The sequence below is a fragment of the Aedes aegypti genome, chromosome 3, assembly GCF_002204515.2.
Source record: "Aedes aegypti strain LVP_AGWG chromosome 3, AaegL5.0 Primary Assembly, whole genome shotgun sequence".
Lineage (NCBI taxonomy): Eukaryota > Metazoa > Arthropoda > Insecta > Diptera > Culicidae > Aedes > Aedes aegypti.
Window position 1 is genome coordinate 185,750,412 of NC_035109.1, and position 72,089 is coordinate 185,822,500.

General features: G+C 36.6%; 1 protein-coding gene and 2 long non-coding RNA genes across 4 annotated transcripts; 2 read left to right on the plus strand and 1 right to left on the minus strand.

Annotated features, from left to right (window-relative positions):
* Positions 1–3,202: 3,202 nt before the first annotated feature.
* LOC5577360 lies at positions 3,203–31,429 on the minus strand. Of its 2 annotated transcripts, XM_001656388.2 has the most exons (4): positions 31,240–31,429; positions 30,957–31,116; positions 4,068–4,188; positions 3,203–3,848 (listed from the first exon to the last, which is right to left on the minus strand). In XM_001656388.2, the coding sequence occupies exons 2-4, from the start codon at positions 31,096–31,098 to the stop codon at positions 3,653–3,655; spliced, it is 459 nt and encodes a 152-aa protein (XP_001656438.1). In that variant the 5' UTR covers positions 31,099–31,116; positions 31,240–31,429; the 3' UTR covers positions 3,203–3,652. The 2 variants fall into 2 exon arrangements, with proteins under 2 accessions (XP_001656438.1, XP_001656439.1); XM_001656389.2 differs by having other exon boundaries at positions 30,957–31,429.
* Positions 31,430–61,688: 30,259 nt separating this feature from the next.
* LOC110678594 lies at positions 61,689–62,786 on the plus strand. Its single transcript, XR_002501768.1, has 4 exons — positions 61,689–62,180; positions 62,248–62,360; positions 62,436–62,549; positions 62,637–62,786. It is a non-coding gene; the product is annotated as an uncharacterized LOC110678594 (long non-coding RNA).
* Positions 62,787–71,310: 8,524 nt separating this feature from the next.
* LOC110679112 lies at positions 71,311–72,055 on the plus strand. The gene is made up of 3 exons (XR_002502216.1): positions 71,311–71,586; positions 71,642–71,738; positions 71,798–72,055. It is a non-coding gene; the product is annotated as an uncharacterized LOC110679112 (long non-coding RNA).
* Positions 72,056–72,089: the final 34 nt, after the last annotated feature.

Below are 72,089 nucleotides of genomic sequence, written 5' to 3' on the forward strand. Positions count from 1 at the left end.
AGAAGATGAATGAGGTTCCCCACATTTCGAACACTTCTGTTTGTTGGAGCGAAAACTAGAAATGTGCCCAAAAAGAAGACATTTGTTACAATGCATGAGCTTTGGATAATAAAGTCTCACGCGAAATTTGACATTATCAACCATTACGTAATCTGGAAGAACGGAACCAGAGAACGTAATTTTGATGCATGAACAACTTTGGTCAGGCTACTGAGCTATCCGCAAAACAAAAATTCTGCGCTCACTAGCGCCGCCTAGTGGCAAAATTTCGAAACTCTCGGCTCAAATAATGTTAGCCCTTGTGATACCGAGCAACTTTGCCGAAGACGCCATCTATCTAAGTGGTCAGACTACTGAGCTATCCGCAAAACAAAAATTACTTGCTCACTAGCGCCGTCTAGTGGCAAAATTTTGAAACTTTCGGCTCAAATAATGTTAGCCCTTGTGATACTGATCAACTTTGTCGAAGACGCCATCTTTCTAAGTGGTCAGGCTACTGAGCTATCCACGAAACAAAAATTCTTTGCTCACTAGCGCCGCATCGTGGCAAAATTTCGAAACTTTCGGCTCAAATAATGTTAGCCCTTGTGATACTGAGCAACTTTGCCGAAGACGCCATCTTTCTAAGTGGTCAGGCAACTGAGCTATGCGCAAAACAAAAATTCCATGCTCACTAGCGCCGCCTGGTGGCGTAATTCCGTATTCGAATGACCACCACATGTCAGCCCTTGAGCTACTGAGCAACTTTGCCGAAGACACCAACCTTCCAAAACATCAGGATTCAGAGATATCATATGTTACAAAATTTTGCATTCTTATCCCTCATGGTTCATATAGTGCAAATCAGAAAAAGCACCCCTACCGGCCAAGTTCTCAACTAAAAGGATGATCTTTAACTCCTAAAGGTAGATCGTACTTAGTACTGAAACTTCGCCGAAGACAGTACTGTACTATCTCTTTTGGCATACGATATATTCAACGACACCCCCAAAGTGATAAAATCCCATAAGCCCTGGGTCTCCTATAACGTCCTGGTGTGTCTTATAGGAGTGAGCGTAATAGGAGTGCACGTTATAGGAATGCGTTTAATAGGAGACCCGACTGTACTTCGAGTCATTCCCAACAAATAATAATTTTGATAATCGAACACAATCCAAAACCTCAACAGGGGAAATGGATTTGTTCTTAAAAATTCCTGAACCATGAGATCTGATATCTTCGCAGTCTAAAGATTTGTCATAAATAATTCCATTGATTTCGCAAGCATCATAAGGAGCATAAACGCGATAGGAATTGAAAAACAATTTAGATTCCAGGAGAGCGTTGGCTTCATCTCTGGATCCAAAAATTACTCGTAACTTATCAAGTGAAATTTTTTTAATTTCTTTCACTGATTTGTACAATTTATAAATCTCAGATGAAATCAAAAGAACATTAATGGGTTTTTCTTTTTTTCGGAAAAAGACTACAAATGGTCCAGGAAAACTGGACGGATAAACCTTCACTCGAAAAGGTTTGTTCAATGAAGAGGATTCATTAATCTGAACATTTTCTTTGGATCCCCCCTCTCCCTCATCCGTTTCCATAATGGAAACTCAACAATGGAAAAAAGGTCAGAATTATTCTCTGGAGCAGGAGTAAGAGAAAGAGAAATAAATAAAAAATATACTAAGCTGTCTTCAAATAAACTAAACAGCAACGCAAAAAACAACGAACTTGAATGAACGGTGAAAGACTTGGGAATATTGAATGAACTGCAATTCTTGAATCAAGCAATCTTAGCGAACAGCAACTCGTGAATCAAATAATCCAAGTAAGCAGCAACTCTTGAATTGAATCTACTACGTAAGTCCACAAAATCAATCAATCAAAGCCTCGGTCGTAATTGGAATCTGATAAAGATGAAAAAAAATTGACAAGCGAAGAAAAAACCGTTTAACCCGGTCAAGGCCTACTTACCGAGTATGCGATCAAAAATATAATGAACTTTTTGTGATTAAAAATGCATAATTTTCAAACTTTGTCAAAAAATGATCCAAGGGTGCCGCAAATCATTTCAAAACAGCCTCTGTCTACACTTCTCTTGCACTTAGACGTGTCTCTGATCCATCCAAAAATTTTATTTTGTCGAACAGTGTAATTCTGATAAAGTAACTTAACAAAAATCAGAACTTAGCTTGATAATTCTCTATAACACTTATGAATGAAAGTACAGTTAAAAATGAAATCATAATATTAAAGCTTCAGTCATATGAAAATTGATGGCTTTAGAATAGAAGAAAAAAAAATATTAGAATTAGAAAGAGGGAAAACCCCTTTTAGTGATTTTCTTTGAAATCGATGATCTCAAAAGGGCACAAAACCTCTTTATCTTCTCTAATGTTATGAAAAAAAAAACTTGAAACTAAAGGATCCACCAGATATGATCCATATCAGAGCCAAAATCTTGAGAAAGAGTTTCAGTGAACAAAAATGGGGGATGATAAAGGAGTTCAAAGGTGGGAGTAGTTCTCGATATTGTGAAAGGAAAATAAATAAAACGCAAAACAGTATCAAACACCATAACGAATATCATTGAAAATATTGTATAAAATTTTAATCATAGGAAGTGATCTAATTCCAAAAAGAAAAGATCGAAGATCATTAAAGGTATTCTAGAAAATAATGCTAAAAGTTAAGTACTGAAATTTATTGACTGAAGTTTGAGTATACTGTCAAATTTGCCTCAGCCTAGGCTTATAAAAACGGCTGTTGAAAACAAAAGCAGTAAAACTTAGCAACAAGAAAAATGAAAATATGTGTTTTTTTTTTCTTGGTAAAATGAGCTTTTCATAAAAACAATTACTCGTTTATTCTCTTTTTCATTATGGTTTTCTATTTTATCAAATAAGGCTAGATAGTGAGGAAAACTGTCATTGTTTTCTATTGAAATTATTATTAAAATAATACAAAAAAAAAATCTGTTCCATCTAAGTTGCATTCTGGACTCTATTTACCCATTGTGAATAAAAGATAGGATGGATGTTTTTCATTGTGTTGCGCTTCATGCAAAAATTTGGAATAATCATATAAAAAGGGTGAGAGAAGTTTGTCATAGTTGGCTGGGATGACCCTAAATGGTTAATCGGATCTTTATATCAATTTAAGAGAAATTACGATGTACAGGGACAAGTATTTCGGATCAAATAGGTTCAAAAACAGATTTAGTGAAAAATGAGAACTTTATTTATAAAATCTGTACTTTTTCATGTGACAAAACAAAATTAAGTATTAGCAACATCGAGAAAAAGACTGTTTGAGTATAATCAATTTGTCCATATTCGGCGAAAATCGGCAAACTGCGCAATCTTCGCGCCAACAGTTTGGTAACGAAATATTGTGTTTTAAAATAGTACTTTTCTGATAAATACATATTTCTAATATCACATACTTGACTAATAGGTATATGGTGTGTTCCTTGTTCGATAATACACTTTTTTGCGCCATTTGTTGAGATTAGCCTTAATAGTCTACGTCCGGTATCGGTACAAATAATAAAAAAAAAACGGAAGAATACCGAACCAAGTGTGACGCTCTTGAGGTTGGGTGTTCAATACTCTATTTTGTTGTTCTCATGTTGGTCGTTTCAGGATTTAATTTCGGGTGTCCCAGCTTAGTTCTTCTTGTCGTCTTCCGGAGCAGCTTCCGGGCCCTTGACGTCTGGGTATTCCAGTTTCACGCCTGGCTCGCAGGTGAACTTCGGGCAGCAGTACGGGAACGGGGCGGTCTTGTTGGTCTTGTCCGTATCCAGCTTGCACTTGTCGTTGGCCAGTGGCAGTGGTCCGCAATCTTCAACCAGTTCCAGCAGTCTGTGGGAAAAGGAATTGATCAGTATATTGAATAATGGTTGATCGTATCTTCAATATATCATGGAGTTTTGTAAAGCAGAGGTTTATGCAACGACATTGAAAGATGGAAGCAGCACTACTGCAAACACCTGAATAAGAATCTAGTAATTTCAAGTTCAACATGAAGTTTCGAAAATAAAGTTGAAGTTTTATGATATTTAAAAGAATAATTTTACTTACTGAGATGGGTTAGTTTCCGAAACTACGCAGGTCGAACGTCCACAGAATGGAGCCAGATCCCAGGACTTTCCAGGTTCGATGGTGGCACAACGAGTAGAGGCGAAGCACATTCCGGGGAAATCTGTAAATGGAAGAAAAGAACGGAAAATAACATTACTTGTTCGAAGTAACAAAAAAATTCACTTTTTTGGTGAGCTCAGTTGAAATTTATTCTATATTAATTGGATCATCAAGCACATGATGTAACCGAAGCATGGAGCGTTGTGAGTTATGGCTTCCAGGTAAAAGCAAAACTGGTAAGGTGACCGCCAATAAAGCTAAATTGATGTCAGACTTGCAAGACCGCTTAACCCGCAGCGCATGATCGAACCGTATTTAGTTGGAGATGGTGCGTGGTAAGTTTCGTCGCCTTTAGCCCACACGTAGGATCCGTTTTGCGACCGCCCAAAGCAAGCTTCAGAGCGAGACACATATTATGGCACATTATGCAATTGTCGATACAAAAGGCACCACAGTGCAAATATGACACCGAGAGCGAAAGGAGTCGAAGAAACTGGTTTCAAGAGGACTTTATGCAGTTGTTATAATAATGCCGTGCATTGTAACGGAGATGCGCGAGTGAACACGGCAAAAAAGGACGCGATTACTTCATTGCACCCAATTCGCTGATCTGGATGGATTTGGCTTACGCAAGTGGTAGACGAGCTGGAGAAATGCACTAAAGTAGCTCAACTTACGTAAAGTGTAATTTAATCTGGTTGCGTGTTAGTGGAGGCCTGAACACTATTTTGATAGGGTCATAAATTAACTTCAATAGTAGCTGTCTAGTCAACGTAATAAGAGACATATTGGAAGATTATTGATGCAATACATACTCATAGTAATTACATGAAGTAAACTTTATGAAATCTAAATAGAGCTTGTTGAAACACATTGTTTGTGGACAACCTGGGTCTACCATATACAATCTGGACAAAAGGTCTTGATATATATGAACATGATTTGTTATCGCTAGAATTTCAAATTCAATGCATACTTGAAAACTTTTGAAATATATAACTGCGTATCTTGATAGACTCATGCATTCAAGTTGGATCAGTTACTGAGTTCAATGGGTTTCTTCTTTCAAGGGCGATTTCCAGGCCCAGAGAGCGTAAACATGAAATTGGGGGCGAAAAATCTAGACACAAGGGTGAAAATGATGATGAAAAATTAATTGAAAACAATCACTTTTTTTTTTTCAATTCATTTATTTGGTAGGCTCATTTGTTTTCTAAAAACTCTACGGAGCCGAATATCTTACAGAACAATTTGTTATTCTAAAAAAATCATACTAAATTATCAATAGCGGGTCTTGCGAGCGACCTTGGTTTTTGGCCCGGCACCTGTACTGGAACCTGAACCAGAACGTGAAGCCGCAAACTCGGCCCGCCGTTGGGTTGCTTTTGAGTTCAGCATCGCCTCGTGGATTGCTTTGGCCACTTCTCCCAGTTTTTCCATACTTTCTTTCCGCCGGCGCTCTTTTTCCGAATCAGCTCCTGTGTCACATACGGATTGCTCTATCTGTTCCGTTTCTAATTCTTCCGTGGATTGGTCGATGTACTCTTCTTCTTCTTCCTCTTCTTCAAGTACTTCGATTATGTCCTCCTCCAATGCTTCCGACATCTCCAATGCTTTTGATGTACTTGCTTCTCCAGACACAACGTCAGCATATGAACAAGTTCCAGAATTTCCATGTTTCCTCTTATCCTTGTTGTTTCGGCTTTGCCGTTGTGGGCAAGAGTCCCTGCGGTGTCCCAATTCTCGACACAGGAAACACGTGTCCTTCAGACCTTCATAGAAAATCCTCCCTTTCCTATGACCAACATCGATTGATGATGGAATATTCGTTTTAACGACCATGTACACTCCACGCACTCCTGTTTACATGTGGTCGAGGCCAAGGTCCGACGGAAACTTCTCTCGGACCACATACTCAATAGTACCAAACTGTCCGAGCACTGACGACAAACTATCGTCCGGCAGTTCAGGTGGCAAATCAAACACACGGACGTATTGTGTATTTGCACTCGCTGTCGACATCCTCACCGTTACTGCTTTACCGTTCGCATAAACGAATTGCCGTGGATCCACATTCTTGCGCAGCGATTCCGTCATAGCCTCTTTCGACGTAAATTTGATGAACAGCGAACGGTCTTGCGCTGTTTTATACGCAGTTTCCATTGACATCAAGTCCGTGTCCAGCTGCTTTAGGAAAGTTGCTACTTCCACCCATGATGGTTGTGGACAACCCACCGGAAAGCGAAACTGAACGGTATTGATTACTTTTTCACTCATGCTGTTTGTACAGCACAAAAAACACCGCGATAGGTGTAGCAACAGTGAACGACCGTGAAACAAAGCGCACTTGGAAACTCTTCTGATAATAACGAGAAACCGATCATGAGGGAACACAATTACTTGCGTCCGTGCTCGACGACGGCAACGATAGAACTGAAAAAAAACAATCACTAATAAACACGTGGAGACCATTGTAATCGTTATGAAAGATGTTTGTTAAGCTCGAATTTGAATTAATGAATGTTAACATCTATTCACCCGAGAACCGTGTTTCTGGTTACCTATTTAACTGTTTTGTTTTGATTCCGCATTTCGATCCACAGCGTTCCATTTCACTTTACTCCGTTCCACGAGCTAAATGACGTTTAAATATTTTTTTTTAATCTGAACGATGTGCAAATTAGCGGGGTACAAATTTTAAAAAGTGTTCAGATTAAATGGGGTCAAACCAACGGTGGTACACGATATTATGTATCCGGTAGAAATCAAGACCAACATTTATTTATAATTATTGTTTTCTCGGGCCCCGTGCGTCGCAGCTAGTATGTGAATAGTGCGCTGTGTTCATAAAAATCGTAAGAATGCAGCGCCACACTAAAAAGCTGATTTCAAAATCGCGCGAGTTGAGGCGCGTCGCGAGTCTCACTGGCGCGATCCGGTTTGGTGGCGGTGCGACAATATTAAGATAAGATATGTAGAATGTTTGATTCCATTTGAAATTACAGTAATGTATAAAGCTACATGTAGAAATATATGGTAAAAGCTGTACATGAAAATCCAAGCCATGAAGAAATTTTTGGATTCTATTAGGGGTTGAATTCTGAGAAAATTGAGAGTATCTCTCACTTATCGCTCTCTGTAACAATCATGATCCGCAACACATCATGGGAGTCCGTTCATCTTCTATTGCTACAGCGCTGATTATATCGGGGGATATCAGTGTATGCTGAAACTCATCTAAACAAGCTTCAAACCTGGGGGCACTATTGCTATGGAATGCTCAGGGATTGTTTATCATACCAGTAAAGTAAAACACCTACCCCCAATGGTAAATGAGCGGGAGAAATGAGTTTTATCATCGCTCTCTGTTTGAGGCTCTCCTTTGTTGCTGCTAATTTATCAAGCTTGCTACAACTTGCGAAACATTGCCGATCATGGACCTATACAGATTCCATTAAAAACAAGAATTATCATTGAGGTGTTTGAATAGAAATAATAAACCATAGAAGAATAATGTCGCTGGTGTTCCCTTTGTTCTCGCTCAGAAACATGTTGAGTATATAAGTGTCAAACTGCATACATTTTCGCGTTGACATTTATAGCCCTGCCTATCTCCGCCAGCAAAAGATGTTCCTACTGCGACGCCAGCGACATTCTTCTTCTATGGTTTATTACTTCTATTGGTGTTTGTCATGGAAAAGTTCCTGAGCGAATATCTGGTAGAATTATCGATGGTATTTTAGGAAATTTCTCTGGGGGAAACGAGGAACCAGTTTTTGAAGGAATCTCTGACAAAATTATTGTAATAAAAAATCCATGGAAAAATCTCTGGACGATTATTTTCCAAATAACGTGGAGATATCACTGGAATAACTTATTCAAAACATTTTAAAGAAATTTCTGAATCAATACTTTAATCAATGAAGGATTTCTTTCCACATAACATCCTTGAAAAATTAAATAGCATGTAAAATAGTTCTTGGATGAATTCTAAGATGAACTCCTCCAGAAATTCATAATGAAATTGCTGGAGATATTCCGGGGGAATGTTTTTCATGTTTTTGAACGAATCATCACTGGATTGTTCTTCACAAGGGACGCTGAAAGAATTTATTAAAAATTGATGAAATAATTTATGAATCTCTAGACCCATTCCTGCTGAAACTCCCGAAAAAAAAAACAGAAATCTTAGGTGAAATTGCTTGACGAATTACTAATTACGTGATGAAACTCTTGATCAAAATACAGTAAAATTCATGAATATATCTTTTGAAAACTATTGGGGAAATTCATGGAGAAATATTTGAACCATTTCTTGGTGGAACTCCATGAGAATTTTCTAATGAAATTCCCCAAGGAATCCTGTAGACGAGAGTCCGTTAAATCAATACTGAACAAATTCTCCTAGAAATTCTTGGAATCCCTGTGAATCAAGAGCGTTACCTAGTGGAATTTATAGGATATCCCTGTCGGAATAATTTAAAATATTTTTTAAGTTTTATAAATTAATATCATGGAGAAATTCTTAGATGAATATCTAAAGACATCGTCGGAGTGATTCTAGTTGATATCCGTGAAAAAATCCAGGAGGAACAACAAATTCTTGAAGAAATCATTTTTTGAGAATCTCTGTAGGAATTCCTAAAGCAATTTCGTGATTTATTTTATTTATTTATTTATTACATTACGGCTTTGTTTTAATATTTTATGGTTTTAACATTGTCAACTATTAATTTCCCAAGACATTTAAAACTTTGATTTAAATTATTGGCTAAACTTTTTACAAATAATGTCTTATACACATATGGGTTGAAGATATTTTTAGTTGACAGATATACATAAAACTCAGCTGAAAAACCGAATTCAATACTAAACCATTTGCGCCGCGGATCGTTAAAGTGTTTGATCTATTGATGACGTCGGTTGCTCCTGCGTGGGCGAGTGATTAAGACTTGTTCAGCGTACAATGTGATTATCGAATTATTTCGCGATTCTGATTAGGCGTGATATCGCATCACTAACCATTAATGACTCCCAGATCTTTACCTCATCCCACTAACCCAATATCCTTTCCATGACAACTGTGGAGATGCAGAGGTATACTCGGTCTTAAGTAACAACGGTTGTCTAACTAACATTCCTTCCCTACCCCGATGACCGTAAGGACGTGGCCGGCTCCGTTATTGACTTTTAAAATTTGAGTTCTCGATTTGTGCACATTGAAGAATGGTAAGCTAATCCCCAGTCCCATTCATCAATTCCCTGCGCAATTTCGATTGTTCTGGTCAATCACGGAGTAGCAACTACGAATTGTACGGTCATCTATGATCATGCTCATGAGGGTGATAGTCCGAAATAGTTTGGAAAACACTGCAATACACGATCATAGTAATGCCATGAAGTAAAGTTCATGAACCCTAGATATACATTTAATAAATTAAATTGTTATTAAACAATTTGCGTCATCCAAAAACTTCCTGAATTATAATCTAAAAATCTACGAGCTTGATTGGTTTACATTTCTGCACGCAGTATACGACCATAGGACTCATATTTCCATGTTGGATCAATTGTTGAGATAAATGAGCGTTTACATATTCATCCAATAACTTCCTGGAGTATAGGTCTTTACATCTACGTGTAATATTGATAGACTATTGACGCAATATGTGGGCTTCGTGGCCGTGCGTAGCAGCATCAATCGTTTAGGCGTATTGTGAGTGCCACGAAGTGTGGGTTCGATTCCCGCTCGTGTCGGTGGAAACTTTTCGTCAAACGAAAAAAAAACATCACAGGGCTACTGTGTGTTCCGTGTTGTCCGTTGCCTAATGTTCGTGATGTTCAGCCTTTGGCTGAAAACGGTGTGAATTGTCTTTAAAAAATATACGCTCCAAGTAATTCAATGAAGTGAATCACATCACATGACGCGTCATTACATTGACAATTTGAGTCTTCAAAAAAGTTCCTGGAAGATGTAAAATTTTGTATTTGTTTAAGAATTTTGTATTCAGTACATGTTCAGAAAGGTTGGAAGAACTTGACTGCTTATTCCAGGGAATACATATCATTGCAAAACTCGTCTTGAATATTGCAAAACCCAAAAAAGTTTAGAATCACCGATAGGCAGAAGTTGCTTTTGTAGTGATTTTAAACTTTGCAGTGAGTGTTGCAATAATCGGTGGAGCTACTCCATACTTTTGGTAGATACGTAGTTTTCGACAGTATACTCATGCTTTTAAGCTGGAGGAATTGGATTGAGTTCAAGGGGTATTCTTTTGCATTCAATAATTTCCTGGAATTAAGGTTATTAGAGCTAAGTACGTTATAAGTGACATAATGATATATTATGAATGAAGTACATGCTCATTGCTCGCAGTAATTGAAAGAAGAAAACTTGGATATAATGTGGTGGGATTTGATGGGTAGACAACTATGATCATATCATAAATCTTAAAATGCATTCTTAGAAAGAATTGGGGAATTTGCGTACGCAACAGAAGTTCTACATCATCATAGAAATGTATTGTATGGAATCTACTAGAGTAATGGTCGATTGTTCGAAAGCGCTATGACAGAATATAAAACGCATTGGCCGTTTCCGATACAACATGGTCAAGTTTGAAGGTCTGGCTTTCGGCTTCTAGTAGTTCCAATGATCTGAAATTTTCACCACATTCACAAATAACATGAATTTTACTCAAATCACAATGTGTATTAGAAACACCTTTTTTTTAATTATTGAATATTTGTCATTCTACAAAAAAATGGCTTAACTCAATTAAATTGCTTAATTTTGCAGAAAGATATATTGCTCTGCATATTAGGCTTTATATATTACATAGTTTGGGCTTCGTGGCCGTGCGGTTAGCGGCGTCAGTCGTTCAGGTGTATTGTGCTACGAGGTGTGGGTCCCGCTTCAGTCGGTAGAATCTTTTCATCAAACGAAAAATTCATCATTCGTGTTGTACATTTTATAAACGGCCAATGTGTACTTCATTCTGTCCAGTAAATTCGTGTATTTAAGCTGGATGAATTTTTGACTTCGACGGGCATGCTTTTTTCATCCAAGTTTTACTAATTTTGCATGAATTTGTATAATTCTCGAAAACTTATTCATACAGACTCAAGTCAAAAAAGTATACAAACTTACTTTATCGATCCTACGTGTTAAGCAGGCGGAATTCTACACGTACCGCTCTGTACCAACTCAACTTTTCACTTTTAGAACGTTTAATTTCCGGATTTACAAAACGACGAAAGTAAGATTTTCAACTTTCGCAACCTAACCACTACTTTCGCCGCCCCACTGTATGGAGAGACAAAGTGACTTAACCACGAATCAAAACAAAACACTACTTGAGCCGATTTTACACTGGTAGAAAAACGTCGAAAGTAACTGAATGAAACGGCTTATCATTTTCTTATAATTATTTTTGTGGGAAATAATAGAATCTACCTAGTTTTTGAACGTGAGCTGAGTGTATGCAAAATTTAAGCGAAGATCACGGCAAAAAAATGCTAAAAAAGTGATTCATTTTAAAACAGTTTTAGAAGATAGATTGTGATTTTTCCTAATTAATTTTCTCAAAACCGTATAAAAGTTACTTACGTCGATTTGAAAAAGTAATCGAGAATTATACCATTACAAAATATAGGCTTCCCACAAATCTCCTAAAATCGTGATATATCGAGTGTAGTTAAAAAGTTTAACACAGTTTAATTCCATGTTAAAACATAGCTGTCCGGATTTTGATCCAAAGTGTCCGGATTTATCGACATGCTTTGCCGCATGTGTCCGGATTTAAAGACAAGAAGTGCTTCATTATTTTTAATATTTCTATAGCAAAATCTCAAATTTCTTCGAAAAATTGATCATGTTTGCTATTTTAATTTTAAAGACACTTTATGTGATGTTTGATCCTGCCAATTTTTTCTAGATTTAGTTTTCAATTATCAAACGTTTAATTTTCAAAAATAAGCTTTATTTTATGAGGATTTAATACAAGAAATTTCTTCAAAATACTTTCTTTATTATTGAAAAGACAAAAGTTCGAACAAATATTGTCGGCATGGTCAAACAAAAATCAGGTGAATTCTCATAGACTGCTGAGAATAATTTTAATTCATGAGAAAGATCACAAAAAATATTCAGCAGATCAGCAGAGGGGCATATTGATGTCTTATATAATTTCAGATAGGATTCTCCAAATTTGGGAAGTATTCTTATAAAATGTAGGACAATATTGTCACAGAATCCGTAGTAAGATTTCATAGGATTTTCGCCGTCACCGAATCCGGGACATAATTCTGGGAAATGTTTTCAAACAATCTCTGAATTTCTTACTTGATCGACAAATTTCACAAAATCCTGGACAGAATTCTTCCAAATCCGGTACTTAATTTTATAGAAAATCGTTTTTCAAATAATACTAGATGAGATTCTGATAAAATTCAATGAATATTTGTGACTGAATTCTGATAATATGTTTTAAAATGTCCTGGACAAGCGTTAGTTAGTATTACTTCGTTAGACAGAGCAAGAATTTAATACTGCTTTAGTGTTCGATACATAGCTTTTGTGACAAATCGGCATTGAAGCGGAGAAATGCGCATTTTAAAATGATGAGTTTTTCTTAGCTGTTCTTGTATTGTTCTATTCGGCAGCTCACGAATGACGATAATTTCGTAAGCATTCATTTTCATTGGTAATTAAACTTATGTAATATAATATTTTTGTGAAAGACAAGTTTTACATGGAAGATTATATTTCAAGGAATATGTTGAGTATATTGAAGATAACTCTTGTTCCATAGATGAATTGTAACAGAGACGATAAGTTGGAGCTGCCGAAAATACCCTCACGGTGCAACAGCCACCATTTACCCTAGTTAGTATCAGGCCATAGTAAATATCTGTTTTCAGTCTCTTCAAAAGAAATGTTGTCACTTTAATTGATTTTAAAAAAAGTTTTGAAATTGTTGCGTTATACAAAATCGGTTTGGCCCACGAATTAAAATGGTTGGGCAGGCCTGTCCTAAGATCTGATTTATATGAATGGTTAAGGGGCTGTGCCATATTTGAAAACTATCAGTAGACCGCTTGTTTTTTTTTTTTGCGTTTATTAGCAAACGTTGTTGAAAAATGTGTTGTTTATGCAAAACTTGTCCATTCACAGCTAGATCTTCTGACTATATTTTTTGGACGCTATTCACACCACGGAAGAAATGACTAGATCTAAAACTGAATCAAATTCAATCGTGCATCGCGTCAATTAACATCAATGGTTGAAAAACTGTGCGATCTTATGTATCACGGGAAAACAATAATTTGTTCACGTTCCAAACTGAGCTCTGTTGGTGATGACTCAAAACCTAATAGCATAGTAGAGACATTGGGCAGTTTTAATCTTGATTTTTTTTTCACACAATTCTCTTCACGTGAGAAAAGAGGGCATCTGGCTATCTGGAAAGAAGTATATTAAACGATATTGTATGTTACACCGGTGACTCCCTTCTGGAAGGAAGAACTGGTGCTGGTGTATATTTTCGTGGACTAAGGCTGCATCCGTTTTTTAGTCCGAAATGTAGTATCCTGCTCAAAACGTTGACTGATCATTGCTGACTCAACTACATAATGGAAATATTAAAATCTTACTGTTTCATCTGTTTGTTATTGTTGTGAATCCAATTTTAAAACTCCATATCATATGATATGTAACTGTCCAGTTTTTAAGTTTAAAACGTATTCATCATGAAATTGTCAAATGCAAACTCATTTCATCAATCCCTATAACTTACTTTAAAGATTTCCTGAAAAAGGACTACCCTTTGGCTTATTCAATCGTAAACAAGATTCCAGGTTTTATCATTGGCTTAAAGCTGACTTGACCCCAGAAATTAGACAATAAACCGCAATAAAACCTGAATAAATACTAGGTCACAGTATATAATGTTTAAATTATGAAATAATGAAGAAAATACATGATACGTAAGAATTCAGCTTTTAAACTCGAAATCAGAAACTATAAAGGAGGTTATAGCGGAGTTTCCAATCTCTTTTCATGAGTGTTGAATGTTACCCTAACTCAGTTAACCTAAAAACTGATCAATGACCAAAGCTCTATTTTTTCTTGCAATCTTGAACTAAACCTCCTGAATATTAAAACATTGTATTTAAATCAAAAGCTTTAGCTGCCGTCATTTGTTTGTCCGACATTTGAAGGTCAGTACTTAACATTGAAAATATGGCCATTCAACCGATAACCGACATACCTATTTCATTAGAAAAGCAATTTTTCGGCAACTCTGAGTAATAACTTCCATAAATAGCACACCTTCAATGGAGTGCAACCACAATCAACGGTCATTGTTACTCCAGTTGGGCAAGTTTTATGGCCCACCTAACGTATGGACCAGTCATTGGTATATCCAATACACCTTTTTTTTCGCTTCACAGGTTTCTATCGCGTATTTGTTAATTGCCTGCGTACACTTTGCGATCCATCACCGCACACAGTTCGGGTGACAATTTTTAACAAGTGTGCTAAACGATTAGTCATTGGTGGGTGGTAATTCTAGAAAACATATTTACAGCTAGAAATCAATATCGTGCGACCTTTTAGTTTTTTTTTTTTTTTTTAAACTTTATTTGAGTGTATTTTAACGCACGAGGGCTAGTTCTACACTACCTTTTAGTTCTTGGAAACTCTCTTAAGGCTGATTTCAGTGTGAAAGTTTATTACCCAAAAACTTTCAAGTTCGTTTGACAGCATTAATTAAACTATTCAGAGTCAACAACCTAAATTCCAAAATGCAAATGAATTTTGCTTTCTGCGTTCTTTGAACTCTGAATAGCGGTTCCATACATGGTTCGCAATGTTCCGGGTAGCAGACCGTAAATTTGCGTATCTGGTTCGCCATTGTTGTGCCGTTGTCATGTTCCGGTGCCACTGTCAATACATGGCGGGTAGACCTTCCCGTTCTTTGATGTCTATCTTTTGTGTCAGCGTGTTTTTTCTATGCTGTCGATGATCAATTTATATGCTAACATGCGAGCTTTCGCCTACCATATGTACATTATTCCTTTTTTTTGTTAATTAAATTTAGAATGGTTGCTTAAAATGCCGTATCGAATTACGGAATATATAGGACATTCGAGTTTCGCAGTTATATTAATCTCTAATTTATTATATCGCATGATGACACAACCATCTATCACAACCAATAAAATAAAAATAGAGTTAATAGTTAGCACACGTTTATTAAACATGGGCTCCTGGAAGTCCATTTTTCGTTATAGCAAATTTCACAGGGCCTTATTGGCTTTAATTTAATTGTTAACGTTACGTAAACTCATTGGTAAGAATCCATGACATTCTGCTGACAGCAGAAGCGATAGCCATTATCTACTAGTCGATAGATACTGCTCAGAGACAAAAGAGGAACAGTTGGTTTGATGAGGTGATGCGCGACGAAGTTGATGTAAGATCCCTGACTGTAAAAGCGACTCTCCAGTTTAAAAATCTGGATGAGGTCACCGATGCAGTGGTGGTCTCGGCTGCCCTCAAAGAGTAGTTGTGACGTAGCCAGTAAGGCCATTAGAAAGGGCCCGCAGAGCACCCAGGTGGCGGCGATCCGGCTGTCGGTTGCAGAGGCCAACAAAGCAAAGAACTTTGGCATACTTAAGGAAGGCTGGTCGGTTTGCCGGCTGAGCATACAACAGCCTCCTGAAGTTTGCTTCAAGTGTTTCGGGAAGGACCATAAGTCGTGGAATTGCAATAGATAGAGGTAAGATATCCAGAAAATGCGGCACCGAAGGTCATAGGGCAAGCGATTGTAAGCAAACCGCTAAGTGCCTAATATGTGTCGACAGAGCAGAAAACGGACACCTAACGAGCGGACCCAAATGTCCGGGCACAAGCGGAGTATCAAAGCGCTAAAACGGAAGTAACACAGTTAAATTTAAACAAATGAGATTCAGCTCAGCAGTTGCTTTGGCAGTCAGTCTCGGAAACCAAGACTGACGTGGTGTTATTATCGGACCCATACCGCATACCAGCCAACAACGGGAACTGGGTGGCGGATAGGTCTCATCAGCTAGCAGCTTTAGGGACGACAGGACGATACTCAATCCCAGGAGTAGTCTCTATCTCAAATGACGGTAGTTTCGGTAGTTTTTGCGATAGCAAAAATCAACGGCGTATTCTATTGCAGTTGTTACGCGCCCCCAAGGTGGTCGATTGAGGAATTTTCCTACATGGTCGCCAAGATGATAGCCGAACTAGCTAATCGGCAGCCAGTGATAGCTGGTGACTTTAATGCATACACAGTTCGAACGAAACGTGTAAATTTCTGAGACATATAATGCACATAATTGGAGCGTGCAATATCATGGATATTTACATGATATGTCATGTGAACTTCAATTATATGTCATGTAATCCAGCAGGATCCTGTGTGATTACATGACATATAACATTTTTTTACATGACTTCAGACCTAAATTTAAATGACGTCATGTTTGCATCGCATAAATAAAGTTTAAATGACGTGTAATCTTCATTATTGTTAACTGTGTAGGCAGTAGAGTGGGGTAGTCGCTGCACCAACCAAAGAGGCCAACTATTGTTGGAATCCCTGGCCACATTAAGAGCAGGCAAATGTGGGTACAGTAAGAAGCTTCCGCAGAAATGGTGCTGAATCGATTATCGACGTGACGTTTTGTAGTCCTAACCTTTTAGGTACCATGAACTGGTGCGTTGATGTCGCTTATACTCATAGCGATCATCAATCGATTCGCTATCGGCAGGAGGCAGTGCAATGTAACTCGACTCAAGACCGAGGTTGGAAAACAGCGCGCTTCAATGGCGAAGTATTCACTGAAGCTCTGAGGCGCGAACGGAACACTCTGGAGCTAAACGGTGAAGAGCTAGTTGCTGTGATATCATGAGCGTGTGATGCTTCCATGCCGAGAAAAGCCCCTCCTAGAGTGAACAGGCCGCTGGTGTACTGGGGGTTCGAATCAATTACAAATCTTCGAGCAATCTGCCTTCGGGATAGACGAAGAAGGCAACGCGCACGCACAGAAGCGCAAAGAGAAGAACAAGGTGCAGCATTTAGAGAGGCGAAGTTAGCTCTCAAAAAGAAAATCAAGAGTCGAAAACGGGCATGCTTTAATAGTCTATGCCAGAGTGCCAATTCGAGTACGTGAGGTGACGCCTACATAGTGGTAATGGCTAAGACCAAAGATGCCATGGTACCCCAGGAGAAGTCGCCTGAGTTGCTGCGATCGATTATCGATGTACTCTTCCCGCATCATTCCACAAGCAGATGAAGGAGAAGAAGTGGCGAGGGTGACTAACGAAGAGCTGACAGAAGTCGTGACATCATTCGCGTCAAACATGGCATCGGGACCCGATGGTACCCCGAATGTTTCCTCAAAAGCGGCAGTGAATGCGGATCCGGACATGTTCAGAATCACGATGCATAGATCAAAGAATCTTCCCGGATGTATGGAAGCGACAGAAATTGGTGTTACCACCAAAGACGGGGAAGCCACCAGGTGACCCGTCGGCGTATACGGAAGGTGCGGAATACGTATACGGAAGGCGCGGACGGTCTGTCCAACAACCAGTTTGGATTCAGGAAAGGTAAATTTACTCTGGACGCTATCCAGTCGGTCGTTCTGACTGCTGAGGTGGAAATCGCGCATAAAAGAAGCGTTTGTCACTCTGGATGTGAAGAATGCGTTCAACAGAGCAAGCTGGAAGGCGCCCAAAGATACCGGTGCAGTTGTGTAAGCTAAGCTTCTAAAAAGCTATGGTGAGATTATACTGTGTGATACAGTAGAATGACGTACTGAGGCTACCCCTTCCGACGGGTTTTAAGATTATTGGCTCCGCCGACGACATCACCCTAGTGATCTATGGCGAATCAACGGTTGACAGCAGCACACTCTATCTCCATAGTTCAGGAATAGACGAGGTCTAGGAAACTAGGACTGGCCCATCACAAGACTGAGGTGATGGTGGTCAACAATCGTAAGTCCGACTAACGGGTGCTTTTCTTGGTAGGTGGTTGCACTATAGAGTCCAAGCGATCCCTTAGGCATCTTTGGATAATGATCGATGACAAGCGGCATCCCCACACTCCCTGAGTTACCTTCTCAGGGGTCTGATTGCAGATTTTCCCCTTGTAAAAAAATGAGTACAATCGTGATGTTGGTAGTGAAGTGAAATTTTATTTATTGACAAGCTTATGCCTGCTTTGGGCTGCTTACGTTGTACGAATGCCGGAAAAGCGAAAAGCAGAAATACTTTTCAGAATACATAATGGACTGGAAGCAATTGGATCAGAACCTAGCCGAGGGAAAAAGGATTATCAATTTGGTGTAGATTCAAAATAGCGCATTGTGGACCATCATCTATTACCTTTCAAGCAAGTAAGTGGCACGTGCTAAAATGCTAAAATCAAAGTAAACCATGGATCCAGGACTGATAGATTACTGTGATTTCATATCGTTTGATCAGCGACCACGAATAAACTGTTATTTGAAATTCAATCTTGCACATCAGTGTTCTCAAACCATATGCTTATTACTAGTAGGTAGGCAGGCTGATTGAGATAATTGCTAATTTAATTTATTCCTCAGCACGATGGATGGATCACACAATCGTCTCGAAGCAGTACATCATAAGCCCAGCCTCTAGTGTGTTTGCACAATGGAACGATGAGAGAGAAGGGCCACCAGCATGCTAATTTGCCGGTGGATTTTCTTATGGCTGCATTGTATTCTACCGGTTCCCGGAATCGGAAAGGTAAAAATTATATAATTATTTGTTTGCAAAGGTAAGAGATCGTGACGCGTCTTAGAAGTTTCCTATCACGTCATGCATAATCATCGTGCACAATTATATCGCGTTAAGCTCCGACGAGATTTCCCTTTCATTAGCCAGCGTTGCGCTCTAACTAGATTCGGTTTCCCTTTCCGCTGGTCAACCGCCGCTAGTGAATGTCTGAATCTAAGTAGGCACTGACCGGTTCGGCGGTGATTCATTCGCCATAAAACATTCACCCGATCGCTTCTGGCATGCTATGTTGTAGAGGAGGTTGTTTTCCGGCTCAGACTGATTGTCGTGAAAAAATGACTTTGATTTCGTCCGAACGCGCACAATTGTTTTATTTTCAATGTTAATTAATTCCGCGATTTCTGTCCACAGATTAACAAACCGTTTCACAGCGCTCAGCGGCAACCTTGAACGCCAACTCCGGTGCAACGGTGTTGATGAGTGACCGACTAGACTCAAAACCGGTAGACTGATACTCCCTCTGGTGAAGGTTGGATCAGGTCTGAGTCAGAGATGTCGTAATTTATGAGGGGATCTATTTGTTCGAGCAGATTCGATTGGAATTTCTTGGCTGAGCCGTTTTTCAGCCTCGAAACGGATATTTTGAAAATGTCACACTACAGGTAATTTATCACTCGTTGTGACCATGCGTTTTTCCTTTTTAGGTGAGTAGGCAGTAGAGACTGGCGAATTAATATGGAAATGAGGCTGGGGTAAAATGCATTCTTCCATTAATCATGCCATTTTGTCAAGCGGAAAAGTAAATGGGCTGCAGCGCCTTCTTGGTTTTGGGAACCAAATTAATGAATTGATGAAAATATATGTGGTTTATGTTGAGAAGAATAGTTTCTCCATTGATGTTGTTTTGTACATCAAGAACTCCTCGATACTTTTCTTCTTCTGCTTAATATGACATCGCAATTGAAACAAAGCATGCTTTCTATATAAATTCGGTATTATCACCACTTCATTAAAGACAGTATCCGTGTCTTTGAATTAGACGTAGTAGGCCAATCTGTAGGATATCTGTTCTGTCCAAAACATGATTGTATTTGCCAAGTTTTTGCTTTGGCTAACACGAACTCGAATAAATATTCAAACTGACTTATCTTAAAAAAAAAAAGCAACCGACACGTTACTGCCGAAGATGCATCGAGGCCAAATCCCGAATTTTCAAGAGCACAATTCTAGGGAACCAGACCAGTGAGTTAAATTTTCAGCACAAACAGTTGTCTGGTTCTCTAGATTCGTGCTCTTGAAAATTCGAGGTTTGGCTTCGATGCAACTTCACCTTAAAAATGACCTACTATACTATCGATTGATTTCTACTTGTTTCAAGTTCTACAAATCGTTCTAGAGTTAGATCTTGAAGTATTGAATCAAGTTTCTCCACCTATAAATGATATGATGGTTTATGAATTCGAACCTTTTGTTGCCTCGTCTAGTTTTTTGAACAGGTAATGGTTGGTCAAGGTAAAATTAATCCACCTTTGTTCAAGTATTTCAAAAACTGTGAATACCTCGTCTCGTGACAATTTCCGCATAAGGCCAACGCAACCTTTTCACAAGTCATCCAAATATGTAAATGTGGGCCCCAAGCTGCGGCATTGCGGTGCAAACTATCGCGTCCACCTCTCCGAGCGGTCAAGTTCACTAAACGGTCAACATGGTGCATGGTAAATTGCATTTGAAACGGTAAGTACGGCCGTGCCGTATGTATGACGAACTAAAGTTTGAACCAACGGAACGGAACGAATACCGACCACAGTAGCGTGCGTCACACAGTAGATACAGTAGATAGATGGCAGGGAATAAGTTAATTATACCACCAACGTATCACGGCCGGAATTGACCGGAAGGGGGTTGAAATTTTTCTCGAAATAATTATTGGACTTCTTGATACATCGACATCGTCTCATTAAATTACGCTGTTTGATCAGCCTTGAAGGCTGATCATAGTTTTAAGACAGTCTTTATATTTATATGTTAAGCTCCAATGCTATCAGCGATACAAACAACAGTTAATGAAGTTAACAGAACTGTAACGATCTGTAATTATATAAAATCATAGAATTTTTCCATAATATTTAGAAAAGGTATAGGGAAACATATGTATTTTTCTCAGTTTCGTTCTTTTTGTCATGGAAGATTTTCGTTAGCCAAATCGTCTGACATTTTGTATTAAGTCGCGCTGTTGTGCAAAGAATTATTAAATGTTGTTATCTTTACTACAGTGGCTTTTCGCCCCTGAGGCAAGTTCACCGCTATAAAATTGTGTACAGATGCAAATTTTCTGCTCAATACATTTTTCAAAACCCCCTATGACGAAGAGAACACAGCTGCCGAAAATACAACAGGTCACCCTAGTTTAATAATTTACCAAGTTTAGGTGTTTTTTCGGAAAGGAAATTTTAAAAGTGGTCAGAATTATGTCCTCTTTTCCCCCTTTTCAAGAGGAACTTGAGATGTATGGATTATGTCCATAAGTAGGGATATTCAAGGTAAAACCGACACCCCTTTGATTTTTTATTTTTTGAGCAGATTTGCATGCAGTTTTTACTACATCCTATCTTTACTTGTAAAATGTTGAGTTTAGAATGACATAAAAACATAAAAAAATATTGGACAACATAGAGAAAACGGCAGTTGCACAATTTCATTGTCATTCTTAAATAATTTCAAGTGTAAATTTTGTAAATTTATTTCGTAGATACAATTCGAAGGATAATTAGGTTTCTGGTTTTTCACTTTCATTTGAGGTTAAATCGATACCTTTTATTGCTTCATAATCTAACTTCAGGCAATCTTTCTTATCAGAAGATTTTCTTTGTAATTCATGTATGTCTTGTTTTCCGAATTCCAAAATGAAGGTCATGGATAGGAAACTTGTTAAAATGCAAAATATGATACTATATGAAGCCGATCAACGAGCGGATCTGCGTATTCAGGATGCGGGGCAAGTTCTTCAACTACATCCTCATCAACGTCTATGCACCGACAAATAACAAACCCGATCACATGAAGGATGCATTTTACGAATGTCTCGACAAGACCTATAGAGAATTCCCAAAACACGACGTGAAAATTGTCATCGGCAACTCTAATGGTCAGGTCGAAAGAGACCAGGGGCAAGACATCTTTGATCACACATAATTTGATTAGTAGTATTAGGAGATATTGACCCCTCTACCGGCAGCTTCATTTTTTACCGCTAAAAATATATTCAAATCGCGATAACTATTTTGTTTCTCAATATTTTTGCACCATTCTTTCAAAAGTTCTTTTAGTTTCTGAATATGTGTCGATATTGATAATTGGTCATCTCGATCCGGAGATATTCCAAAATTCCTTGCGGTAAAAAATGAAGCTGCCGGTAGAGGAGTTAATATTACGGTTGTAAAGAAATTTTTCCATTTTACGGTAGCTGCAGAGTCACTTCTTCCGCAGGCTTTGGAATCATTCTATCATTTAAGCAAAACATTCAATCATAGTATGCTTGATAGAGAAAACGCTATGAATAATAACAACAAACAACAATCATCAAGACGGTCTCCAAGGTATCATTAGAGCCTACTGATGATTTATCAGTGCAAATCAGTGATGTGACAGCTGCGGTAGCTTTCCGTTGAACCGTAGAACGGAAAGTTTTCTTTAAAATTGCAATACCAATATCAATCTAAAATAATCATTCATTATGGATCAATGCACGAGTTCACTATTTGACGTTTGAGCGGTGCCGTGTTATTTACGTGACCATGGGAACGAGCGAACGTCAAATTAGTAAACTCGTACATTGGTCCATTGTGAGAAAATCAAATGTTGACAGTTTCGTTATTATTTGGTTGTACAAATGAAATGTTTTCAGAAATTGACATTAATAAATATGAAATGAACAAGCTGCGCATATGAAGGTTTTGTGTCATTAACATTACCAAATTGACCTATGCACATCAGCTCAACTTCAAATTTTCAAGAGCACGGATCTGGAAAACCAAACATGATGACCAATCGATTAGGTTTTCAGCTCAAACCATTATTTGAGTTTGGAAAATTTGCCAAAGCAGTAGCAAGAACACGCCCTATCGTGTTATTAATTTTAAACAAGTTTACGTCATTTACGGTGAATGAAACCAACTTTAATCAATTTATTGAAGGTTTTAAATTTTGTTTTCTTATCAAATGTAGGCTTTTGTGTATTTAATTTAGGCGACAAATTTCATGGACTCTAAAATAATTTATAATGTTTAAATTTCACACAGCGATCGAAATTTCTTTTGTCTCTTCACAAACCTCGACCCATACAAATTTAGTGTGAAACTTACTCATCGACTGTGTATAATTTATTAAATAAAAAAATATGCTGTTCTCAGATAAAACGAAAATCTAATATTTCTAAAAACTTATTACAACTAGAAAACTTGTTTTACAGCGGCTAGAAATCAGAAACAAAGATCTCGAATGAAATGAATCATTGTCTAAACATCTAAAGACAGATTTTAAGAAGTAACTTACCAGATCGAAAATAAAAAAAAATGTGTTATAGAGTGTTGAATTGAACCGTTTGTCGGATAAACTTCTATACTGCCCTTTTTCGCATATCTGTCCCATATGTATCGGAAATCAGTTTGAACATGGGATAGTTGTACAAAGAGCGAACGTTCTGACAACATATCTTTGTGAATCAATAAAATGTTTCATATGTGGTGTCGAATAAACGAAATGGAATCAAATCGAAAGAAAAACAAATCTTATGAGAGGAACTTTCTGAGTGTTGAAGTCCTTCGCTCATCATACCTTGAACTTCTGATATGAAGTTCGTAGTAAGTAAAAGGGAGTTCTAATCCATCAAGTTGTCCCTTGTCGCTTGTGCATACCTCACTCAAGAAATCACGTTTCGAAATGCAACCTTTGATATGAGTTGATCGTTTTTTTTTTTTTTGTCGTCTGTAGATTGCAAAATCGTGCACAGCACTTATCAACTCACTGGACTGCCCCGGCTGCCCTGAATCGAAATTAAATAATATGGAAACCTCTCGATCGAAAAACTAGGACTTGATCTTGTCGGGCCTGGTTCGGTATTGAACACTTTGTCTCAACAGCCTTAATTAATGGAAAGATCTAGAGAACGCCATGCAACCGGTTTATTTAGTTTAGCGTACGGCGGCGCGCCGTGGAGATTGCGACCAAAGATTGCACAGTCAGCAAGCCGCATTTTTTCTACTAGGGGGACTAGGGGCATAATGGACACCCCATCAATCTCCGAGAATATACATATATCATCAAAATGTTATACACTGTTTGAAATATTTATTGTATATGAACTGTTTGAAGGTATGACAGTTTATGTTTGCCTAATGTGCCCGTTATGCCCTTAATCCCCCTAGGTACCTCTACAGAGGTGGTGGCCGTTCCACTGAACCGAGTCTGTTGTCTCCCTCCTTTCTGCAAAAGCTGCCTTTGACAGATTTGATAATTTATAACGATTACCATGTCCTAATAGCGTCAATACACACAGCAGCGTAAGGGGGAGTAGACAACAGAGTGTCGGCTCCGAAGGCTAACTCTTCAAACGAGTGACACACTAATAAGTCCTGCGTGCGTTTCGTTTGTCTCCGCGAACAGCCAAACCTTGCAGTTTGATGTGAATTGTACAACCTAGCCCATATGTACCTACTCTACACTACTGACTGTGCACTCGAGTAAAGTATTAACGTGCATGACTGATTGCGTGGAACACACTTCACTGACCGTAGATGTTCAATTTGTACATTCCGAATTGCATTATGCTGAAGTTTACCCTACCGACTGGGTTTGGTTAGGGGGGTTCAGACCGGCTGACGCGGGGCAGATGGACCTTCAGTTGCGATCTTCTTAGAAAAATATTATTATTATTCTCTCTTTATTATAGTGGCTTTTCACCCTTGCGCGATTTCGCCTCTCATACCCAGAAAATAGTTTATTATAGTTATTGTAGGATAACTGCTGTATAGCTATCTTACGTGTCATATTCAGCATATTCACAATGGGCCTATGCACGTGTTCACTATAGACCAATCCAGTTGCCTGCGTAGTAGTGCAATGTTGACAAAATTTTCTTTGTTTGCTGTGAGAACTGTCACAACATTGCTTTTGTTTGCTGTGAGAATCCAAATATAAACATAATTGCTGCAAAACAACCACTTCCTTGTTGGCCTGCTGTTGACCGAAATGTCAATAACGTCAAACAAACATCGATACGTTTTCACTCTGAGGAAATCGACTTGTGTAAGATTGATTGTGCGTTGGTGTTCGTAGCAGTTTACTTGGGGACCTCTATTTGACGTTTTAGCGGTGCCGTGTTATTTAGGTGGCCATGGCAACTAGTGAATTTGGCACCGCTCAAATGTCAAATTAGTGAACTCGTACATCGGTCCATGAACCTATGCACGGTTCACTAATTTGACGTTTGAGCGGTACCGAATTCACTCGTTTCCATGGTCACATAAATAACACGGCACCGCTCAAATGTCAACGAGTGAACTCGTGCATTGGTCCATAGGCGATTAATTCTTCAACTTCTTCTTGGCACACTTCTTTCTCACTGGGACAGAGCCTGCTTCTTAGCTTAGCAGGCGATTAGAACCTCATTTTGATTCGTTTTTTGTCATACATATGTATCTTCATCTAACAAAAATGCAAAAATAAGAAACAAAGCATATTGCGCTTCAGCCCTTTGTTTTCTGTAAGATGACCATAGGAGCACTAGATTTTTTTTTTTAAATAAGTGACAGCGATCAATAAAATCTTTAGCAATCTTATGCTTCTTCTTCTTCTTGGCATTACATCCTTACTGAAACAAAGCCTACTTCTCAGCTTAATGACAGTTTAGCAATTCCACAGTTATTAACTGAGAGCTTTCTTTGATAAATGTGCCATTTTCGTATCCGTATATCGTGTGGTAAGTACGGTAATACTTCATGCCCAGGGAAATTTCTATTTCGAAAAAATCCTGGGCTGACCGGAAATTTAGCCCGCGAGCGACTTCAAAAGCTTATTTACGAATTTCATGCAAACGATCTTTATACACAGCTTTTTGCATGAAACGTTAAACTATGAAGGTCATCTACATCCTTCCCCTTTCACAGTTAGCAAAGTGGAGTTCTAAACGCGTCTTGGTTCAAATTGTTGTCTGAGTAATGGGTCCATTAATCTGAAGATTCGATTGGTAAAAATCCCATTGAAAGGCACCCAAGCCACCAGATATAAGAATTCCCTAAAATAGATTTCACATGCATTTTCTATAGGAATGACTCCCATTTTTTTATCTCGCAAGTAGGAATTAGATAGAAATTCCCCTGAAATTGTCTACGGATCCATGTAGAGACCTATCCAGTTTTCGATTTTCCCTTCAGGTAATTTTAAGTCTTCAAGAAGTTTTTCCAGAAACTCCTTAATGTAATATATCGAATTGATTGCTTGAAAAACAGAAGCCATGAGTTCATAAGTTCCACATCAAAATTTATTAAGAGATTCCTCCGTAAGCTATTCCAATGATTTTTTTTTTCTGAATTCCACTTGATTTTTTTTAAGAGTTCAACTATCAATAGATCAAATATTCCAAAAGGTGGCTTCAAATAATTTCCTTTATATCCATTCAGGAATTTAACTCTGAATTCCTTTAAAAGGTTATCAAAGGATATTGTCAATGCATTCAAATAATCGATTCAAGATTTTTCAAGAAACTCTTACAAATTTCTTCTATATATTTTTTTTTTTGAGGTGTACTCAAGATATTTCCTAAAACATTACTGTTGGTCGTTTTGCTGGAGCTCTGCCAAACATTTTCCATGGATTCTATAAAAAAATGTTCACCGAGCCCTTTCCTGGGAATTTTTTTTAGAGATTTTTAATGAAATGAAACAAGGAAATTATCATATTTTTTCAGAGATATCTTTGAGAAAAACTGAGAATTTATTTTTCAGATCGCCAATATTCCTACATGTGTTTATCATATAAGAATTTCTTCACGGATTTCTTTAGAAACCTCTCTAAAATAGTAAGAATAAATTCCTCAATTTTTTCAAAAGGTAATTTGAGGAAATTCCCCCAGATTTTCATATACAGATTTTAAATTTAAATTTCTTAAGAATGCTCCACAAATGCATACATGAGTTTCTCATATAATTCCTCCTATGAATACTCCAGATTTTTATTTTCACGAGCTCCTCCAAGGAGCTATAAAAAAATCTAAGAATATGTTTCTGGAAGAGAAACATGTTGAAGCCAAGGAGAGATCCTTGTTTTTTCGAAGTAACTCTTGAATATTCTGAAATCTCATCAAGAATTATCGAAGAACTTTTTAAAGAACTGCAGGAAGGATTGTAGAAATATCTGACAAAATAAAAAAATGCCTTTCTGCAGGAATTTTTATTGATTTTTTTAACCCCTTTACCGGTTCAAAAATATTGAAAAACAAAAAGATTATAACGTTTTGAATATTTATTTTGCAGTAAAAAATGAAGCTGCCGGTAGAGGGGTCAATAATGCTCAAAAATATATACAGCATAAATTCCTACACAAACTGCAATTGTTGAAGGTACTCTGCAAACTTCTTCAAACTCAAAAGGTATTTCTGCAGGAATTTCTACTAAAACTATTAAAAATAAATAACTTTGAATTGGAAATTTCTGGAAGAACTTTTGAAAGAGATCTTGGAGAAGTTCTAACTGATATTTCTGAAACAGTAATATATACAAAAAAAAGTCAGGAATATATAAAAATTGAATTGAATTGAAAAATTGAATTTACTTAGGAATTAAAGAAAAGAAAATAATAAAGTGATGATAAATATATATACATATATAATTCTTAAAGCGGAATTCCGGGTTCATCTTTTGACGGAGTTCGAGAGGCAACGCATGAAAAATTTTTTAAAAATGAGTATATTTATAAGTTTTAGCTTTATAGTTGTGTACTATGAACACTGCTGTCGAGAGGTTTTTATTTGAACCAGAGATAACGGCTCCCAACATCTAAATAAATAAATGAATTTTATGTCTCAGTCAGCGAACTTTTTCCCATTTTTACTCTAATAATCATCATCATTCAAGAAGCAATGTATCCACTTGCTTTAAAATCGTCTTGGATCAATTTGAGTTAAAAAACATTGAATTGACGTACCGAGCATCATAAAACGAATAACTCGATTGTGAAGGGACCATCAAGTTGTATAGAATCAAGATGAATAACACGTTGCGGTAGTCGGGGTAGTTTAGGCGTGTTCTCAACTCAAAGAAAAATAAATAAATGATGTTAAAAAAAACTGCCCATATTGCTCCGCAAGGTTTGTTCAAATTTCTTTTTTTTTTTTTCAATGATCATGCTATAATGTTCTTTAAACCTAATCTTTTTGCACGGAGTGTTTATAAATATCACAAACGTTCAAAGGGTGCTTAAAAATAATTGAATTTTTAGGTTATGTGAGATAATTTCACAAACAAAAATAGGGTGCTTATTACACCCCATCGGTATAAAAGCTGACTCGAGAAATTACAAATTTAGAAAAATCATTCATTTATTCGTGAGCTTTAGTGAAAATTGAAATTTAGTACGTTTATTCGTGAACTTAAGTAGAAAATTGAAATTATGCGGAACTCGCGTATTGAGAAATCCGAACATTCCATAATATATTCTGTACTTTTATCGACTTTCCCTTAAGGTGGACAAACTGTCCCACTTTACCTTATATCATTCCTGAGCTTCAATTATTTTGGGAAAATTTTAAAATAGTTATTTAATGTCGAAAATAGGAAAATTTTCTAACAGAAGAATGACACATTTACTTACGTAACACTTTTTGAAGCCTTACAAAAAATTTGGTCACGCTGAAATGAGTTGTCAACCTTTATTTGACTTATTCATACAGTTGAATAAAAGAATTCATAAAATTTATCAGCATTTGAAAATGATTTGATTTTTTTCTAGAAAATATCCTAGAGAGATGAAGGAAGCATCGGGAACATCGTTGACTTTTTGTTTTTCATACCTAGCACATAGAAGAATATTCAGAGTGCATTGAATAATTGAAAAATTGGAACAAAAAGTTCTCGGAATTCACAGAACAATTAATTTTTGTCTAAATATTGAAAACTTGATTCAAATTTTATACTAATTTGTTAAAGGTAACGAACATTATTATTACTTCACTTTGTTTCATAAATATGAGTTCAAGAATGAAAAATGCCCCGTTACGCTTCCAACATAGGAACCCTCAAACCCTCAAGAATGGAGAAAAACTTCGAAAAATTAGCACATCACTGTTTTAGATACGCTAAAACATAGCTCGACTCCTTAGTGCCAGAGTCTCCATCATGCATAGCGCTTCAATGGACACGTTAACAATCGCACCCAACGACGAACTGCAATCAAGTTGGATTCCATCTGTTGTTTCTTCACTGGATGGAAAGCAATGTTTCATCTCCTCCGCACATTGTTGCAGTTCCAACCCGCCACTTATATCGCGTTCATGCGTTCAATTAAAAAAAACGTTTGCACTAACCGCAGTTTCGCAAAAATTGCGCGGTGAATCCCGGATAAAAAATATAGTACAATATCATAATACGTATTGTAACAGTGCCATTTAAAACATTAAAAATATAACACAGTATATTGTAAATATTACAATACAATTACATTGCAATATATCGTTTTAAACAATTCACTGTAGGGTATATGAGGTTTTTACAATATAACGTAGGGGTTGTTAACCCGTAATGCCCAGCAAAAAGAAAAAGTTTAAATGTCTATTATTTCGACAATTCTTGATGGGTGGTCTTCGCTTTAGCTCGAATTGAATTGTCTGGATGTCTTGTTTATTTTTGTGAACCATTAGAGATTTTGGAAATATCCACCAGTTTTTAGTTGTTCTGGTGAGTCACTGTGTCAGATCGTGTAAAAATGACCCCAATTTCCTTTTTGATAAACTTTTACTCAACTATTTAGTATAAATCCGACTCCAATTCAACTTGTTTTCGTAGTTTCGATAACGAATGTCATGTGAGAACTAAATTAGACACTGATTCCAGATTTGGCTTTTTTCGATTATTTATGGGACATCCTTGGAACCGGCCCAAAATCGGTACCACCTAGATGACAGGCCCAGTGACTTAGTTGTGAATCATGTTTTTTACAACATGGGGAAATTACGAACTTAGGGAATGTTGTCATCCATTCTTCTATTTCTAGGTGATCAATAACCCATAAAATGATCTCGTTCGATGAGGTCTGAACTGGTTTTTTAACACCCAAATTTGCAAATTTAGAAGAAAAATAAAATTTACCTTTTTGGAGCTGGTTTCACAGAGGACCCATAAAGAACCAAAGAAATACCCAAGGACTGTTCACATTATCTAATTTCGTTTTCATGTGACGTCCGTATTTGAAACTATAACAACAAGTTGCGTTGAAGTCAGATTTGTATCAATTAGTTGGGTAAAATTTGATTAAAAACAAGTGGGGTCATTTTACCCGATCTGACCCAGTGACCCACCAGAATTACTCCGAACAAGTGAACATTTACAAAACTTCAAATTATCAAAAACATTGTACTATAGTTCAACAAAATGCATTCAAATTGATAGTGAAAGAAAACACATTCCAATTTCCTATAGATTATTCCCCAACTTCCCGGATATTTATGCTGACAGTAGCAAACGAATTGAGTCCTATCAAAGTGAAGATCTTTAACATTGTTGCATTCGTCTTTCAAATCACAGCTATTTTTTTTTTTTTTTGTTAATTTTCAAATATTTTTCATTTTTTTTTTTTTTTGTTATATTTGTTTATATTGTTTTTGAATTCTATTCACAAACAAGAATCATGTTGCTTCAAAATTCAATCACTAAACGTTTTATTGTATCCAGTACGTTATATTGTACATTGGTTGCTTATTCCATTCACTGTATGGTACGTTTTTATCCGGGTTTTCAATCCGTTGCGAAACTTACCTCTGAGCACATCGGCCGGGATGAGCCGCTTGTAGATCTTGACCGTGTCTTCGTCGGTATCCTTTGGCGCTTCATCGGCCGCGAAAACGTTGGCCACGCAAAGGGTGGCGGCGATGAGCACTCCGAATGCGAACGGCTTCATGGTGATTCAAATATTACGCTGCAAAATCACAACAACCACAATGACACTAAATCCGCACTAAATTGGTACGCAATTTTCTAATAAAATTTTAATCAAAGTGTTGATCTACGGCTCGAAGGCGACACAGTTTAGGAAACTTACTACAGAGGAAAGAAGGCTACACCGAAAAAAATAAGATTCAAACGAAACTAAAAACGTTGCACAACCCTTCAAGGACGGGCACAATTCGCGATAATCTCCGAAATTTTTTGGGGATCGAACCCGCCACTACGGCAAAATCTTTCTAGCACGACGACGTTGACACAGTGAAAGTCCGTTCAGAAGTGTGTTCGGGGATGAAGTTACCACCCGTATTTATAGCAATGGTAGGAGAATCCGAAGCTGGCTGGGATGGAAACGACCAGAGCTATGTGTAGTAGCTTCTGCACGCGGTGCTAATTCTCTCTAGTTAGTATAGGAATCGGGTGCTGGGCTGGAGGCTTGGTCCATCCATTCAGTACCCTACAGTTGCTATCTGAACCAGGGGCTATCAACCACAAACCATGATTCTAAGCATTCATGAGCAAATGTGATTGACATTTGTCCAAAATTGTTATGTTCTTCTTCTTCTTGGCATTACGTCCACACTGGGACAGAGCCTGCTTCTTAGCTTAGACTTAGTGTTCAATAAGGGTTCACTCAAATATTACGTAACGCAAAATTAACCAATCTTAGAAATATTCTATGGAAAAGTTCCCCATATCTTCTCAAGCAAAATTTTTCCAGCTTCAACTTTGTCGATGGTCTTGAACCTCTTTACAATTAGGGTAATAGTTCTCTTAGTAGACAGTCCCATATAGTCGCATTAGTGGCTTTTTACGGCCGTTGTGCTATAAATCGTTGCAAAATAGTTTTCGACATGAAGGTAAGGAGCTATTTATCTAAGTACCATTGATACACAACCGATTTTGCTCAAAACATGATAGTTAATAGCTTACAGCTGAAGCTCCCTTGTGCCTATAGAAAACCTATGATCAAGAGAAACTATTTTTTACTTAATAAAATAATTTAGAAGAAAAATTTGAAAGTTTTGTAAAAAAATACGGTTTTGATTTGTATTTTGCCTACGTCGTGAAGCTAGTGCTACGATAGGAACAAAAATTAGAAATAGTGCTACTACAGGTCTGTTCCATTTTTGTCACGTTCCGATTTTGTCACGCTCCGTTTTTGTCACGTTCCGAATTCTTCAACAAATTCTTCCGTTTTTATCAACACAAAAAAATATGATTTTTTTATCTGAGCGTTCAATTAGTATATAAACTAAAGAATTATTTTGAAGCAAGCCAAATGTTTTTCAAATGCCTCAGGGTTGAATTTTCGACATGATATTAGTGTTGAGCACATGTATTGTTAGTGTCAAGTCCTGTACCATTCAATGAGGGTTGTCTTTTTTCTCAACCGGATATCCTTCAACAGTCGAGAGTAGTCCTGGCCACGTCCTAGTGACAGCTGGAGAATGTAATTAGTTGACATAAGTACATATTCAAAATAAATTGAGTACGTATAGAGCTGCAGATATCTTTCTTTCTCTCATACAACATGGTATAATAGAATGTTCGATATAAATGTTATACTTTTTTTTGTTCTATTAACGTAAATTTTAACACATTTGGCTTGTTCTTCACTCTTGTTATAGACATATTCGATCAGACAATGTTCAATTCTTTGTTATAATGGATGGACCAGGGAATGAACTCAATATTATCTGTCATGGAAGTAAAAGCGGAAGCCTTTAGATTAAAGACGAAATAAATACTTCGTAACGAAGCTTAATCTGGGTACCTGTTCTAGTACTAAATTCGTTACCAAATTTGACAGATTACTGTACACTCAAGTGACATAAATGTTTTTCAACATTAGTTTTACTAAATAAACAACAAGAACTTTAGTTAAGTTTTTAGTTCAAAATACACAGCTAAAAATATGTTTTGAATTTAAGTTTACTTTCATGCACATGTTTGGAGTTTGGAGCATCAAAATAAATCTAAATTTCAACGACCAAACCATTATTTTTCAATCGAATTCACTTTAAATTTAAACGATCATGTAATATTCAAGCATTTTTTGTTGAAAATTGAATGTATGTTCATTGAAGTTTACATGATGCTGTAACAACGCACGAATTTGATTTATTTTTACAGTTTACACTACATTGAAATTTTTTTTTTTCTGTATACGGAGCAAAAATAACCTATAGAAAATCCAGTTTTTTTTTTATTTCAATGAAATTCAATAGGGTCGATGTACCAATAGCCGCATAGCTAAGAACAAAAATTCGTATAAAATCGAAAAATAACGCTAGCGTCATTATTTTTACATCATCTGAAAGCTTTTTATCTTGGTTTTGTGGGCAAAATATGAAAACTAAGAAAACTCAAATGTTTGTATTTATTATCGCGTGTGCCACTATAGGAATACATGTGCCTATAGTAGCACTATTTCTAATTTCTGTTCCTATAGTAGCACTAGCATCAAGGCGTTGGCAAAATACTTATCAAAACCGTATTACAGAACTTTTATATTTTTCCTATAAAGTGTGGATTAAAAGCTTTCGTTTGATGTAAAATAGCTCTTAACTCGTTATTATTTCGTAAAACCAAAAATATTTTCTTTCAGTAGTGCTACTATAGTAACCAGCGTTGGGCATTTTTGAATCGATGTTCCGAAAATCGATGTTTTCATTCCGATTAATCGATTTTTTGAATCGATGTTCGAGGCATCTAAAATTGAATGAATCGATTTTCTTCATTCGATATTTTTTGTTGGAATCTATGAATATTTGTTAATAAGTTGATAAAGATGAAAACGAATTTTGAGCTGGCCTTGAAGTAGTAAATCTCTTCTATTGAATTTCAGAACTGATTATTTTGAAAGATGTTGAAATTTCATGTAAATTTATTTGGTTTCATTTCAACCTTCATAAATTGTAATTTGAATTCGATTCGAATCGATTCAAAAACATCGATTCAAAGGATTCGATTAAATCGAAGAATCGATTCTGCAGTTCAAATGTGAATCGATTCAGTAACATCGATGTTATAGACAAATTTGCTTTACTATAGGCGCAAAGGAGCTCAAATTTTAAGCAAAACTAATTATTTCGATCATTTTTTGAACCAAATCAAGCTGTGTATCAATGGTACTTAGATAAATAGCTCCTAACCTTCATGTCAAAAAATGTTTTGAAAAGATTTATAGCAAAACGGCAGTAAAAAGCCACTAGTTCGACTATGGGGGACTGTCCACTAAGGGAACACCGACCCTATACGATTTTTATTATTTTGGTTATTGAACCCATCGAGCTTGCAAAATAGGACCTAATATTTGGTATTAGAAAGAATATGAGCGAAATTGACAGATTTAATATCAATAAAATCGAATTTTGCTTCCAGCCCAACAAAATTAGTTATTTCTTTAAAATGCCAGTTACAATACTTTTCTAAATAATTAAAAAGTACCCTTTTGTAGTAACGAAAGTATTACAGCACTTTAAGATTCGCAATCATTAGCATCCAAAATCTCATATATGTTTTAAATTTATCACATAAATCTACATATAAGCCGGTAAACTGGAAAACTAATTGGCTGAATTCGATAAATAATGCATATTCAATAGTTAATGTATTAAAAACCAGAGGTGCTAAATCGTTTTTTTTAAAACGTCTGTATTATCGGTTAACGTTTTTCTCGTTGAGTGGGGGTTTCAAATCCCGGCCATACGAGAATGTTTTCAGATTGGAAGTTTTCTCGACTTCCCAGGGCATAGAGTATCTTCAAGTGACTACAAATGTAAAAAAGTGTACATGTAGCAATGAAAGCTCTCAGTTGATCTTTTGAAGTGTTTATAAGAACTCTAAGCTTCGAAGCAGGCTTTTTCCCAGTTGGGATTTAATGCTATGAAGAAGGACAGGAAGGATCATAATCGTTTAATTTTTCTTTACAAAAAGTAATGATCAGCTTGACACACTATCGAATATGACCAAACTCATAGTGCATAGTACATTTAAGTAATTACCCAAGTAACCACAAGCATTATAACATTGCACGTATTCTACTGCATATCAACAATACTGATGCGATATTGCTTTTATTCGACAAATTTGAAGAGCTGTCAGGCAATAGAGCATTAACGCTACATAACAAATGTATCAATGCTCTAATTTTACTTTATGAATTGCTTAGTTGCTTTATAAACATTCTTGCATTAGTTCGACTATATAAGGGCCCTTTTCCACTTTTAAACTGCTTTAGTGGTAGGCTTACGACAATGCAGCTGCTTTATATAAGCAATGTTTCAATGCTCCATGGTTACTTGGGTATCGTTTTAATAACTCATAATACATCTATTGACATTTTGACTGAAAGTAAAACTACACTGATATTTTTACGCGGTTTTTTTTACGCGGTACTGCCGTAATAAAAAAAAGACGTAAAAAAACTGCGTTAAATAAAAAATCGACGTAAAAAATTAAAAAAAAATCCACACTAAACAATGTTTTGTATTATGATTCGTATGAGCATGAGTATGAGCATAGATGACCGTACAAATCGTAGTTGCTACTCCGTGATTGACCAGAACAATCGATGTTGCATAGAGATATAATGATTGGAGCTTGGGATTAGCATTCTCAATGTGCACAAATCGAGAGCTCAAAATCTAAAAGTCAATAACGGCGCCGGCCACGTCTTTACGGTCATCGGGGAAGGGAAGGAATGTTAGTGTGACTACCGTTGTTACTAGAGACCGAGATCACCTCTGCATCTCCACGGTTGTCATGGCAAGGATATTGGGTTAGTGGGATAAGGTAGAGATCAGGGAGTCACCAATGTTTGGTGATGCGATCCATGATATAAGAACGCCTAACCGGATTCGCGATATTATTCGATAATTGCATTGTACGCTGAACAAGGGTTCATCACTCGCCCCCGCAAGAACAAGCAACGCGATCAATAGATCAAACACAACTATCGATCCGCGGTGCTTTTTCATTTCCCTACTTGAACGACGCGCGGCATGCTCGATCCTGCCCTCATCGCCCGCCCCCGCAGGAGCAATCAACAAGGTCGAAGGATCAAACACTACTGACACTCGCGACACTTTTTCACTACTATGGGACGACGCGCGACTTGTTTGATTCTGCCCTCGTCGCCCGCCCCCGCAGGAGCAAGCATCAAACACTACTCTGTGCTATATTATGAGTCGTATGGTCATGAAACGACGACATTACATGAGGTCTATTTTACGTGGTTTTTTAATTAGCGCGGTTTGTTTTACGTGTTTTTTTAGAATTAACGTGTTATTTTTTACGTGTTTTTTGAATTAAGATGGTTTTTTACGCGGTTTCATTTTGCACTGGACATCGGCCGACGTAAAACAACCTTAGTGTATAACTATTGAGGATTTATCGCAAAATCGTACTTATTCATTGGAGACTGTAATCAAATTCCATAACTAACCTATATGAATGAACAATCAAAAGGTTTCTCACAGGCCATGTCTAAGAAAAATATTCCATTTTGTCAACTGAAAAAAGCTGTTCGTGTTGATAAAAACGTGACATACCTGTATAGTGGTTTCTGCGCTCGTGTACATACACGTTACATGTCACCAACACTACTTAAAGATTGCTGGTTGAAAATATAAACAAAGATCAGCTGTTCCCAGCAAAATCAAATGGCAGTATTTTCAACCAGCAAATATGCGCACGTGTTCGTGACACCGCTCGGCGATAGCTCAATAGGCACATGTGTTCCTGTAATGTCAAAAACGATAATAAGTACAAAAATATAAGTTTTCGTAGTTTTCATACTTTTTCCACAAAACCAAGATAAAAAAGCTGTCAGGTTATGTAAAAATATTTCCACTGGCTTTGTTTTTCGATTTTATACGAGTATTTGTTTTTGGCTATGAGGCAATTGGTACATTGACCCTACTTATTATTGATTTCAAAGTATAAACCATGTCAAAATGATCACTCAATTACTTTTAGATCAACACTGCTTTTTTGCAGTAGTCTCCAACCTTTTCCGATAAAATGATATAACATAACAAAAATACATTTCTAAAATATGTTGTAAAAAAAATGTATGTGCGCTCAAAAATTTATATTTCTACTCAAACTTCTTAACTCTACCTTTGAGTTCAATTCTATGTCGAAAAAAACTATAGAGTAAGGTGGGGCAAAAGTTCGACCTTAGTGGTATAATCAAAGTTTCCAGAAAAACAATAGCAGTAAAAACAAAACAACTACCATACAGCGAACCTTCAACATATTGGCTATAATTTTGCTGAACAAACTTGTGTCAAAATATTTACCCATTTTTAGTTATAACAGTTTTAAAAATAATTGTCTTATTCGAACTTTTGCCCCACCGGTGGGGCAAGAGTTCGAATCTAGTGTGGGGCAAAAGTTCGCTGGCTAAAACACAAAATATCGATTCTTTTATGACAGGCATACTTTACACCAGCCGAAAACTTAAGTTAGACGAAAAATACACACTAAATTTTCATCAAAAAACTACCCAAAACCGGGATAATTGTAATATACTCAAAAATAGCAGTTTTTCGCAAAACTAAGTAGAAATATAAAATTTTGGTGACAGTTTTCGCACGATCAGACTAAATTAACTAAATTTGAAGATAATATGTGGATTTTAGGCAATTTGCAAATTTTTCCGTTATTTTATACATAGGTCGAACTTTTGCCCCGCTGATTCGAACTTTTGCCCCACTATGGGCCAAAAATTGTTTTCAAGCATTTATGCAAAATCTAATACACCTCAAAGCAACCTTATGATAGGCCTAGAAACGCCCTCACATAAAATATTGAAAAAGATTTTATCTTCAATTGGTTCCATGCAATGAAAGTTTGACCAAAAATTACAATATTCACTACGAAAAACAACAAATAGCCATAACTTTTCCAAATCTCAATCGATTTTTATGATATTTGGATTGAAAGTCTCTTACTTGAATAGCATTCGAACCACCGTGACGTTTTAAAGATTTGTTTTGAATTGAGCTAGAAATCTTAAAAAGAAACTCTTACCCCACTCGAACTTTTGCCCCACTTTACTCTATGTCATCGTTTTGAATTGTGATTTACAAGCAAACGAGCTCAAGAAATGGGATGCCCCTTAAAAAGCTTATGACTTACTACGACTATGAGTAATATTGTTTCCAAAAGACATAAAGCTAAGCTTTTTTAATGAGAGCCTTTTAACACTGTGTTTTTTAGCTTCGACCATGTTTAGTATTATTCTTTTGAAGATCAACACAAGAAGTTTTTATTATAGTGAAACAAAATCAACAATTAATTGCAAAACAGCACCACTAATTATTGGCATCGTTTTCTGACAGTCAGTGGCGCAACCAAGGGGGGGTTTTGGGGGTTAAATCCCCCCCCAGAGCCAGAAAAAATATAATAATTACCAAATATATTTTTGAAATTCAACACTACACATCGTACAACTAAGAACAACGAAGTAGTAATTAAGTTTGGTTTGAATTAAAATTGTGAAATTCAATGGTTTTCACAGTTATATTCTCCTAAAGTGTTTTCTTTTTATTTGTTGACCCCTGTAGAATTTCAAAATTACATGCGAAATTAATGAAATTTTGTTGCCTTCTATGGAAAACAAACTAAGGGCTTTATGTGAGAAGTTTGTTAAACATTCAGATATATGGGGACCTTTTTAACAGAAAATTGACGCAGTTCCCGAAGCATCAAAAACCCTTTGTCAAATTTTACGACTTTCAGAGCATATGAATTCCCGAAGAAGCTATTCTTCGTTTTTTATAGATTGAAAATCTCAGAATGCATTAAGCATCTAGTGGAAGCATCTCTGCCTTAGTGAGCGTTCTAACATTTTCGATATTTTGCAGGTGTTGATAATGAATTACATTGAATTTTTAGGAAAAAGGATGCATGAAAATTGAGTCTTTTTTTAGTGAAATTGTTGGTAAAATGTGATTCCGACTTGTCCCATTTAGATAGGACGAATAAGCGTCCCACTATAGTAGTTGTTCAGTCTGGTTACAGAGTCATCCTAAAACAAAGTTGGTCGCATTGAAAATTTTGAAATATTACACATTTTTGTTCATAAAATCTTCACAATGAAAGCAAAACACCTTTCTGACCCTCAACTTAATTTTTTGTATTTACAAGTCAAGTTCTCCAATGCTGATTTACTTCTGACCTACTGCAAGAATCGTGGCAATGAGTTCTATTGTAAATTGCTGCGGTCATTGTAGAAATACAGATGAAGAGCGATTGAATCGTATCATGCAAATATATTGTTATATAGTTCAATCTATTCTTGATAATATATTATATGTGTTAAAAAGGTGTAATATACATGAATTTCTCGACTAATTTTTAAACATAACTACGTTTTCAAAAATAAACCTTAAAGTTTACAAAACCCCCCCTAGAACCAAATCCTGGTTGCGCTACTGCTGACAGTTAATTAATTTTGTGTTGTCTTCAGAAATTACTTTGAAGCTTCCTCTTGAAATAAAAACCGTTTATATCCCAAAAAAAAAACCTTCACTACTTTCTGGAAAATTTACTTGTCAATTTCCCTTGAAAAACATCCTAGTTAAATTCCTTAAATGCTTCTTTGCCAAATTTCTGAAGAAATCTCTAGAAAAATCCTCGGAGGAATCTTGAACAAAAAAAAAAATCATCGAAAAACCTATTGAAAGGTAGGGTAACGGTCGTATTTTGGACCCCCTGAGGAAGTGATTTTAGTTTTGTGTCCCAATTAATTAATTGCACAGCGTAACCAAGTCAAAGAACGTGTCAAAATGTAGAGAAAAGCTTCCTCTACGAGATAAAAATACCCAAATGGTCATGTAGGATCCAAAAAACGTCGATAATAATTGAATTGTGAAGCACTGTTTTTCATTATTTTGGACACACCAATATATTTTGGACCACCGGCATTTTTTTATCGTTTGGTGACAAATTCCATGACACTGGATGTATAATATGCTTGCCCATAGTCTAATCAATCGACCGACAATGGAAAACCGAATAAATTCTACGATTTTTGTCCAGAAATTTAAAAAACGTTTTTGTTTACATTTGAAACTTTCTGACGGCTTCAATTTCTGTGTGCAACGTTGTGTAACGGTTGCATGGATGCACCGATTGAATTAAATTAATTTCAGATAAAATAAAAACATTTTCTTTGTACAAACGGTTGATGCAAGTGCGGAATAGTCCTATCTTCCTAAATAGCATGCAAATTGAGTTTCGATTTAAACTGGGAAATTTGCAGGAAAATATGGCAGGAAAGGGGGTCCAAAATATATAGGGGTCCAAATTATATTGGTTACCCTAACTCTGAAACTATGCTAAAATACAGTCGAATTTCGTTCGTTGCACTACGTTTAATTGCACTTCGTTTTAATTGGGCTCCCGTTAAGTGGGCTATAGCCCACCTAAAACGAAGGCAAGTGTCACTTTCTGACATAAACCGCAATTTGTTAATGTTGGTAGCCCTGAATTTCTATTGTAATCGGTGTTTTGACAGCTCAAATCTTAGCCCGATTAGTGAAAGTCTTTCACTAATCGGGCCACGGGTTTAGTGCAACGAACGAAAGTTGACTGTACTTAGATTCAGTGCCTGATTTAGGCTTTGGGAAACCTGGGAAATTTAAAATCTAAAAAAAAATCCTTGAAGGGGGCCCTAGGCCCTAGCAAAATTTAGAGTTTCGGGACTTTTATTGCTTTTTGCAGAGTCCCAGCAGAGACTTGAGCAAATTGGGTACGAGATACAGTGCTGTCCGTAAACAGCAACGCATATAGATTTCAATGTTGGTTTTGTCCCCTTTCAAGCAATCGCGCTGAAATTTTCACAATAAAACTGCATTTATGTTAATTTTTTTGTCTACGAAATATCAATATCAAATTAAGTGCCTGTTTAAAGGCAAAATTGTATTTGAAATGCTTGAAAACAATAGCATTGTTTGTTTACATAGTTTTGTTCTACAAGTATTGTAAAATATTTTGCTTACATTTGTGCATTTGTTAAGGTGAAGATGAATCAAAGTCATAACTCATATTTTCAAGAGCACAAATATGGAAAACCAAACAACGTCACTACTGGTCACTACTAGCGAGTGATAATTCGATCCAATTTTCAGCGCAAATAGTTATTTGATTTTTTAGAATTATGCTCTTGAACATTCGAAGCTTATATTCGACGCATCTTCACCTTAATTAGGTAGAGGTTGTTCAAATAGTAAGTGGTACATATAAAGTTTAGGAAACCAACGTCAAACAGAATCAGAAAACTATTTTTATATCGATGATTCTCACTTTTCAACTAGGGATTAGAAAAAATGTACAATTTGAACATATTTGTAGTTCTGTGGAGAAAATTCTAGCTAGATTTTTTGTAAGTGAATAAAACTATAAAATTTTTCTCATATCAGGGATTAATTTTATTGGGACGAAATGTTCTATTTTTATACCAGAACAATATGTTTAATTGTACTTAAATTATGTGGATTTCAATACAAATCTATAAATAAAAATGGTGTGGTGTTTGTATATCACGAAATGTATTGAGACAGGATGAACGGATTGATGTATGTTTTTCACAGTTGCATTCGACTAGGGATGCGACGCACATAGGTGCAGATTTTCGAATAGCTGGCAAAAACATAAATTCCAAACTTAACTTTTAGTTGAAAATCAAAGTCAAACATTCATCTATTATATAAGATAGTTAAGAATACGTACAAGAATATAGAAACATAAATAGTGTTGTACATGTTCAGACGTTAAACAGCATAATGATTCAACATGCTTCACACCTTAATTTTTGCTTCAAAACTCAACTAATCCATTTTCACCAAAACCCGTGCAAATTTGTGTTTCTGCATATTATTCCTGGTCGATAACTCATTCTCATATAAATTCAGCATCTTTGGATGCAAATTTATATTCAAGTGTCGTTAACCTTATTCAATTAATATTTATTGTTGTAGGTGCATCAAGTAATTAAAGAAGAGCTTCTTCATACAATTAGAATGCCGAATCTCGGCTAATTTTAACCGAGATCCGCACAACCGAGAAGTCGGTAAACAAATTTCCTGGGATCTCAGTAAATAAAAGCCGAGTATCAGTAAATCGTGCTTCGTTGCTAAGCAACCGGACAAATTATTAGCTGAGTCTCGGTTAAAATCGGGAAACCGAGATTCGCACAGCCGATCGAAGAAGATTCTTCTTACCAAAGTTTGCCGAAACGATAGGTAGTTGTTTTAAAAAGTTGAGAATAAAAAAATGTATGAAAAAAAACATTTTTGTTAGAATATTGCTCTACGAGAACCAAAAATATGTTACTGTGACCAAAATAAAGTGTTCAACCCTAAATCATGTTCCAAAACACTTGTAATAGCTAAATAAGTAAAATATTGAGAATGCGCAATTTCTGCCACGATTTAAAACTGGACCCGCACGTGATGATGAGAGGAAAAAGTTTAGGAAAGTCTCCGGAATAAGCTGGAACAAGAAAAATAATGTGTCATTTTGTATATGGGATTACATGACATTTTACCACAGCATACTTGATGGCAAGACGAAGTTATGCATAAATCTAAGCTTTTATTAAGAATTCCAATATTTAAACAAAATCATAAAAATGGAGCTGAACTAGAGATTCTATTATGCAGTGAAAATCATAAAAATCTTCCACACAAAGGGAAAAAGGTACAGTAGCATACGGAACTACCGAATTTCCACGCATAATTCCAAATGTGTTTGATAGAATTGTAATTCTAATTACCCTAATGGGAAAAAAATTTATTAACTATCGAGTACCTTCGTCAACTTTCATTATCTTTTCAAAATCATTCTAAGTTAGGCATTTCTAATGCTCGGTGTCACTATAATTTTGACAGTATTTTTTTATAAAGCTACGACAGTTTGTTCTAATTGATTCTTCTTCTTCTTGGCATTAACGTCCTCACTGGGACAGAGCCTGCTTCTCAGCGTAGTGTTCTTATGAGCACTTCCACAGTTGTTAACTGAGAGCTTTCTTTGCCAAAGTTGCCATTTTCGCATTCGTATCTCGTGTGGCAGGTACGATGATACTCTATGCCCAGGGAAGTCAAGGAAATTTCCATTACGAAATGATCCTGGACCGACCGGGAATCGAACCCAGACACCTTCAGCATGGCTTTGCTTGCAGCCGCGGACGCTAACCACACGGCTAAGGAAGGCTCCTCTAATTGATTCGAGAACAATTTTAATAGGAGAGATACCCCTGCTACGGAACAGTACCCAATACCCCAAAAAATTGAGAAATCATGATCGAATCAAGATGCTCCAGATGATCCATAACAGAGAGTAATGTTTGTCTGGAATAACGAATATTTGAATAATTCATGCATTTTCAAGAATTACAATTGTTTTGAAACCGATAAAAAATCGACGTATCGCCTTATATTAAATATCTCATATTCAGAAGCAAAGATAACTAAGTACAAATTTTGGTTTTCTGCATAATATTATGGATCCGACAGAAATAAGGACAAACATTTTTTTTTAATATATTTTTTCTCAATCTCCAAGCGTCGCGACTAATATTTGAATAGTGCGCTGTGTTCAAAAACATCGTAAGAATGCAGCGCCACACATATCATTATGACAATTATGTCAGGAACGAGTCACACGTCGCGTGTCCCAAACGCGCATTCCGATTTGGTGGGCGCGCGACAATATCATCTTTTTTTATACTGGTGTCTCAAACTCATCTAATTTTCATTGGTTTTGACGATCCACGGTATAAAATTTGCAATGTATGGAAGAAAAATAAGCTTTCATATAAACCGGAGATTTTGTCATCAGATCAGATCGCTCTGAAGTTCGTACCGCAGTTCAGAAATAACAATAACATTATTCAACTAAAAATAACAGTATTTGGAACAAAAGCTTTTGATTTACAGTCGCCTCTCTACATCTCGATATCGAAGGGACCATCGAGATAGGGAGAGATCGAGCAGGCTTGGGAACTGTGACCATAATTCACCACAGTTCATCGATTCTGCCAGTTAACCAAAACACAAAGCAGCAGCAGCATCAATACCATCAGGCGTTGCGGTGCCAACGGTTCACACACTGCTTGAATGTTTTTGTCTCTTCTCTATGATCGTTTGCGGGCAGCCATCTCGAGGTGAATGATTGAAAAAAATGTTAAATAATTAAAACGCTAATATTTCGCTTGTGTTTTCAACTAATTTAAATCTATTAGCGCTAATAGCAAGAGCATAATCATTTCGTTGCGATACATATAAACAAGTTCAATTTCATGCTGCCTTTATCGGGCAAAAATGCAAAACCCCGTAAACCGGGAAAATCGTGTCACCACTGTGCTCGAGTCATTTCGCATTCGGGGTTGAAAAAACGTTGCTAAGAAGAAGATTACAATTTTGAAGAGCCGTGACATTTTTTTGTTTTGAACGGTTATGGTTTGCTTTGGATTTTGATGGTCGTGTAGGAAAATGTGAATGTCGAGGCGGTAAATGTTTGCTACAGTACATTTTCCATCCCTGAGATCGAGACAAAGAACAAATTTTGGATGAATACTAGATTGAAAAACACTCCGTTGTCAAGAAAGTAATACACAAACAGACGTCATTTTACGCTCCTAATTTGTTTTGAATCCCAAAGCTTTGGTCTAGTAACCTTCGATATTGGTCATATCGACATACGGAGAGAAAATTGAGAACGAAAAATCAACAGAAACACATCGAGATATGGAGAAATCGAGATAAGGAGGATATCGAGATATGGAGAGTGAAAATGTATGCAGACTGAAGGGACTTATGAAATCATCGACATAGGGAGAGATATCGAGATGTAGAACATCGACATGTGGAGAGTCGACTGTATTAAAAATATTAATATTTGCGAAAAATTGCAAAAATGTATTTTGGAAATATTTTGTAAACAGAAACTTGTTAAGTAGATGAAAAACCGAATTTAGTACTATACCATTTAATTCCACTATAGTTTGTATCTTTTGACAGATACGCGTATTTCGACCTCAACCGTAAGGCCGTCTTCAGTATCGTGTACTAGAAGTCGAGTCTAGTACACGACACTGAAGACGGCCTTATAGTTGAGGTCGAAATACGCGTACCTGTCAAACGATACAAACTATAGTGGAATTGAATGGTATAGTACTAAATTCGGGTTTTCATCTACTTATGCATAGGTATTCCACTAAACAGCTCGAAGATTTATCATCAGAAAATTGTTATTCTACGAAATTGTGTGTTTTATCAAATTGAGATAAAACAGAAGAGCGGAATGACAAAAGTGTCCATTTAGGAATTATTTCTTATTCATAATTCTATAATTTTAGTTAAAATTGGGAATTTGTGATAACTTAAATGTTTGATTATGAAAAGCTTTTAATTTACAGCTTAGTAAATTGGAAGTAATTTGGAAACAGCGGTCAATTGAGGCAACAGAAGCCGAGATCCAAGCCTCCAAACTTGTCCATTTTGTATGGAAAAACGGCCAATACGTACTTTATTCTATCCAGTACTGTACATCTTGAAAGCAAAGTTTAACTCAAATAAACCATAACAATGTTCAAGATGCTTTGAATTGACTGCTCATCAGTTCAGGAGAACTGAAGTGAAAACATTCAATGAGGCACAAATTTAATGACTTCGAGACATTTAATAATTGTGTCCGGTATTGGGAGCCACCTTCCAAAATTGAAAAATTTGATACTTAAATGCATCACCAAAATACAATGCCTAAATTCAATGGGTTGCATAAACCCAATAATGGAATGATAAGTTCTTGTGGGTAACTAAGCATGTTTCTTTGGGGATCACTTATTATATTACGCCAGGTATTATTCAAAGCAGGCCCGGATTTGAGGAGGTGCTAAATGGGAAAATGGCTCAAGCCCCCCCAAGAATGAAAAAAATAGTAAATTTTGCACCCTATCGGACGCGACGATTTGCCAAAATAGTCGCCAGCAAACCAAAAGCTGTGAATTTGACGTTTCACTAGTATTACCAACACTAAAGCAAAGCACCTCCTTTGATTGGTTTGCTGGCGATGAATGTTTCAGTCTGTTCGGAAGTTGACGGTGCGTTTTGTTGTGAATGAAACAGACAATAACGCGAAAAACTTCCATTCAACACTATCACACATTTAAATTTATTTAAGTGAAGTGAAAATTAAATTTAAAATTCAATCGCGATACAACTTCTAACCAAGATGTTATGACATAAGATTATTTTATATTGTAGGTAGTAGTAAATTCCAAAAATTGTTTTTCTAACATTATCTGATTTCAGTTTTAATGAAAATCTCTCAATCGTTAATTAAACCCAATAAAGTTAGGAGGAGATCCCCCAGTGAATCCCACTCATTTTTTTCCTTTTCGGATGCGCCACTGCGACCAGTATTTAGATCTATTGTGGCATTCGCCTATCCTTAGTGTATATTGCATGTCGCATTACTCCATTTCCATTGATAGGTAATGAAGCATAGATTTCTGTACAGTTCTTGTTTTGGTTCCTAAGATATTGATAAAAATTGACTATGATGAAAAGGTCCCACTATTTACACCCTTCATAGAAATTTACATCTCAGCGAAGGCGCACCCCTTAGCAAACATAATCGATTAAATTACTGAGAAACCAAATCGGTACTACTGATATTTGACCATGCAGCGGAATTCTAGTCCTAGTGTTTCGCTTTTAGTTTAGTCCCAGAAAAATATTAGAAAAAAGGGGCTTTATGCTAGCAGCAAAACCGAATCAAGCTAGAAAATTTGTTTAGTAATCAGAATTCACGTGAGTCCTTGAATTACCAGTACTTACAGTCCTTAATACTCATGATTGTTATCATGATGCCCCTCATAAATCAATCAATGAATTGTATGAAACGCTAGCCAAATACATCGTCTTTCGATCTATAGTGAAATCAAATCGAATTTTTTTAGTATTGCACTATTATAATCGAATGAGAGCATAGGAGAGAATCTATCATTGTTGCATAGATCCTTTAGTAAAGCTCAGCGATAAATGTTAGGACTGCTGTCAGATTCCAGGCAAATATCTGGCACCGTGTAATACTTACCTTAGCTGAAAATGTTCTACAGCCATGTCAATCCAGTAGTTTAGTGAATGATTTTTGCAGAAATTCCTCCTGGAAATATTCAAAATTTTCTCCAAGCAACCCCTCCAAAAAATTCTCATGATGTTTTATCAGAAATGAATATTGGGATTTTTGTAAATCCTTCAACAAATTTCTCTAGGATTTTTTATGATTCAATTTTTTCTTTTGATACTTCTGGAAATCTTTTATTGATTCTTCTAGGATTACTTTAAAAGATTCTGGATATTCTAAATATTGCGGGAAATCTTTGAGGTATTTCTCTACCGATTCCTCTAGGAATTATTAAATTTTCTAAGGATAAATGATTTTTCTCACATTCTGACAGATCTTTACCTACCTTTTTTTGGAATCATCCAGAGATTGCTCCAAAAAATCGAGTTATCTAGTTCTTGCTGCAAAACGCATCATCAATTTTCTTTTTCTCCCAACTTATCCCATCATACCCTACAGTTCTTTTTTTTTGGTTTTAAGTTGCTTATAAAACCATAACAAAACCTGACAGGTTTCTTGGAAATCGATAGTGTTACCCTGTTCTATGCACGATAGGGCATTTGCAAAACGTGACAAGGAGATACTCCATGTTTTCGCAGCAAAGCGTGAACCAAAGTGTTTACACACCAAAGAACCGCGATCCGTTGATTGAGAAACACCTTTGTCGTATTGTACTGGTTGAATGGAAGGGGATGAACTTCTCTCTCGGTTCGGTTGAGGCGTATGGCGGCGCGTGCTGGCCGTCTTTTGAGCTGGGAGTTGCCACTCGCCACGACCGAACCGAAAATACATATATTGGACTTCCTGCGATGATGATGAGCTTGAGCATATGATATGGTCATAAAATAAAATTTCGAAACACAGCCTCAGGTAAAGTACCGTGAAGGTTATAGGTATTCAGAGTCCGGAAGAAAAGTGTTAAGTAGCAGATATGACTCAATCAGAAATCAATAAGTAATTTACGATATGAGTACTTTGGTCAACTTTGGTGAACTAGATCTCAGTAAATATATGTATGGACCGATGTGAATGAAACAGTAGTAGTATATCCTTCCTGGATGTTGGACCAGTGTTGGACAATGCATTATCTACTTTATTTTCTCTTATAAGTATCATTTCAAGCATTACATTCATTTCTTAAATTTGAGCAATTCTCGCTGAAACCAGGCCGCCATCGGCACACATCAGTAGAATTCCAATTTTATGTAATTGATAGCTAGTATATGCTAAAATTATAGGCTGGTCGTTTCGGTTTTCGCAAATTGGTAGACCCCTCGTACGCCAGCTAGTTGAACAGTTGGTGAAAAAACCCATTTGTATGTGTCTCATATTTTCCTTGAAACACATATCAAACTTAGTGTCATCGTATGTAAGGAAGGAGCTTTCATTTGAAGCTTAAAACAATTGGCGGCCATATCAAATTTGGCCGCCATCTTGAATTTCGTCAGAAATTCAGTTTTTTTATTGGTAAAAACTCATTCTACTACATACTTATTTTTTTTCTCAGCTTTCTGATGGTGATCTCAGATTTCAAAACGAGCAAATACGAGCCAATGGTGAGAAAACGGGTTTTCTGACAAAATTCAGGATGGCAGCCAAATTCAATATAGCTACAAATGAAGGCTATATCCTTCCTCTCCTGAAGCCACTAAATTTGCTACGTGGTCTAAAAAAATATTACACATATAAAAATATATAAAACAAATGGCTTTTTTCGTAAACTGCTTAGCTTAGGGACGTTCCGATACTTCCGATATATCGGAATATCGATATTTTGCTTTCGATATTCGATATTTTGGTATCGACATTTCTATTCAATATATCGGTGATATCGATATTTCCTTCCGATATATCATAAACAAATATATAGAAAACAATTCAATGTAGTCTTTTTATATAACTTACTTCTGCTTTAAAGTAGTCTGGCAACACTGCCGCTCAGTATATTACAAGACATTTAATGAGATAAACCGCAATTTCCTCGAGAAAGTTTTGAAATCGTTTTAAGGTGAAGATGAATCGAAGCGAAACCTCAAATTTTCGAGATCACGGATCTGGAGAACCAAACATCCGTTTAAGCTGAAAACCCAGCGAGTGAAAGTCTGTTTAATGAGCTGTTCTTTCAATAAAGAGTACTAAATGTAATCGCGACTGCCTACTCTACCCCAAGATCCCGGAATACCCAACAGCTTACATCAAGTGTAGCAATTGATAAATAGAGTATTGGGCGATATTTCGCATTCCAGCTTGTTTTAATTTCAACGACAAGTTGATGGTTTAACAGCCGCTGTAAGATGTAATCAATTTGTTTGCTTCTTAGATGACAATGACATTGTCGGTCGAACATTTGAAAACATGGCTCATAAAACCGGTAGTTCTCTACGGACAAGATAGAAAATAGAAATAGAAATAGAAAACAATTGTAGGGTTTTAGCATTGGCACTAGCATAAGCATTGAGCATTCGTACACTCAGGCAAATGGACTATCGATAAACATAGGAACCCCTTATGAAAATTCGCCGAAAATTTGTGTAAGTGGTACAGCCCTACATCGCTCTATGAGGGTTGCCTTCTTGTCGTCAGTTACCATAAGCAAAGATTTAAGATTGCCACTTAGAAGAAGTGGACGCATCCTTTAGCAGTCGAGAATTGTCTTGGCCATGTCCTTCCAAAAGCTGAGAGATAGGAAAGGCTAATTCACCGGATACCTATTTACGCCTAGCAAAAAACTCGCCTCGCAAAATCTGCGCACATAAAAATTGTTCAACGATTTGACATTCTCTGAAAGCGTGGACGAGAGTTGCAGAGACCTCTACATTAGAGTGATGCAAATTTTGAAATTTTAGCTCCCCTATGCACAAACGATTTTATTTATGAAAAATAGCATCCTCCCAAAGTTTGAAGTAATTCGGACGAAATTTGACTATGCACACGCCATTTGAAGTTTATATGGAGATTACTATGGAAAACGTCAATCTTTAGTGTTCAGCCCTCTATCTCTTCGTCATAAAATTTTATGGAAAAGTGAACAAATTCTTCTAATGTGAAATCCTCCCAGCTACAACTTTGCCGAAGACCACATTTTGATTGAACGTCAGGATAAATTGTTATTCATCATTATAAAGTTGGCTTGCATGTAGCATGCTTCACCAACTGTTCGGCAGGCAACAGTGGTGCTCCTAGCGGGAAGAATAGATCAAAGTAATCCAAGCTACTATGTTCTACAGCAAAAAAGCAGTGTTGCTCTGAAAGTAATTGATTGATCATCTCAGCATGATTCAGACTTTGTTATAAATAATAACAAATTATCCTTAAGTCCCATCGAAATGTGGTCTTCGGCAAAGTTGTAGCTGGGAAGTTTTCACATGAGATGAGTGTGTTCACTTTTCCATAGATTATTATGACGAGCAGTTAAAGGACTGAACACAAAAGGTTTGCCTTTTCCATATTAATTTCCATATAAACTTCAAATAGCGTGTGCACAACCAAATTTCATCCGAATCTTTCCAAATTTTGGGAGGATCATTTTAATCATAATTGACATTGTTTAGGCATAGGGGAGCAAAAACTTCAAAATTTGCATCAGTCTACTCTACATGCTCTAAGTGAAAAACAGTTGTATGGTTTTCTCCACATATAATTTATTTCTTGTTTAAATACAAGATATAAATTAGATTTGGAGATAACCCAAAACAATTTTCGTTTGAAATGTACATACTAGAATGTATGTTTACAGAAGATATTTATGTAAATGTCGGTCAAAACAGCTATAATCTTGTATTCAAATATTTTGTTGTCGAGTTTTAGGAAACTTACCGGCAGGTCACAAGTGATATAGGAATTTTTTTCCATTGAAATATATCATGATATTCCGATATATCGATATTTTGAATCAATATATCAGTGGTATCAATTCTTTGTTTCGATATCGTGCTGATGGCGGTCTGGTTTCAGCAAGAATTGCTCAGTTTCAGAAATGAATGTAATGTTTGAAATAATACTGATAAAGGAAAAAAAAAGTTGCCAATGCGTTGTCCAATACTGTATCAACCAAGAAGGATATGCTACTTTATGAAAATTTGTTTATAAGGATGTAAAAAAAAATCCAGCATTGCCAGTGGCTTTCGTATTTTTGATTTTTTAATAACAGTTATCACTTCTTCCAAATCAGTACCCATGAATTGTCTTTCTTTTGATTGAAAATGCGTTCGATATCTTCAATAGCTAGATTCGACTAGTCCTAAATTGAAATTGTGCGTGCTTTCCCACTAGAAAGCAAGTTTTTAAACTTTTTCGCAATCAGTTAATACTATTTATCCCTCCTTCAAAACCAGTATCGGTTATTGGGGTTTTTGTCAAACTTTTTGATGATACAACGCCTTCAACAACTTCATCGTTTGATCCGATAAAATGTTCAATGAATTCAAAACTGTTTGTTGAGGTGTTAGAGTCGCATGCTTCTTCCTATCTTTCTCATATTTACCTCTACTAATTAGGGGGCTTATCTCTTTTTTCTCCGGTCATGCCGCGAAGATTCGAATGGTAAAACCAACTCAGCATTTCCATACAATGGCGTCGATAAGTCTTCTTGAGCCGAACTTGCTTGTTATACATCCAGTAGTGTGTTGCATGATGAACCCTGAACCAAAAGTGCAAGCAAAAAGCTTGGATGGATGGATGGATGAATGGAACGGGGAAAAGCGTGCAACAACGCGGAACGGAGCACTTTTATTTCAATTCAACACAAATAGGATTCAATTGTACTTGTTTGGCGAAACGAAAGAAAGAGTGAAAACTTAAGTTCGCAAACGGCATGATTTGGAAGTTGCAGTTGCATTCATCAACAGCTGCCTAGTATAGGCCTATATAACAATCACCGCCAAAGCCAAAGCATCCATTGTGGAGGGAATGTCTGGATCAGTGAGTCAACGATGTTTAGCTTTTGCAAGGCGACCGACTCGAAACTCGTAATGTATTACACTAGGCAACATTGGTTCACGCACTTTTACCATTTGAAATTGACTGAATAGATTTTGGCCCGCTGACTTCAAGAATGTTTGTTGTACGTACTATTGAGATATACTATGAGAAAAACTATTTTGAAATTTCATTTATTTTTGTTCTACAACAATAATAGTATTTGCATATAGAAATTCGTTTTCGAATGTATTTTTTTTTTTCGTTGTGTCAACAGTTTGTTAAACCATAAATATATATTGGAACCTACACCAATGAAAGTTCAGCATCCAAAATATCAAAATTCCTCAGCATTTTGCCAAATTTTGCGACCTTCTGATTTTCTCTGCGAATGCTATTGAAGTATTTAGATGCCGGTGGAAGCATTTAGGAATTTTGACAATTTCGAGATTTTGTAGGTGGGGATCATGAATTTCATTCTGACATTTGACATTAAAAAATGGTTAAAAAAATGTCGATTAGAAATATGGATGCATTACCGTCCCACTACACTGCCCATAACTGCATATTTGTAACATTCGACAAAAGTAGGCATTGAGTAAATGGGATACCAAATTTGCATTTTATTGCAGTATGGGAGGGAACTGATATTTCAAAAAAACACTAAGAATTCAAAAGTGTTTATTTGAGGCTGAAATTTTGTACAACTCATATCGCTTATTGGGTGAATAGTCAGAAAAAAATTCTGATAGAAATTTCGTTGCCACTGCATTATAAGGCTCATGTATAATCTCAATGTGACTGTTATGCGGTTACAATTGCCAATGTGACAAAACAACTTGGTATTTTTTTCGATTTTTCTAGAACAATCTCACAGATTTTAGTAAGTGGGTCGAAAGTATTTGTTATTTGATGACTCTCCCCGGTATTAACTCGAAATTTCCAAAAATGTCGAATGTGACTGTTATGCAGTTATGGGCAGTACAATAGTAACAAAATCGGAAAACAAAGTCATCCCAAAAGAAAGATTTATGGTCGTATTGAAAATTTTAAGGTGCCATAACATATTTGGACATATAATCTTCACAATGAGAGCAGAACTCATTTTTGACCTTTAGACTCGATTTTCTAGTTCAATTCTGCCAATTCTGTTAGATGTGCTAATCAGTTTCCGAACGACAGTTGAGTTTTACATTGCTGATCTACTTTCGATCTACTGCAACAATAACAGCAATGATTTCTATAGCAAATTGCTGCGCTTAAATATTATCCTCAAAGTAATTCAAGTTGTTGAACAAATCGAAAACATATGGTACTACCATCACACAAACTTATTGTAATCTTTTTTAACTCATTTTACCATGCAAAAAAAACACTTTGATTTTTCAACTTATTTTTTTATAAACAAATATGTTCTGAAAAGTATTTTGAAATTTGCAAAACCCCCCTAGAATCAAATCCTGGTTGCGCTACTGCTATGGCACTACCCTTTTCATCAACATTCCTCAACATCCCGTAACATCTATGAGAGGTCGTAGAGTTCTCAACATCTCTCTCAAGTAGGTGTTCAATCAATGATCCTTTCCCATTCCCCAGCTTTCGCAAGGACGTGGCCAGGACAGCTCTCGGCTGTTGGAGGATGCGTCAATCTTGTCTAAGAGTTAGAGGTTAGTCCCAAATTTCTGACTATGGTAACGGACGGGAAGGAGGCAACCCTCATACAATGGTCTACTTGTCTTACTTGTCGCCTATCTCCTAAATGGGGCATATTACCCTTTCCTTCCACTCCTCCGGTAACTGTTCTGTTTCCCAGATTATTGCCCAGAGATTACCAGCAGCTTTATTGTTCTTGAGCTGGTGAATGTCATCATTAACCTCCCTCAAAGTGGGGGCTGGTTGGTTTCCATCGCCCGCATTACTTGCGAAGGCATTTCCTCCGATGTCCCATCCTTCATTGCCTGTGCTCAGTGCCATTCAGGTGTTCGTCGAAGTGCTGCTTCCACCTTTCGATCACTTCACGCTCGCTCGTCAAAATGCTCCCACTCTTATTCCTGCACATCTCGGCTTGTGACACAAAGCCGTTGCGATGTGCGTTGAACTTCTGATAGACATTACGTGTTTATTGAGATCGGCACGTCTGGCCAGTGTCCATCTCACACTTCGTCTTCTCCAAGCGGCATGACTTTTCGAACTGTAACAAAAGCTTTCTAAACGAAGTTTAAGACTAGATTGGAATGCAATTTATAGATCTTCAGATCAGGTAATAGAACTTAATTATTAAAATATTAATTTGGAAAATGACCCTATCGATCACACTGCATGGTTGGTAGTATTTAAGGCACAAGCGAAAATGAAGAAAAATGACAAAAATTAAAAAGCAGTTTTTGCCATTTAAATCAACCAATCGGAAAAAAATAAATACACATAGCCTTCTTATTTTGCAAATAAAACAGCTGTGTATTTTTTATTTTTTCCGAATGAAAACTGCTTTTTGATTTTTGACATTTGCTTTATTTTTACTTGCGCTTTAGGCGATTTATCCTTTGTCGCCGCTTTGAGTATAGAAACTTTAGAGACATCTATAGTTGAGAAAGGAACCAAAAGATAGGAGTCTGATTCTTCATCATAGAATCAGGTCAGACATTTCTCTTTTTTTAATTCCGTGTGACATTACGTATTACCGATTTTTTTTTCTAGAAATTTCTTGAGAATTTAGGTATTTTCCCAAATATTCTGATATTCTTTCGAAGTGTTCTCCAGAAAATCATTAAGTGATTATTCCCCGCGGAATTCCTTCAAGAATGTTTCTAAGGAATTCTCCCAAGCATTTTGTTTCGGATATCCCTAAAATATAACCTGTTTTTTTTTTCAAGGAGAACCATAACAACAACATCAGGAATTTCTCCAAAGATTCTCAGATTTTTTCAAGTTCTGAATCCCAAAGAATTTTCCGGTGATCAATTTTCCATCGATTTCCTTCAGAAGGCCGGCTCCACCCCCACCAGCCGGCACGTTCCCCACCAGTTGGGAGATTTGTGTTTTTAAAAAATCTCCTAAAGCAGGCCTGTCCAACCTTTTTGTCTCATTCCTGACATGAATGGTTGGTGCGTCAGCAGTAATAATCCGATATGAGAAATATTTACCTTAAATGAAAACTCTGTTGTATATCTATTGAATCCATGAATTAAGGTTAAAATTTATCTTATATCTTAGGCTACCGATGAAATCTGGTTGAAAAACTTGTGCGGCCCGTGAGAAAATCATCTAAAGCATCCTTTGAAAAATCACTGGAAGAATTTCTGGGAGAGTTGGTTAAGGAAACTCTAAAAGATTTTTTTAGAAAGATCTCTGTAGGAGCCCCTGAAAGTACTCCAGATGAAATCAGAGGACAAACCACTAAAAGATTATTGAAGTTTTTCCTCGAGACATGTGGGACGAAATTCTTGAAGAACCTTCTGATTAGCCATGGACGTGCTCTGGAGCCTGTAGAACTTTGCATCAGGATTTACTGTAACCAGAACAAAGAAGAAAAGAGACTTCAGATGTAGTAAGCAAACTAGGGACCTTTTTTGCTGAGATTTAAACCACTGCGACCATTAAATGATCTTTTATGGTAAATTCGAGACTTTAGAGATCTTCAATTAAAAATTGAGACTTTTTAAAGACTTGCATTGAAATAAATCAATTTCTTCAACTCAAAACTGTTAAATAAATCTGTATGTTCAACAACTTCAATATTCAAGTTCATATTCAACAAGAATATAATAGGGTAAAAGCACCGGTTTTGGCCAGCCTAAGAGAAAATGTCAATAAAAATTAAATGGGATGCCGTATTGATACTACAAATATGTCAAATGCAAGCTTTCAATCCATATTATGTGTGTAAAATATCAAAACTGAGCTAAAACATTCTTTAGCTTTGAAAATCCCGTTGGTCAATATAGGCCAACGGAACCAGTTTTGGCCAGAGATTTAACTTCGGTTCCTAAATTGGCCAATCGCATTGATTTCCGGTGCTTCTACCCTAAGCATAATTTGAAGTAAGGTACCAATAAGAAAGGAATCATAAAAAAATGTGGACGGATAAGCCCCAAAAACATTGCATTTAACCTGTAAACGTCTAAACATGACTTCTGATAATGAAATCCTTACTTAAACATTAGAAATGTCTAATTAATTATAATGTGTAAAAATGTTTTTTTTTTCTGGAAAAAGGCCCCCCACAAGACAATGGCCCAAGGGCCCCCACATTTTGAAATCCGGCCCTGTCTCCAGCAGTCCTCGAAAGGGACTTCGTCCAGGTCACCCTCTTCTGGTGCTGCGCGTATGCAGTAGTGACATCCGGTTGCTTAAGCCGCTCTGGATCGTACCGGGGCGGCCGTCGGTACCGTACGTTGTTAACGACAGAGAGTTTTTGACGCGGTTTAACAATGGATCACCAGACAGTGGTCAATGTTGATGTTAGTGTCACGATGAATCCTGACGTCGATAATGTCGGAGAAATGCCGTCCATCAATCAGAACGTGGTCGATTTGTGTTTCTGTCTGCTGTAGTGATCTCCAGGTGTATCGGTAAGGAAGGTAGTGCTGGAAGCAGGTACTACGAATGGCCATATTCTTGTAGGCGTTGAAATCAATTTGTCGTAGGTCATTTTCGTTTGTCATTCGGTGAGCGCTGAACTTTTCAATTGTCGGTCTGAACTCCTCCTTCTACCTGAGCATTTGGCGTTGTGGCTTGGACAGCTTAGTGTTCTTATGAGCACTATTAACACTTCAGTCGTCACGCTGTTGTATTTTGTACAACACTAGTGGAAAACCTCGCTTTTCGTTCACAAAAACAGCGTGGTGGTTCTGACGGTGACCAAGCACGCGACGACTGGAAGGTTAACTGATAGCTTTCGATGTCAATTGACCATTTTATTTATTCTAATCTTTTACTGAAACATAACATTCTTTGTCTACAGCTTTAAGTTTTATCTTCTGAGATCTAGATAGAAACTACATAAGAATAACATTGCTGAACTTAATTTTGCATTCCCAATTTATAGATCAAAATGAGAAAAAATCAGGTTTAACGGGTGTTGAGTAAAAAATGAGAATGATTTCAATACCTTTCAGTAATTAAAGTAAAACAGCGTATTTTTTTCTCTTCAAGAGTATGGGTTTCTAGACTTCCTAAAAATGGGTGGCATGTTTCTTTCCGCTCGGGTGGTGTCAGTTCAATCGAAGATGGCGTCGAAACAGCAAGCACTCCCCGAGCGTGTTCTACGGTTTTACCCGAAAGGAACCCAACCAACTTGTCCCAGTGCCGTCCCGTTGAGGATTTTTTCGGTTCTCTCAGTGCATTAGCATTAGCATTAAGCATTTCGCACAAATTCGTAGATGGTACAGTCCTAGACCATTGTATGAGGGTTGCCTTATTCCCGTCCGTCAGAAATTTGGGACTAACCTCTAACTCTTAGACAAGATTGACCCATCCTCCATCAGCCGAGAGCTGTCCTGGCCACGTCCTTGCGAAAGCTGGGGAATGGGAAAGGATCATTGATTGAACACCTACTTGAGAAAGATGTAGAGAACTCTACGACCTCTCATAGATGTTACGGGATGTTGAGGAATGTTGATGAAAAGGGTAGTGTCATAGTATACGTTTGGTAGACGTTCTGGCCGTATTGTGATCATGCGCTGCTGATCAGAACAAACTCAGCAAATTCCTTTTTCGAAACTCTTCTCTTCGTCGCTCATCTAGCAATGAACACTACATAATATAAAAGGACACGCTTGTTTAAGCCGTCACTTCTTTTTCTTGGCATTGACGTTTCCACTGGGACAGAGCCGGCTATTAAGCGTAGTGTTCTTATTAGCCCTTCCACATTTATTAAATCAGAGCCTTCTTTGCCTTAGTTTGTAACCGTTCGTAAAACTTTACTAGAATTTATTAGCAAACTCGGTGGCTTAAGCGCCACTCTCAATGAGAGACCACCAGTCGTGTTCAGATTTGCCCGACGTTTAGAGACTTTTCTCTCTGGTAGAGTTTTGAACGGTTCTTGGTAAACAGCTCTAAGAAATCAAACGCAAGAAGGACTTTTACTCCTCCACAGCCTTAAAGTTTTAGGGAATTTAAAAAAGGATGCTTACTCAATTGAGCTAGTAAAACGGAACGAAACGTAATGTAAGTTACACACCACACTTAATCGTAGAATTTCATTTCGGTAATCTTTAATGACGAAAGCAGTTGGTAAAACATATTTTTACTGATATATCGTTCAATTTTGATAGATGAGCGATGCTGACAGATGAAAATTGACGAAAATCGGTGGTTTACATAAATAACTGAGACTCGGTAATCTATTTTGCCACAACAATCAGCAAACAAATACTTTTACTGAATTTTGGCAAAGCGAACTAATATATATATATATATATATATATATATATATATATATATATATATATATATATATATATATATATATATATATATATATATATATATATATATATATATATATATATATATATATATATATATTAGTTATATATATATATGTATATATATATATATATATATATATATATACATATATATATATATATATATATATATATATATATATATATATAATTTCAACTATTCAGACAAAATTGAAAAATCTGATAAAAATATGTTTAAACGTGAAAAAATATAAAAATTTCTAGTTCTTTTAGAAATTTTCATATATTTTAATGCGAACAATTTTTTTTTTTGCAGAGTTTTCTATTTTTTTCTATTATTTTCTGAAAAGTTGAGCCCTTAAGTTTTCATTCCATGAAAAAGATTGGTTGAGCTGTTCAAAAGTTATAATTTTTTTTTAAACATTACAAATCTAATGCGCTGAGATCTACAGTGTGTGCCGTTGAAAAATGACTGATTTTACATTCTCAAAAGAATATATCTCAAAAACTAAAAAAAAAAAAAAAAAAAATTTGACAGTTTACGTAAAATTTTCTGAACTTTTAAGAAAAAATTAGAACAGCAATAGCCCCTTTGGTCCCGAGGCCTTCAAAACACGAAAAAACGGAAACTATTGAGTTTTTTCATGTAAAAAACACAATTTTTGTGAAATTTTATATTTTTTCCGAAAGTCAAAATTTTTAGCCTTCATTTCGTCCAAAAAGATTGAAAATCGGTCAAACGGTTCAAAAGTTATAATTTATTTTAAAATAAAATTTTTGCAAAATCCCGATTTTTCTGGTCACCCTTTTTCGGAAATGGTCACCCTAATCAAAAAAATCCAAAAATACGTGTATCCTTATTTCGGATAAGGAACAAAATAGCAAATTTGCACTGAATTCGGAGACCCACTAGATCGGTTTTTCATGGAATGGCTGTATATATAAATATATAATATAAATCAGTTCTAAGAATTTAGAAGACCTTATTGCTATTAAACAAAAATTTTGAATTTTTTCGAATATATTACTCAAAATTTATATATAGGACTTTGCGGGAAAAATACACTATAGTAAAATTTACAATTTATAAAAAATAAGGGTTTGGATGAGCTATTCGAAGTCAATTGACCGCAATCTGAGTATGGATTGTGATAATAATTGTTGTAAAACAAGAAAGGTTAATTTCTATGAATATATGAAAGTTTGTTAATAATAATTTAAAAACAGATTCGGAACTAGCGAACCAAAATCTATTGAATTCATTGCAAATGGTCAAAAAGCGTTTAAAAAGTTTTGATTTTGACGCCTAGTGTTATTTGTGTTATTTATTCATTGCAACTCTTCAGTTTGTTCGAGAAGAAACTACTTTTGTCCTCTCTGATTGCTGCTAGCGAACTTGTTTGGCCGTTTTGGACAGGAAACATGATATTTCGTAAATTTTAGGTGAATAACGACAAAAAAAACGATATTAATACCGACGACGGTTTTGAGAAGTTTTTGCGATTCCGGTTCAAATGCGAAATTACGCGCATAGTGGGCTGGATAGCGTATCCGATATGCTACATAGAGCATCTTGCCCGACGTAGCTTCGACGCATACATTTGGAGAAAACCCGTTTTTTGCGTGTCAAAAATTCTGGTTTTCATAAGTAATATTCATCGAGTGCGAAAAGCAATAACTTCTGAACGACGTCAGACACCGCGCCGACATGGTTTTACCCAAAAAGTCATGTGACAGAGAAGATGTTGTAACTCTCGTGACGGTTTGGCGATTATGGATATTTATTTATTGGAAGTCACTTCTCCCCTTCATCTACATCTCCGGAGGTCAGGCGTAGCGAATTCTACGAAATGCTAGTCGAAAAGATATGTGTTAAGTGGCAAACTGCCATAACCAAACTGATTGGGCTGATCTAGGGGTGGGATTTACCGTGAGATGTTTTATGAGTCTTTAACCCATTTATTCGTGCAATGAGACATGCACACGAGTTTTTCAATATCATGAACTTGTGCCATTTGGTACATAAGAATAAATTAAGGAGTGTATCGAAAAGTAGTCGCAAACATTCAAAACGGTATATCCCAGAGCATAGTTCATCTTTTTAAAAGCTTTTTTCACGCAAATCTTCATCGTGTCATCAAATATTGAAGCAGCTAAAAAAATATTGCATAATATGCAGTCTTAATATAAATACAACAAGGTTTATAAAGCATGGAAAAAAAATCTTGCACAAAATTACATTTTTGAAGTGTTATCTGAAGGTTCGATGATTTGTATTGAAAAAAATGTATATCAAACAAAATAGGATGAAAAGCTTATTCTATCGGAAAATATGTTTACTTCACACAGCACATAAAAAAAAATTAAAAGAAAAAAAATAAATGCTCTAAAAAAGCTCAATTATTGGAACAAGGTCGATTTTAGAAAGTCACTTTTGTTTAATCAACTTTTGAAGCTCTGTCATATACAGCGGTAATTATAGTATAGAGTAACATTTTTTGCTTACGTTACCTCACAAATATGCAAAGAAACTTTTCCAATCAAAAAACAATTTTTTATTCATTACAATCGTTCGATATTACCATTAACGTGTAGAAAGAAAATATCAAAAAACGAGGTCCTTAAAAATCGACTTTTTTCGATTTTTGTATTTGCTCTCAAATGCTTGTTAATGAATTTTTCAAAATATTTTTTACACTATGTCATGAGAGTTGTGGCACAGAATATATTTGCATAAACAAAAACCATTTTTTTCTTAAAATTAACACATTTATTAACATATCAATTTTTTCAGAGGTGTGCAAGATTTTCATCGACATCTGTTAGTAATTTGCAAAATTATCATGCAAAATGCCACTTTATTGAAACAATACAACCACATCATCATTTTTAAATACATTGTAAAGCATTTCTGATCAAACAATTGTTTGTAGGTTCAACCCGCTATTTTTGAGATTGTTTTGAAAGTTTGCGACTACTTTTCGATACACTCCTTATAGGTACCGGTACACGCAAAAAAATTGTGCGGTAAAAACTACCATTTTAGGGGGTTAACTTAAGCGCCCGCACCGGCAATTTTCAGCAGACCAGAAATGCGCTTGATTTTACCATGTCTGTAGTTGGAATCGGATTGTTGTAAATTACTTCTGTCAAATATACCACACGGGAAAAAATCTGATCCCATTATCATGATTTACGAATCATGAAAATTATAAATTGCTCTTGGGACGAAATCATGATTCAGACTCATGATTTTTGGAGCTGAGCTACCACTATCATGATTCAGAGCAACCATTTTCATGAGCTCCAAATCATGACCATGAAAAGCGTTACGCACACGGTGCACCTGTCAAAACGTGTTTAGCAAAGCTTGTGCAAAGCATAGTTGGCTGCGCATTCACGGAAAAGTTGCCCTTTTTTAAAAAAAAGTTCACTTTTATTGCCGGTTTCCTGTGCCGCTGTTGCTCTACTGTCGTTCCTGCTCTACTATTCCGTTCCTGCTCCGTTGATATCGAGCTATTCCGGCTCTGCAGAACTACCGGTAAGTGAAAAAAACGCATGCAATTCAATACAAATGCTGACAATTTTCCACCGTCTTCTCTGTGTAGCCGTTTCATTCTGTTCCTTTCCTGCCGTGGCTGTTGCCCGTTCCGGCTCCTGTGTACCCGTTCCGGCTCCGCATTGAGGGAAAATTCTTCCGGCTCCGCTCTACTAACTACCGGTAAGTGATACAAAATTAATCCATTTTTGCGCCTGTAATCGAAATCCATTTTGACCATTTTTCTTCTCTTTTTAGCCGTTTTATTGTCCCAGTGCCACTGTCGCCATTCCCGCCGCGGCTGTTGCCGTCCAATAGATGCATCCGTTCCGGCTCCGCATTGAGTGACCAGCTCCGCCCTACCAACTACCGGTAAGTGATACAAAATTAATGTATTTTTGCTCCTCTAATCGAAATCAAATATTGACCATTTTTCACCGTCTTCTCTTCCGTAATAAGCTCCCGATTTTGTTGCCGTTCCGGACGTTTCGTTTTCTGCCTTGGCTGGTTCCGCCCAGTAGGTGTTCCCGTTCCGACTTCCCCCACAACTACCGGTAAGTGTTACAAAATGAATCTATTTTTGCATCTGCAATGGAAATCAAATGCTGACCACTTCCCACCGCCTTCTAATTCGTAATTAGCTTCCATTTCCATTGCTGTTTTGTGTGCCCCATTCCCACTCCTACTATCCTGTCCATAATCATATAGTCGACGTAAGCACTACTGTAGTTTTCAACACAATCTCTGTTGTCTAGCAACAAATAATACAAATTTAAATATTTTTATCAGGCAGACATTCAATCTGCCGCTCCACACATAATTGTCCCATGTTAGTTTTTGACTCTTTCTTTCTGTCCTACTAAAATTTGGCTCAGTTTGGCTCAATTCAACTCAGTGTTCCTTTAGCACTTCATAGTAATTAATTGAAGAAATTTCTTTGCCTGCCATTGCATGAATAATTATTGTACATTGTGTGGCAAGCACAATGATAATCTATGCCCAGGGTGTCGAGAAAAATTCTTCCTCGACCGGATCGGGAATCGAACCCGTCGTCTCCGAAATGGCGATCCAAAGCCTTAACCACTACGCTACCTGGAGACCCAAAGTAACTGCATATCAGCCAAATGATGGAATTGAACTGACCAGGAATCATCATAAGGATCTGCTTTCGAGGTCATTCTATTTTTCTATAATTTATTGTAATATTCGTACTTCATTGTAACTGTAACTTTATTATCGTACATACATTATTGACCCAATTTTGTCAGCTCATGTTTGGAGAACATGTTTTGCTCTCCTTTAAAATTTAAACATATTTTTCAACTTTTTATCGCTCTATTTTTTAGTTTTCGAAAGCAGTTTGATGATGAACCAAAAAGATTTGGAAAATTTTCATTTGTAAAATGATGACAGCATAAAGATTGTCGCAAAATGGAGCTGACAAAATCGGGTCCATGTTGTATATTGGCTAATTATAAGTGATTTTTCAAACATTTGCATGAATTATGTAGTTTGAAACTTTGATAACGATTTTCTCAATGCCAACTTTTTTCATATGGAACTGTTTTGCAGATACAGGCAATACATTACACAAAAACAATCTAATAAGAAGAATTTGAATGCTTGATACGGCTGACAGGTGAACTGTACATTGCATCCCATTCAAGATATTTGAAAAAAAAACATCGTTTATAATAACTCAAACATAGTATTTTATCGAAAGGCACAGAAGTTCGGAAGCATAATGGAGCCGAAGTAGAAAAAACATCGTTAAAAAGTTGAATGCAGTTTTCTGTCTAAGCCAATCAGTTCACAGAACAGAGGTGAGTTATTAAACGAATTAGAAAGTTGGTGAGAAAATGATTAAGTGAGGGACTTAGTGAGAATATGGGTGATTGGGTGAGTTAGTGAGAAAATGAGTTTGTGAAAAGTTCAGGGAGAAAGTACGTTAGTAAGAAAGTAAATTGGTTGGTGGGAAATATGTTGATGAGAAAGTGAGTTTGTAAAACAATATGTTGGTGAAAATTGAGTTGATGAGAAAGTGAGTTCTTAAGAAAGCAAGTTAATAAGAAAGTGAGTTCGTGAGAAAGTTAGTGGGAATATGAGTTATGGAGAATGCGAGTTAGTAAAATATGAGTTAATGAGAATATGAGTTCAAGTCAGTTGATGAAAAATGAGTTGGGAAGAAAGTGAGTTTGTGAGAAAATGAGTTGATAATAAAGTGAGTTGTTACAAAGTAAGTTGATGAGAAAATGAGTTGATGATAAATAAGTTGACGAGAAAGTAAGTTGGTGCGAAAATGAGGTAGTGAGAAAGAGATTTAATGAGAAAGTTAATTGGTTAGAAGGTAAGTTTGTAAGAAGTTAAATTGGGTAAGACTAAGGTGATTTCGAACTCACTTTTCAATCTCATTTTTTCACCAATTCACTTTCTCATAAACTCATCTTCCCGCCAACTCATATTGTAACCAATCCACACTCTTTCCTATAAGCTCACCTTCGTACCAATCCACCAACTTACTAGTTTATTTTCTCACCAACACGTATTCTCATCAATTTACTTTCTTATTGACTCACTTTCCACCACCAACTTTCACCAACTCACTTTTTACCAACTAATTTTCTCTTCAACTTACTATCTTGCCAACTCACATTCTTACAAAATTATTCTTTAACCAACTCATTTTACCCACAACTCACTATCTTATCAACGCACATTCTTGAGTTGAGAAAGTGAGTTAGAAAATAAGCTGGTGAAACGGGAATGGAAAAAAGAAGTTGGTGAGATACTGAGGTGAAGATGAAGTTGAGGAGAAATAAAAATTTTAGTTAAAAAGTAATAGCATATGTAGGCATACGCATAAGCATACACACCAAATTTTCGATTTATCTTCCAGCAATTTCGTTTACTGAAACCGATTCAGCAATACATCCTTTTGCTGATGTACAGCACTTTTGAAATTGTTTACTGGAATTCAGCAATCTGACTTGCTGGATACTTGTCAACACCATCAGATTTACTGAATTTCAGTAACTTATATGACAAATGATTGATAACCAGCAATCGATTTGAAATTTTGCCGTAAATCAGTAAACATAATTACTGAACTCCAGCAAAAGTTGTACTTGTCACAGTCGATAGCAACCACAAAAACAACCGAGATTTTGTTGTCTTCAGTTTGTTGGTTTATGGAAAACGTTTAATCTATTAGTCCTCTCACAATATCTGATTAAGTACTATATTTAGTAGAGAACTAAATATTGCAAATTAACGCAAGTGTTTATTTCTTTTCTAGAATGATAACAAAACCGGAACGGAAAATCAGCCTCTTCCTTTCCCTTGCAAAAGCAGGAAAATATTGTTTAATTTTTATTTGTAGAAATAAATGTGTTTGGCATGTAACAAAGTTGCATTTTTATAATTTTCATAGTGAACTTTACTGAAACTATACATCAACCAGTTCCTGGCGACTCAAAATTGCTAAAAAGCAGTAAAAATCCCATTAAAGCAACAAATAACCAAGTGCTGATTATTCAGCAAGTGAAAATGTACTTTGCTGGATGATCAGTAAAACAGCTGTCATTTTTACGCGAATTCGCTTTGCTGAAAGATCCAGCAAATTTCATTTTGCTGGATCGATTGCTGAATTTACAGCACAAAAAAAATCAGCAAAAATTTGCTGGTTTACAGCAATAAAATTTTGGTGTGTATACAGTGTTCGTTCGATTCTGGTATGGTTCATTTTAGGCACTGCTCGAATTTTGCACGGTTATATTTTGGCAACTTTGTTGTTCGATTTTTACACGGTTAGAATTGGGCAACATAACTGTTCGATTTTGGCACAGCATCTCCACAGTCGTCTCGGGAAGGAACTTATGTTACTAAGGTAGGATAGGCGATGAATCAGAGAGTCCAATGGCTGGCGATCTGATCCACCAAAAATATAATCTCCACGATAATTGTGATCCAAACACAAACACGATTTACCTTGACCTGATGCTCACCCCACGCAGGGGCAATGCAAACAGGATAAGGGAGCGAACAATCCCCGCTGCTAGAGATACCGAAAGATGTAAACAAAAACATACGTCCGAACTATTCCGCGTGAACTAATTGCGAAGAATGTGAGTCAGTGAAACAGTGAGATAATGAGAAAGTAAGATGGTGAGATAATGAGTTGGTGAGAAAGCAAGTTGGCGAGAAAGTGAGTCGATGAGAAAATGAGTTAGGGAGCATGTTAATTGATGAGTAAGTTGGTTGAAAAGTAAATGAGTTGATAGAGTGAGCTGGTGAGAAAGATTGTTGGTGAGGAAGTGATTTAGTGTGGAAATTTTTTTTGAAATTAATGCTAATATGACTGCGTTACTAAACAGCAATAATGAAGCTTTATCCCCGGCGGATGGCGTTTGTGACAATTTCATCAAAGGCAAGTTCTGGCAACAGAAGATAAAGGAACGGCCGAATGAAATTTGCGTTCCATACTTCATTTTTACTGATTCCTTTGAGATTAACAATCCTTTGGGCTCAAAAGCTGGAAAACAAGCGCTCACTGGGTTTTATCTCAATTTTCCAAGCCTGCCCAGACACCTCCAAGGAAAAACTGAGAATATGTTCCTCCTCCAATTCGTATATTCAAACGTTGAAAAATCACTCTCCAACGATGAGATTCTGCACACCTTGATTGATGAAATTATCCACCTAGAAGAAAACCCCATACAATTTCGCGTGCAAGATAAAGAAGAAAGCATATACTTTTTGTTTGGGGGCCTACGAGGTGACAATTTAGGGCTCAATGGCATTTTGGACTACAGTAAGTCATTTGAAGCAAATCACCCTTGCAGAATATGCTCTATGAATTTAGAGAATATGAGAACATCAACGGTCGACAATGCTTCATTGTATCGTACAGAAGAATCGTACAACATGGCGCTTGAAAACGGAAAGTTTTCTGAAATAGGAATAAAAAAAAATTCGATATTCAATACTATTCCCAACTTCCACGTCACCGACCTGAAAATTGTTGATTGCATGCATGACTATTACGAGGGATTTGCTCATGATGCTCTTGCGAGGGGGGCGACACATCCAGATATATTAGATTACTAGGATAACTTTGACCAATCTTTGAGATGGCCATTAATCTTCTCACAGCATATTATCTTGTTTCATCTGTGGCATCTTATAAAACATCTTTTGCCATCTTCATAAATCCGGCTCATCTTTCCGCATCTTACATGAGCGTTTTAACGGATTGATTCAGATGTCTGCGATCAGCAACAAAGACCAACGAAACATCACAAAAATATTAGTAGTAACCTGTAGTAACTTATAATAGTTTATTTTGTAAAAATAGAAGTTGAAGTGGTAGGAATAAATTTTAATTCAACAACAACATTGTCACTAAGTCGAATTGCTGAAGGAAAACGGATAAGGAAGAGAGCACACGAGGTGGGAACATCATCGGTGCAATGTTCCCGAACATCATGACGCATTTCAAGTCCAGCAGACTCTTGTAGATGTTCTTCTGAGTTTACTAGTGGTCAGAAGTTTGGGCCGGTTCCAGCAGGATGCTGGTCATCGGTCCCATGGTGCGACCGGAAAGGATGAATAGAACGGATGTGTTTGCTGGATATCCCAGCAGAAGCGGTTCCTGCAAGATCAAATCACTGATGACCAGAAGAGCCGTGTAGCTTGAGGGACAAATGTCATTTCGACGATCGAGTTGCTTTGTGGATGGACATGAGCGGACCACAGATAGCGTTCGTTGACCAGTTTATTGATTTTGATGGGGTTCCTCCTGGCGCATTGAATCGAGAGGGGCAGCGGAAGAAGCTCGTAGTAAATGAATTTGCATTGTGAATTAATAAAATGAATTTCCCTAGTTGTTCTGTACATGCCATTACTGACAATTCCTGAACAATTTATTGATTTAAAATATGTATAATAATAAGACTCATAGTTTTTTCGCTTTCCGGAAGCTAGGAATTCCGTAGATTCTATCGGGTTAACTTTGACGAAACTGTGAGGCAGCAAGTTAAGCTGTAAGCCGATGTTTTTGGGGAGGATTGGTCTATCATATCTACGGATGAAATTTCGGTTGTGCAGTTCTCTAAAGATTAGAATGGTTATCACTAAAATTGTATATAATACAGAACACATTTACCTACCCCTTCCGGAAGCCGAAATCCAGTACCGTAATCATGATCGTCAGATTTGCTTTTATTAAGCGTTTTCTCGCATGTAAATAATGATAAACTCAGAACAAAAACAACTACCTTAAAATTTCTCAGAATTTAGCATCTTAAACATAGTTCTGGAAATAAATAGTTACCAATTAGGCTCACTTTTCTACAAACTGTTTATAAAAAACTGTAGCACTACGCTCCACATCATCAACATCATCATTGATTCTTCTTCCACCCATTCACATCTCCATGCATCTCATCAATCTGCACGCATCGTTCAGCAGAAGATGTAAGCGCATAAAGCACGTCAAATCTAGAATAATACACTGATATAAAAAATCGGATTTTATCCTAGAGAGCATCTAAACGGTGATCTGGATGTGTCGCCCCCCTCGTGCTCTTGCTAGCTGCATTTCCGCTTTTATTACGAACGGATATTTTTCCTTACATATCCTGAATCAAAGAGTGCAACGTTTCGATTTCGATGTTAATCAGAGAAAAGTCATTCCCCCGGAAATCAAGGAGGAGCATTTGGAGTCTTGTAAATTCAAGATGTCGGCGTCGCAGATGAAGTGTCTCGTGGACAACATTACTCTAATGATTGGAGATTTGGTACCTGCAGTTGAGGAATGGCAATTTCTTGTGAATGTGACCAGAATAGGAACAACCATAATGAAACCATCTTTCACATCTACTGAAATCCAGGAACTTAAAGATCTGATCAACATCACATTAACCCCTGACTGCGTTACGGGTGCACCGAATCATGATATCATGCTTTCGAATCATGGTGTATTTTCATAAACTGAAAATATCCTAGGCTCTAGAAATCATGAGTCTTTTTTATGATTTTGGGATCCGATTTTTACCCGTGCAGTAATCAGAGTTGCCTGATGTCACTATCAATGCTTAAAATTTGCTGATTTGTACAGGCCGACTGCGATACAAATCGGATCATTCCATATCACATCAACATCATGCTGTCTACTCCATCATCAGTGCATTGATGGCGATAGACTATGGATATCACTGATGGGTTAAGTTTAGCTTTAAATTAAGCAGATAAAATGGCAATTTATCAGTACGATATTTTCGACAGTGTTGCAGATAGATTGAAATTATGTGTTGGTCACTGAAAAACATTAATAGCATGGATAATGACCACGTGATCACTCATTCTGCAGTGATTTTGATCTAGAGTGCGATGTCGCGTCACTGCTGTTGGTTGTCAAATCAAAGTGATATTGATAGCTTGCAAGTGATATTGATAGTTTTAGACCATCAGCCATCAGCTGATATGATTGATATTAAGCAACTCTGGCAGTAATACGGTGGGGTGTACCGTAAACATAGTAAATTGGTCTGAATTTCCATGGTAGTTTTAAGAATGGGCGTAGTCAGCTAAAATAGTTATTTTTACCACAGAATATTTTCCCGTGTAGTCAGCGCGCATCCATAGCAGAGTTGCAACGATCGCGATTGAAAATTATCTTTATGCATTCCGGGTCAAATCTTACAGTATAACATTCATACTTCCCCATGATGATAATTAATCGCCACAATTCTCAAATGGTACGGTGTCAACCACAATTCTCAAATGGTGGCTCAGGCACTGAAATTAACGATTAAATCGTTAATTACTAAATTTTAGTAATCTTAATCATGACAATGTTGTTAACGCAACTATTTCAAGATATGTTTAAATTAAATGCAATAATATCAATATTGAGAACAATGTGGTTGAAATTACCATGTCCCAAGACTATAATACCGTGTAGTTTCAACTTTGTAGTTTTGGTCAAAAGTAAAACTTCTTGAAGTCAAATTGACTACATGTGTAGGGCCCATTCACAAATTTCATAACGCTGAAGGGGGTGGGTGGGTGTCCTCGTGCTGTTACGGCTCAAACAAAATTTGTAAAATCTCGAAAACTTATTCATACAGACTCAAGTCAAAAAAATATACAAACTTACTTTATCGATCCTACGTGTTAAGCAGGCGGAATTCTACACGTACCTCTCTGTACCAACTCAACTTTTCACTTTTAGAACGTTTAATTTCCGGATTTACAAAACGACGAAAGTAACATTTTCAACTTTCGCAACCTAACCACTACTTTCGCCGCCCCGCTGTATGGAGAGACAAAGTGACTTAACCACGAATCAAAACAAAACACTACTTGAGCCGATTTTACACTGGTAGAAAAACGTCGAAAGTAACTGAATGAAACGGCTTATCATTTTCTTATAATTATTTTTGTGGGAAATAATAGAAACTACCTAGTTTTTGAACGTGAGCTGAGTGTATGCAAAATTTGAGCGAAGTACACGGCAAAAAAATGTTTAAAAGGTGATTCATTTTAAAACAGCTTTAGAAGATAGATTGTGATTTTTCCTAATTAATTTTCTCAAAACCGTATAAAAGTTACTTACGTCGATTTGAAAAAGTAATCGAGAAATGTTGTAATAGTAGTTTACGGAACAAGTTGCAGAATGATGATTTTTACAGCATGAGTCGTTAATTTATCCTACGAGGCTTGCCGAGTAGGATAATTACGACGAGTGCTGTAAAAATCGAGTTCTGCAAAGAGTTACGTACAACATTTTTTGCAATTTCGTAGAAGACAACTTGAGGGTATCAGAAATTAAATCGGAATGCATTCACCATCATTCCACAATTTCTGAAAAATGTTGTGTAATGATTCATTACGCAACTCAAGACAGTTGCGTAATGAAAAAGCGTTGCGTAATGAATCATTACAGCACTGGTTTCAGTTAGGTAATGACTATTCCCGCACTGCATACTTCAGTGCAGGAAAGTAGGCCGTTTCATGACAGATTGGCGTGATGAAAAACAGCCTATTACGATGAGAAATTGCAAAAAAATTTGTAAATGCAAAAAGCGTTACAAGGGGGTGGGTGGGTGTCGAAAATGGCTATTTTTGGCGTTATGAAATTTGTGAATAAACCCGTAGCGATAGGTAAAGGATAATGTTTTCGATTTTACCATGGCCATGGTAAAAATTACAACATAGAAAAAAAGCTCAAGCTCATCCCTGTGGAAGACGCCATTTTTGTCTATCGGTTCTTTTGCGGTTCTTTTTCCATCTAACCGATGGATAATTTATTTTGTTATTGGAGGCAAACAATAGTTCTCATTTCAAATTTAAATAAAACCTTGAAGTAACGACAACCCAGAGATACTTGAGGATCAAGATATTGGCGGTAAGTATGATTTTGCTTTGATTAGCAAACCCATAATCATTCCTTGTAATTTTAGCCCGTGGTAAAAAATCCTAGAAAATGAATGTTGGGAAATGGCTTCCCTATGGTACTGGAATGGCCCCCAGTGTTCGTACGCCGGTAGCCGTAGCTTTGTAAATTTCTCTTTAGCGTATACCATCCATTCCACCCGATAAAGTTATGCATCTTATAGTTGACGGTCATCACATCCAACGAGCCGGGCATAGTAGTCTGCTAAGCACCAATTGCACCGACTATGGATGAAAACAGTTCTATTAGTGGCCTAGGAAGATCTCCAAGTTCTGGAGCAGTCACGAGCAGATCAACGCGTCACTGCACAACCGGACCGAAGAGGTGTGGATAAATTATCATAAACTTAAAAATATAATTAAGCAAAATTGATTAACTTAAAATTTATATTTAATTCAATATATACGCATTATGCTTCAAATAACGAATTTTGCAAAATATCGAAAGATCATACA

Excerpts from the sequence above, each read along its gene's own strand:
- LOC5577360 (XM_001656388.2), bottom strand. The coding sequence starts at position 31,098 with ATGAAGCCGTTCGCATTCGGAGTGCTCATCGCCGCCACCCTTTGCGTG. Across the intron at positions 4,189-30,956 it reads CCCGGCCGATGTGCTCAGAG|ATTTCCCCGGAATGTGCTTC; the intron begins GTAAGTTTCGCA and ends TTCCATTTACAG. Across the intron at positions 3,849-4,067 it reads TCGGAAACTAACCCATCTCA|ACTGCTGGAACTGGTTGAAG; the intron begins GTAAGTAAAATT and ends CTTTTCCCACAG.